This window comes from Carassius carassius, chromosome 38 (genome assembly GCF_963082965.1).
Source record: "Carassius carassius chromosome 38, fCarCar2.1, whole genome shotgun sequence".
In the NCBI taxonomy this organism is placed as follows: domain Eukaryota; kingdom Metazoa; phylum Chordata; class Actinopteri; order Cypriniformes; family Cyprinidae; genus Carassius; species Carassius carassius.
This window is the reverse complement of record NC_081792.1, coordinates 2,566,272-2,626,819: the sequence shown is the minus strand read 5'-3', so window position 1 is coordinate 2,626,819 and position 60,548 is coordinate 2,566,272. Positions and strand designations below refer to the sequence as shown.

The 60,548-nt window shown below is 40.7% G+C and overlaps 18 non-coding genes across 18 annotated transcripts; 11 read left to right on the top strand and 7 right to left on the bottom strand.

Annotated features, from left to right (window-relative positions):
• The first annotated feature begins 403 nt into the window (after positions 1-403).
• trnay-gua (transfer RNA tyrosine (anticodon GUA)) lies at positions 404-491 on the top strand. The gene is given in 2 exon segments: positions 404-440; positions 456-491. It is a non-coding gene; the product is annotated as a tRNA-Tyr (tRNA).
• A 5,666-nt stretch (positions 492-6,157) lies between these two features.
• Positions 6,158-6,230, top strand: trnar-acg (transfer RNA arginine (anticodon ACG)). Its single transcript has one exon. It is a non-coding gene; the product is annotated as a tRNA-Arg (tRNA).
• Positions 6,231-7,077: 847 nt separating this feature from the next.
• On the top strand, positions 7,078-7,149 carry trnae-uuc (transfer RNA glutamic acid (anticodon UUC)). Its single transcript has one exon. It is a non-coding gene; the product is annotated as a tRNA-Glu (tRNA).
• Positions 7,150-12,607: 5,458 nt separating this feature from the next.
• On the bottom strand, positions 12,608-12,679 carry trnae-cuc (transfer RNA glutamic acid (anticodon CUC)). Its single transcript has one exon. It is a non-coding gene; the product is annotated as a tRNA-Glu (tRNA).
• A 123-nt stretch (positions 12,680-12,802) lies between these two features.
• On the top strand, positions 12,803-12,875 carry trnar-acg (transfer RNA arginine (anticodon ACG)). The gene has a single exon. It is a non-coding gene; the product is annotated as a tRNA-Arg (tRNA).
• Positions 12,876-13,924: 1,049 nt separating this feature from the next.
• On the top strand, positions 13,925-14,012 carry trnay-gua (transfer RNA tyrosine (anticodon GUA)). Its single transcript is given in 2 exon segments — positions 13,925-13,961; positions 13,977-14,012. It is a non-coding gene; the product is annotated as a tRNA-Tyr (tRNA).
• A 591-nt stretch (positions 14,013-14,603) lies between these two features.
• Positions 14,604-14,675, top strand: trnae-uuc (transfer RNA glutamic acid (anticodon UUC)). Its single transcript has one exon. It is a non-coding gene; the product is annotated as a tRNA-Glu (tRNA).
• A 14,631-nt stretch (positions 14,676-29,306) lies between these two features.
• Positions 29,307-29,394, top strand: trnay-gua (transfer RNA tyrosine (anticodon GUA)). The gene is given in 2 exon segments: positions 29,307-29,343; positions 29,359-29,394. It is a non-coding gene; the product is annotated as a tRNA-Tyr (tRNA).
• Positions 29,395-29,499: 105 nt separating this feature from the next.
• Positions 29,500-29,571, bottom strand: trnae-cuc (transfer RNA glutamic acid (anticodon CUC)). Its single transcript has one exon. It is a non-coding gene; the product is annotated as a tRNA-Glu (tRNA).
• A 1,852-nt stretch (positions 29,572-31,423) lies between these two features.
• trnay-gua (transfer RNA tyrosine (anticodon GUA)) lies at positions 31,424-31,511 on the top strand. Its single transcript is given in 2 exon segments — positions 31,424-31,460; positions 31,476-31,511. It is a non-coding gene; the product is annotated as a tRNA-Tyr (tRNA).
• Positions 31,512-31,616: 105 nt separating this feature from the next.
• Positions 31,617-31,688, bottom strand: trnae-cuc (transfer RNA glutamic acid (anticodon CUC)). Its single transcript has one exon. It is a non-coding gene; the product is annotated as a tRNA-Glu (tRNA).
• A 924-nt stretch (positions 31,689-32,612) lies between these two features.
• Positions 32,613-32,684, bottom strand: trnae-cuc (transfer RNA glutamic acid (anticodon CUC)). Its single transcript has one exon. It is a non-coding gene; the product is annotated as a tRNA-Glu (tRNA).
• A 12,099-nt stretch (positions 32,685-44,783) lies between these two features.
• Positions 44,784-44,855, bottom strand: trnae-cuc (transfer RNA glutamic acid (anticodon CUC)). The gene has a single exon. It is a non-coding gene; the product is annotated as a tRNA-Glu (tRNA).
• Positions 44,856-45,480: 625 nt separating this feature from the next.
• Positions 45,481-45,568, top strand: trnay-gua (transfer RNA tyrosine (anticodon GUA)). Its single transcript is given in 2 exon segments — positions 45,481-45,517; positions 45,533-45,568. It is a non-coding gene; the product is annotated as a tRNA-Tyr (tRNA).
• A 105-nt stretch (positions 45,569-45,673) lies between these two features.
• trnae-cuc (transfer RNA glutamic acid (anticodon CUC)) lies at positions 45,674-45,745 on the bottom strand. The gene has a single exon. It is a non-coding gene; the product is annotated as a tRNA-Glu (tRNA).
• Positions 45,746-56,925: 11,180 nt separating this feature from the next.
• On the top strand, positions 56,926-56,997 carry trnae-uuc (transfer RNA glutamic acid (anticodon UUC)). The gene has a single exon. It is a non-coding gene; the product is annotated as a tRNA-Glu (tRNA).
• Positions 56,998-57,207: 210 nt separating this feature from the next.
• trnae-cuc (transfer RNA glutamic acid (anticodon CUC)) lies at positions 57,208-57,279 on the bottom strand. Its single transcript has one exon. It is a non-coding gene; the product is annotated as a tRNA-Glu (tRNA).
• A 422-nt stretch (positions 57,280-57,701) lies between these two features.
• Positions 57,702-57,772, top strand: trnae-uuc (transfer RNA glutamic acid (anticodon UUC)). The gene has a single exon. It is a non-coding gene; the product is annotated as a tRNA-Glu (tRNA).
• The last annotated feature ends 2,776 nt before the right edge of the window (positions 57,773-60,548 follow it).

The window sequence follows — 60,548 nt, the reverse complement described above, 5'->3', positions numbered from 1 at the left end:
GTAAAAAAAAAACAGATCCCTTGAATGCATACAACACTATATAATTCAGAAAACCGTCCTTTTGGATAATTCTTGTTTTGCCAAATTATTATCACATTGTTACAGTCGCAGACCTAAAGCAACAGGCCACTACAAGATCCTGCGCCCACACTGACCACATGTATGGAAAGTGCGCCAGAAGCCAATGGCCAGTTTAAGGTTTCCAAATCCCATATGGTCTAGCGCTTAGGATTCCTGGTTTTCACCCAGGCGGCCCAGGTTTGACTCCCGGTATGGGAACGCATGCTCCTTTTTGATTCCCTCCTCAAAAATCCAGCACATCTTCCTGCACCAGAAGTGACTTTTTGGCCAGCAGTAGAGCTACAAGACCGTGATATCTCGAGGTTCTGTCTAAGAATTTGCCCCTTCGATAGCTCAGCTGGTAGAGCGGAGGACTGTAGGTTGGAGTGTTGGCAATCCTTAGGTCGCTGGTTCGACTCCGGCTCGAAGGAGGTCTTTTTTTCAAGTGCTCACCATTTTTTTGGTTTGGAGCTGGCTTTCTCGCAGCTGTTAGCAGCGCTTGAATTCGCAGTCCACAATTGGAAGCCAAAAGAGCTTTCCCTGACTGGGAAAGTCTACGTCTCTCCTAAATACAGTTTCACATTCCAATTAAAAACAACAACAAAACAAACAAAAAAAATAAATAAAAAATAAAAATAAAAAATACATTCATATTTGTAAATATTTTTCTTCTACATTATTCCGTTTCTGGCATTTGCTATTTTACACTTTTTTTCCTACAGATACATTTATATCATGTTTCAAAAGAATGTTCTGTACCTGAGAAGAAAACATTTTCATAAACATCTCTGTTTTTCCCTCCAGTCTCCAATATTTACACAATGTAAACATGTAATCTTCCACCATATGCTTATACAATGTCCAAACATCTATACAAACAGACCTGTTTTTAACTATATTTCTTCTTCTCCATATAGCATTTTTTGCCAAAATAATTAACAAATTGATCATAATTTTATTCTTACACTTTTCCTCCTTTCCAAACATAAATGTTTTTTGCCAATCTTGATCTTCTTTTCTTTCCCCTAGGTCATTCACTATTTCTTTTAAAATTAAAAAAAAAGATCCTAATTTCTCACACAGTAAAAACAAATGCAACAAACCCTCATCTTGTTTTTTACAAACTTTACATAATGCACTTTGTTCTTTTTTTATAATACACAACCTCATTTCCGACCATATTACATTATGCCTTATAAAATAATCAAGACACTCCAAATTTGTGCTCACCAGTACTCCCCTCATATTTTTCCATATTTCTTCCTCTTTCAAGCCATTGAAGTTTCTTAACCACATATCATTTGAATTTGTTTTTTTAAAAATCTCTTCCCTTAAAACCTGATAAAACATTTTCACATTCCCTAAACTAAACCCTATTCTTTTATTTTGATTAACAAAATAAACTTCAGTCTTTCCTTCCTCTTTTTCTTCCTTTTGTATTTCATTTATCCACGCTTTTGGTATTGCACTTTTCATTTCTTTATATTGCTTCTTTACATTGTTTATGTCATACTCTTCTTTGGCTTCTTCCAACTCATCAATAATTACTTGGACTGGTAAAAAACCCTCTCTTATCTCATACATAATATCTCTTAATCTTGCAATCCCAACCTCCCACCATTTTTAAAAAAAATAATTCTTTCCCACTTTTCACAATATGCTTATTAATAAACAATGGTTGGTTTAAAATCTCTTTCCTTCCTCCAGGTATAAAATCAACCTTTGAGAGATAAAAAGCCCAAGCTTTTAAAACTTCTTTATAAAAATCTGGTATTCTTTCAAACATCCATGTTTTCATTTTCATCCATAAAACACTGTCCCCTAGTTTCACGTTACCACATTTGTCCAAATAATATTTCATTGTATCTTTCCATTCTCCTTTTTCTTGATCATCTATATACTTTTTCACAACTTTAATTCTCATACTTTTCTTTTTTAATTCTACATCAGCTAATCCCATTCCTCCTTTATCAGCCTGTCCTATCAGAGTGTTATAAGCAACTCTTGGGGGTTTCTTCTCCCAAATAAAATCTAAAACACATCTTTTTATTCTTACTTCCACCCATCTTGGCATTGCGCTCACCATTAAAATATACCACATTTTGGATAACATTAAAGCATTAACCACTAAAATTTTCCCTTTCAAACTTAAAAATCTTCCCCTCCAAAAAATTAATCTCCTTTCCATTTCCCCCAACAACTTTTCAAACATTCTTTCTCTTGCCCCTTTCTCGTCTTTTCCTAAAGTCACACCCAAAATTTTTGTTTCCTTCACCTCCTCAAAATTAAAAACTCCTCCTAAATTTGGTACCTTTCCAAACTTCATGTACACAGTTTTTTCTTCATTAACTCTTGCACCTGTACCTTTACCATACCTCTCTACATTTCTCATTACTTCCTTCATACTTTCTAAGTCTTTTAAAATCAGTGTTGTGTCATCTGCATATTGGAATATCTTTTTCTCTTCTTTACCTTCTTCTATTTTAATACCTTGAATGCTTTTATCTTTCTTAATCATTAAACCTAAAGGTTCTGCTCCCAAAGTATATATCTGTGCAGAGAGTGGACATCCTTGCCTTATTGACCTTGTTATTCTAAAAGGTTCCGTTAAGAAACCATTACACATCACTCTTGTCATTACGTTATTTTATAAAATTTTTATCCATTCGTTAAAATTTTTTCCAAACCCAAAACGTTCTAAAATCGTTAATAAAAAATCATGTTCTACCCTATCAAAAGCCTTTTCAAAATCTAAATTTACAACATATCCATCCCTCTGTGTTTCATTTAAATAGCTTATTATGTCTCTTACACTACTCGTTATATCAGCAATATCTCTCCCTCTTACACCATATGCCTGATTAGTCACTATAATTTTGGGTAAAATATTTTTCATTCTGTTTGCAAGAATTTTAGATAGTATTTTTAAATCTGTGTTTAACATTGTTATTGGCCTAAAATTACTCAAATTATTTTTACTTCCTTTCCTTTTATAAATTAATTTCATCAACCCTATACTCATCCTCTGATCCGATTCTCTTTTATTAAAAATCTCTTTATATACTTCCTTTAAAATCCCACTTATCTTCTCTTTAAAAACTTTATAAAATTCATTTACTATCCCATCTGTCCCCGGGCTTTTGTTTCCTTTTAAACTATTGATAGCTTGTACAATTTCCTCTTCACTAATTTCTTTATCACATTCCTCTTTATCTTCTCTACTTACTTTAGCTGTAACACTCTCTAATAACTGATTTTTCTCTTTTTCGTCGATTCCTTTTGTTTCAAAAAGCCCCTCATAATAGTCTTTCACCTCTATTAAAATTCCACTTATATCTTTCACTATTTCTCCTTTTTTATTTTGTAATTCTTTTATTAACTTTGCCTTGCCTCTACTTTTTTCCAAATTAAAGAAAATTTTGTACATTTTTCTCCTGCAATTGTGTTTTTTGCCTTACTCCTTATAATTGCTCCTTTACACTTTTCTTCCTCAATTTTCCGCAACTCTTCCTCCAAAAGTATTATCTGTTTTATGTTTACTTCACTTTTAATTGACTCTTCTCTGAGTTTTTTCCTTATTTCCAGCTCCTTTGCTTTTTTAACTTTCTGTACCATTTTGCTATAGTTTATAGAATATTTTTTTTTATTTCATACTTTACATTTTGCCACCATAAGCGTTTATCTTCAAAGTACATTCCGTCCTCTTTCTCTTTATCTAATATTTCCTCAATTCCTATTCTATAACTTTCACTTGTCAAAATTTCTGAATTTAGTATCCACACTCCAGGCCCTTTTTTTTCTTTACTAAAATCAATATTCCATAACAGCATTTTGTGATCACTCAAGCTGGTATCCTTATAAAAAATGTCCCCCAAAAAATATTCCATATCCCTTTCACTTAAAATAAAATCGATTCTTGTCTGACACATAAAATTCCCAACCAGTTGTCTTCGGGAAAAGTCTCTTTTCCTTTCATGGTTTTCCCTCCAAACATCTATCAAATTTCTCTCCTCCATCATTTCTTTTAACTCTTTCCTTCCCACATCTGTTCTAAAAACCATCCCATCTGCCATGTCCATCTTACTAAAAACAGTATCAAAATCCCCAACTAAAATGACATTTTTATATTTCTTAATTACAATTCTTAATCCCTCAAAAAAAATCTTTTTTTCTCCCTCTTGAGTGGGCGCATGCAAATTAATTATCACAAATTCATGATCATCTTTCCTAATATTAATCCCAACACATTTGCCTTTTTTGTCATTATAGACTTCATATGAATTAATTTCAACATTTTCCTTTATTAAAATGGCTACCCCCCCTTCCTAACCTTCCATCACCATTATTATAAAACATTTGTCCTTTCCATCTTTTTTTCACATCCTCAATCATTTCATCTTTCCAGTTTGTTTCTTGTAAAATTATAACATCCTATTTTTTGCATAGTTCTTTTACCATCTCAAATTTAACACTCATTACACCTCTTGCATTTAAACTCACAAAGTTTAAAACCATTCCAATAAAAATAAACATTTAAAACCACTCCTCTTTAGTCTCTCTCACAATCTTGTTCTGGTATTAATCCCAACTTCTTTTTATCTATTTCAGTCATCTTTTTCTTTCTAGCAACATTAAGATTTGGCTTTACCTTCATTGATTTTCTTCTTATCATTTTTCCAACCTTTTCTCTTTCTTTTCTTGCCTCCTGTTGTTCCATATCCAGTTCCTCCACCTCGTCGCTCTCCTCTTCATCATTTACTTCCTTGTCAGTTGCACCATTCTGTTCCTCTCCATCCGCTGTATCATCCTCCATTCTGTCTACTTCTCCGTCCTGGTGACTTTGGTCCTTCAACTTCTGATTTTCCATATATTCTGTTTGCTCTTGTTGTTTGTTTTCCATCGGTTCAAAAGTCTTTGTGGTTTCTACAATCTCCTCTTGCACCTGCCTATCCATACTTTGATGCTCCTCTGATTGCTTCTCATTACCGTCCATCCAGCATTCACATATATTAAGAGGTTTGCCACAGTCTGCACATTCAATTGCTGTACAGTCTCTTGAGAAATGTCCTTGATCATTGCATTTAAAAAATTTAAACTCAGGACAGTCTTTGATGATATGTTCTGGACTTAAACACAATCTACAAGTTTTGACCTGCCTACTGTGTATTATCCTGAAGTACTGTGAACCTTCAGTTGTCTCAAACCTTGTACTGTATGGCAATGATGCCACCTCCTTTGGGAACTTGACCTTAACAAATCTTTTCCCATCCTCTATCTCTGTTCCTGGATAAAACCTCCTCCTTATCTCTGTTATGGGAGTAACTCCCCATCCTTCCAATTTCAAGGTTATGTCATCATCATCTAGATACACAGGCAGATGCATGAACGAGACTACAAATTCTCTGTCCTGGAGTTTTTTAACATCACATATTTGTCCTTTAATTTGCAAACCATTTAACAGTCCATCACAAACTTCCTCCGTTTCAAAAGTCACTTCATATTGTTTATTAGTCTTTGGTCTTACCGCAATAATTTTTTCCACGCTCACTTTTTCCTTTATTGCTCTAATTATGTCCTCCGCTCCTCCATTAAGCACTTTACTGATGTCAATTATTGCTGTAGCTTCTTTTGAATAGATCCTTTGTTTCTTCATTTCTTTTGCCATCATCCCTTCTCCTTGTCTTAATCATTTTCCTTGGTCAATTGCATTAGTTTGTTTCAAATTCGTTGCTAGTTGTGAAACAAGCAGTTGATCCAGTTCACTCATTCTGAATAAAAAAATAAAAAATAAACCACTCCCCAGACAGCATGAAGCTGCTGGTTCGTGGTTTAAGACTTATTAAATAGATAAAGAAAAAATCCTGTTTCAATTCAGTCTTAAATCAAAAAAATTAACAAACAAACAATTCTAGAGTTAGCTTCCGTCCTTTCCACACACACTTGCACTTCCTGGGCTGGTGGGCTGGCGGGCTGGTGGGCTGGTGGGCTGGTGGGCTTACCTCCTGATAACAAGGTGAGAATAAGCAGACAGCAATGCTTGCCACTGTCTCATCTAAAACCAACAACTCTGTAGCAATCAGGGGCCTTTACTATTGGTGGGCCAGTGGCGCAATGGATAACGCATCTGACTACGGATCAGAAGATTCTAGGTTCGACTCCTGGCTGGCTCCCTCTGTGCTTGTTTTTCTCCGGCTTATTTTGTTGTTGTGTTTTTTTTCTCTTCTCCAAAATCCAGGAGAAAAGGCAAATCTTCAGGCATTCTTCTTTTATTCCAAAAAAAGACATATTCTGCACACCCTTTCCGATGTCTAGGGAAGACACGGACATGCTTCGGTATTGCCGTTCGTCTCACAAGCACTCCGACAAGCTCGGCGATTATAGGGGAAATAAACTGCAGGCTGGCAGCCAGTTGATTTTCAAATGAACAATTTCATCGCTACTCTGTAACTGCTTCATTACTTTGAAGGGTATAATGCCATGTGGTTTTGATGTCATTGGCTTGCCATTTTGAAGCCTTATCACTAATTGCCACCTGGACATTTAGAATAAGTTGTAAACTGAGTTAAACTGAAGGAGCGAATAATCAGCAACTTTGCCGATTAAAAATTGGTCTCACTTTCATTGTTACCCTCACAATGTCATTTTTGTATCTTGACAGAGTGACAATAGGCAGTGTTTCCTCTAGATAACGGTTGCCGTGTGTGTTTTCAAATGGATGACACAAGTATTTTCACCTGGAAAAGAGCTTAATTACCAGTTCGAGGTATCAATTCAGCAATCACAGGAATCTGCCCAAATAAACTGAACTCCCGGGGTGAGTAAAAAAAAACAGATCCCTTGAATGCATACAACAGTATATAATTCAGAAAACCGTCCTTTTGGATAATTCTTGTTTTGCCAAATTATTATCACATTGTTACAGTCGCAGACCTAAAGCAACAGGCCACTACAAGATCCAGCGCCCACACTGACCAAATGTATGGAAAGTGCGCCAATGGCCAGTTTAAGGTGTCCAAATCCCATATGGTCTAGTGGTTAGGATTCCTGGTTTTCACCCAGGGGGCCTGGGTTCGACTCCTGGTATGGGAACGCATGCTCCTTTTTGCTTCCCTCCTCAAAAATCCAGCACATCTTCCTGCACCAGACGTCGAGGTTCTGTCTAACACTTTTCCCCTTCGATAGCTCAGCTGGTAGAGTGGAGGACTGTAGGTTGGAGTGTTGGCAATCCTTAGCTTGCCACTGTCTCATCTAAAACCAACAACTCTGTAGCAATCAGGGGTGTTTACTAGCGGTGGGCCATTGGCGCAATGGATAATGTGTCTGACTACGGATCAGAAGATTCTAGGTTTGACTCCTGGCTGGCTCGCTCTGTGCTTGTTTTTCTCCAGCTTATTTTGTTGTTGTGTTTTTTTTTTCTTCTCCAAAATCCAAAAGAAAAGGCAAATATTCAGGCATTCTTCTTTTTTTCCAAAAAAGACATATTCTGCACACCCTTTCCGATGTCTAGGGAAGACACGGACATGCTTCGGTATTGTCATTCGTCTCACAAGCACTCCGACAAGCTCGGCGATTAAAGGGGAAATAAACTGCAGGCTGGCAGCCAGTTGATTTTCGAATGAACAATTTCATCGCTACTCTGTAACTGCTTCATTACTTTGAAGGGTGTAATGCCATGTTGTTTTGATGTCACGGGCTTGCCATTTTGAAGCCTTATCACTAATTGGCTCCTGGACATTAAGAATAAATTGTAATCTGCATTAAACTGAACGAGCGAATAATCAGCAACTTTGCGGATTAAAAATTGGTCTCACTTTCATTATTAACCTCACAATATGTCAATTTTGTACTTTGACAGACCGATGATAGTCAGATTTTCATCTAGATAACGGTTGCAATGTGTGTTTTCAGATGCATGACACAAGTATTTTCACCTGGACAAGAGCTTAATCACCAGTTCAAGGTATCAATTCAGCAATCACAGGAATCTGCCCAAATAAACTGAACTCCCGGGGTGAGTAAAAAAAACAGATCCCTTGAATGCATACAACACTATATAATTCAGAAAACCGTCCTTATGGATAATTCTTGTTTTGCCAAATTATTATCACATTGTTACAGTCGCAGACCTAAAGCAACAGGCCACTACAAGATCCTGCGCCCACACTGACCACATGTATGGAAAGTGCGCCAGAAGCCAATGGCCAGTTTAAGGTTTCCAAATCCCATATGGTCTAGCGCTCAGGATTCCTGGTTTTCACCCAGGCGGCCCAGTTTTGACTCCCGGTATGGGAACGCATGCTCCTTTTTGATTCCCTCCTCAAAAATCCAGCACATCTTCCTGCACCAGAAGTGACTTTTTGGCCAGCAGTAGAGCTACAAGACCGTGATATGTCGAGGTTCTATCTAACACTTTGCCCCTTCAATAGCGGTGCCGGGAGACAGTTCGTCTGTCTAATTTCGACAAATCACGTCTCTGCATGTCCATCTTTTGCAGCCCATCAGATCTCAGCATTTCCATCTTTTACATTTTACGACAGCCAATCAGGTCTCTGCATGTCCATCTTTTACATTTTAAGACAGCCAATCACCGTGGCCCTTTCCATCATTGGCGGAGCATGCGCATAAGTCCACAGTTATCGCTCACAGCGAATCAATAAATACTATTTTTATTTATAGAGTTATTTTTGGAAATATATATATATATTTAAAATAAACTTTTAACTACGTTACATTGTTTTAGGTAAGACGTTGACGGTGACACTGAGGTAAGATTTATCTATTTAATTAACTATATTTAATTAATAGTTTTTTCTTAAATAAACTTGTAACTTACAACATTGTCAGATTGTGTTAGGTAAGACGTCGACGTTGTTGCTTTGTTTAGTCTGCTAACGTTAACTAACTTAGCTAAGAATGAATGAATGAATGAATGAATGAATGGAGTAATGTTAGCATTAACGTTAACTTAGCTGAAACGTATTTTCGACAGAGAGAAACGAATGGTTTACATTGTTATAACATTGGTACTACACCTGATATTGTGTCCACTTTTAACACAGACAATGATTTAATATGAATGAATGAGTTTTGTGTTGTATTCAGGTGTTGCACCTGTTATAACAGGAGACTTTGTGTTTACCAACTGATAATAATCTTAATATGATTGTATGCTACTAAATGTGACTGCTACTACTATGTATTAATATATTATACACTGAGGTACTATGTATTAATATATAATACACTGAGGTACTAACTATGTATTAATATATTATACACTGAGGTACTATGTATTAATATATAGTACACTGAGGTACTAACTATGTATTAATATATTATACACTGAGGTACTATGTATTCATATATAATACACTGAGGTACTATGTATTCATATATAATACACTGTGACTGAGGTACTAACTATGTATTAATATATAATACACTGAGGTACTATGTATTCATATATAATACACTGAGGTACTATGTATTAATATATTATACACTGAGGTACTATGTACTAATATATAATACACTGAGGTACTATGTATTCATATATAATACACTGAGGTACTATGTATTCATATATTATATGTATTACAGAAATATATAATACACCGAGGTACTATGTATTAATATAGTATACACTGAGGTACTATGTATTAATAAATTATACACTGGCTAAAAAATAGCTAGCCTATCATATAACGTTAGATTATACCTCGTACCGCTATATGGCTGAATTATGCATAATGTTAATTAGCCTATAGTATTGGGCACCAGTTTTTACCTGAGGTAAAATAATTTTGTCTGTTCATTGTCTGTTCATTGCATCTGTAATTCAATACATAGGCATAAAACTGTGCCTTTATTAACATTAACATGACATTTTATGACGTAATATGGGGCTTGTGTTGTTTAAGTGAGCTATAATCGATAATAATCATAATGTGGGCTAATTGTAAGCCTATGTAATCGAAATGGTATGTAATAATCTGATTTTTATGGAGTTATGGCATATTATTATACCCACACACCACAATTCCTCCCAAAATATCAAACTATACCTTGTCCAAAAACACTGAGATGAAATATGTGCTATTTGAAATAAATGTATGAAATTGATTAACTACTCAGTTCTACTGAATAGTCACAAACTTTGTATTTTGCCACACGCTATCTTTTATTGGAAGATGGCTTCCAAGCACAAGAAGCACAGGGCTATGAGTGAGGGTGAATGGATGGCCCGCCTGCGCAGATTTGCCACACAGGGGGTCTGGCCTTCTGAGGAGGGAAACAGACCGGCACCACGCCAGAAGAAATGGCATGACCTGTATCAGAAGGTAAACTTGGGCATGTATATAAACACAGGAAAGCTATGTCATATATAGAAGGAGCAGATAGTTATGATTCACTGTCATATGTTACAGATTGAGAAGTGTCCACTGCAACACAGGGGGCAAATGTCTCTGTTTGGGGGGACACAGACATGTGACTGTGGTTTCCATATGAAAAAGGTATAAGAAGTGTTTCATAAAACTGTGATGTGTTGATGGTGTATTGTGTATTTTTGAATTTAATTTCCTTTTCTGTGAAACTGTAGCCTTCCAGTTTGGCCCCTGTGTCATCCACACCATCCACGTCACCACCTGTAACACCAGGGCAGTCAGGAACAACATCTGGAATGGCACCTTTAAAGCCTACTTTAACTTTGGCATCGGTAAATGCATGTCTTTGCAGATATTTATGTTATCATATGTTATAGCATTTTAAAATGCTTCACATAATGTTACTAATTTCTTTTTGTCAGTTTACAAAGCCACGGTATGGTGGGGCCCATGGTGCAGCTTTAAGGCCAAACCTAGGTGTGGCAAGGACGCATGCAACAAAGGTATATAGTCAAAGAATGACATTTCATTCCATAAAGATAAGCTGAGACTATGTAAGCTTAAAGCTTTTTTGTTTGTATATAGTCCACAACCTGTTATATACTGTGTGTGTGTGTGTGTGTGTGTGTGTGTGTGTGTGTGTGTGTGTGTGTGTGTGTGTGTGTGTGTGTGTGTGTGTGTGTGTGTGCGTGCGTGCGCGCGTGTGTATGCTTGTGAGGGTGTGTTTATGTGAGAGAGAAGGAGGTGTTTGTAAATAAAAAAATAAAAAGAACTTTATTTCTACAACAGTATCCTTTGGCTTTTTTCTATCAAACCTATCTGGAAAACTTTTTACAAACTCACACAGATATTAAAATTACAAGAAAGGGACATAATGGTATTCCAGACAGATCCACAGGGTGTGAGAAGTGAGTGTCAGAAACATTTCTTTGATATAAAGGTTTATTATTATTATAAGCAGTAATAGTATCACATTCTTATTTTTATTCTTATTGCAACAAAGCATTAAAATTACAAGAAAGGGACAGAACTGTATAGCAGACAGGTCCACGGGATGTGAGAAGTGATTGGTAGAAACATTTCTTTGATATAAAGGTTTATTATTATTTATTATATGCAGTAGTAGTATCAAATTCTTATTTTAATTATTTGTATTGCAACAAAGCATTAAAATTACAAGAAAGGGACAGAATTGTAAAAACAATAAAATAAACATATGAAACCATTTGAAATTCCATATCATCATATGATATCGCAATATGATATATATGACCTTGGATAGATATGATATGACCTTGGATTCACAATCGAATTTCATCATAGAACGAATTAGATTGACAGATCCTTCTTGGCCAATGACGATACCACAATAATGTAAAGACCAATCGCGAATCAGCATTCATACTGTGGCGCGCAATTTGATACAGAGCATCTTCAACAGTAAGCAAAAATAAATATAGTTCAGTTAGAAAAAGAGTAATTTAAAAAAGATATTAAAGATTCTTATATTCAATGGTGAAATAATAAAACAAATAATACATTTCAAGAAACCACATATTATCATTTAATAAATACATTTTAACATGTATCCATACAATGAAAAATATGTTTTTATAAAATAACTGTTAAGGCATAAAAGCACATGAAATGTTTACATATGTGTTCATTCATTAAGGAAAGATTAGAAAATATATTGGGTGATTTCAACCTTGTCCGAGGTGGGACTCGAACCGATGTCATTCACGTCAGTGATTTGCCCATGAAATATATAAAAAGGCAATTTTCTATAATATATGAATACCGATCTACCAAAAATCACACAGAAGTGTGAAAGGTGGGTTTACCTTTTCCCTTTCCCTTCCCTTTCCTTTCCTTTTTCTTTTTTTCCTTCTCTTTTTCTTTCTTTTTCCTTCTTCCCCTTCTTCCCCTTCTTTTTCCTTCTCCCCCTCCTCAAACAGACTATTGTTCCCCAGCTTTAGCTCAGCTGGTAGAGCGGAGGACTGTAGGTTGGAGTGTTGGCAATCCTTAGGTTGCTGGTTCGACTCCGGCTCGAAGGAGGTCTTTTTTTCAAGTGCTCACCATTTTTTTGGTTTGGAGCTGGCTTTCTCGCAGCTGTTAGCAGAGCTAGAATTCGCAGTCCACAATTGGAAGCCAAAAGAGCTTTCCCTGACCGGGAATCGAATCCGGGCCGCGGCGGTGAGAGCGCCGAATCTTAACCACTAGACCACCAGGGAGGGGCTGGTGGGTTGGTGGGCTTACCTCCTGAAAACAAGGTGAGAATAAGCAGACAGCAATGCTTGCCACTGTCACATCTAAAACCAACAACTCTGTAGCAATCAGGAGTCTTTACTATTGGTGGGCCAGTGGCGCAATGGATAACGTGTCTGACTACGGATCAGAAGATTCTAGGTTTGACTCCTGGCTGGCTCGCTCTGTGCTTGTTTTTCTCCAGCTTATTTTGTTGTTGTGTTTTTTTTCTCTTCTCCAAAATCCAGAAGAAAAGGCAAATCTTCAGGCATTCTTCTTTTTTTCCAAAAAAGACATATTCTGCACACCCTTTTCGATGTCTAGGGAAGACACGGACATGCTTCGGTATTGCCATTCGTCTCACAAGCACTCCGACAAGCTCGGCGATTATAGGGGAAATAAACTGCAGGCTGGCAGCCAGTTGATTTTCGAATGATCAATTTCAACGCAACTCTGTAACTGCTTCATTACTTTGAAGGGTATAATGCCATGTGGTTTTGATGTCATGGGCTTGCCATTTTGAAGCCTTATCACTAATTGTCACCTGGACATTTAGAATAAGTTGTAAACTGAGTTAAACTGAAGGAGCGAATAATCAGCAACTTTGCTGATTAAAAATTGGTCTCACTTTCATTATTACCCAAACAATGTCATTTTTGTATCTTGACCTAGTGACAATAGGTAGTTTTTCCTCTAGATAACGGTTGCCGTGTGTGTTTTCAAATGGATGACACAAGTATTTTCACCTGGAAAAGAGCTTAATTACAAGTTCGAGGTATCAGTTCAGCAATCACAGGAATCTGCCCAAATAAACTGAACTCCCGGGGTGAGTAAAAAAAAACAGATCGCTTGAATGCATACAACACTATATAATTCAGAAAACCGTCCTTTTGGATAATTCTTGTTTTGCCAAATTATTATCACATTGTTACAGTCGCAGACCTAAAGCAACAGGCCACTACAAGATCCTGCGCCCACACTGACCACATGTATGGAAAGTGCGCCAGAAGCCAATGGCCAGTTGAAGGTTTCCAAATCCCATATGGTCTAGCGCTTAGGATTCCTGGTTTTCACCCAGGCGGCCCAGTTTTGACTCCCGGTATGGGAACGCATGCTCCTTTTTGATTCCCTCCTCAAAAATCCAGCACATCTTCCTGCACCAGAAGTGACTTTTTGGCCAGCAGTAGAGCTACAAGACCGTGATATGTCGAGGTTCTGTCTAACACTTTGCCCCTTCGATAGCTCAGCTGGTAGAGCGGAGGATTGTAGGTTGGAGTGTTGGCAATCCTTAGGTCGCTGGTTCGACTCCGGCTCGAAGGAGGTCTTTTTTTCAAGTGCTCACCATTTTTTTGGTTTGGAGCTGGCTTTCTTGCAGCTGTTAGCAGAGCTAGAATTCGCAGTCCACAATTGGAAGCCAAAAGAGCTTTCCCTGCCCGGGAATCGAATCCGGGCCGCGGCGGTGAGAGTGCCGAATCCTAACCACTAGACCACCAGGGAGGGGCTGGTGGGTTGGTGGGCTTACCTCCTGAAAACAAGGTGAGAATAAGCAGACAGCAATGCTTGCCACTGTCACATCTAAAACCAACAACTCTGTAGCAATCAGGAGTCTTTTCGATTGGTGAGCCAGTGGCGCAATGGATAACGTGTCTGACTACAGATAAGAAGATTCTAGATTCACTGGAATCTGCCCCAAAAAACTGAACCCCCGGGGTGAGTAAAAAAACAGATCCCTTGAATGCATACAACACTATATAAATCAGAAAACCGTCCTTTTGGATAATTCTTGTTTTGCCAAATTATTATCACATTGTTACAGTCGCAGACCTAAAGCAACAGGCCACTACAAGATCCTGCACCCACACTGACCACATGTATGGAAACTGCGCCAATGGCCAGTTTAAGGTGTCCAAATCCCATATGGTCTAGCGGTTAGGATTCCTGGTTTTCACCCAGGTGGCACGGGTTCGACTCCTGGTATGGGAACGCATGCTCCTTTTTGCTTCCCTCCTCAAAAATCCAGCACATCTTCCTGCACCAGACGTCGAGGTTCTGTCTAACACTTTGCCCCTTCGATAGCTCAGCTGGTAGCGTGGAGGACTGTATGTTGGAGTGTTGGCAATCCTTAGCTTGCCACTGTCTCATCTAAAACCAACAACTCTGTAGCAATCAGGGGTCTTTACTAGTGGTGGGCCAGTGGCGCAATGGATAATGCGTCTGACTACGGATCAGAAGATTCTAGGTTTGACTCCTGGCTGGCTTGCTCTGTGCTTGTTTTTTTCCAGCTTATTTTGTTGTTGTGTTTTTTTTTTCTTCTCCAAAATCCAGAAGAAAAGGCAAATCTTCAGGCATTCTTCTTTTTTTCCAAAAAAGACATATTCTGCACACCCTTTCCGATGTCTAGGGAAGACACGGACATGCTTCGGTATTGTCATTCGTCTCACAAGCACTCCGACAAGCTCGGCGATTAAAGGGGAAATAAACTGCAGGCTGGCAGCCAGTTGATTTTCGAATGAACAATTTCATCGCTACTCTGTAACTGCTTCATTACTTTGAAGGGTGTAATGCCATGTTGTTTTGATGTCACAGGCTTGCCATTTTGAAGCCTTATCACTAATTGCCACCTGGACATTAAGAATAAATTGTAATCTGCATTAAACTGAACGAGCGAATAATCAGCAACTTTGCGGATTAAAAATTGGTCTCACTTTCATTATTAACCTCACAATATGTCAATTTTGTACTTTGACAGACCGATGATAGTCAGATTTTCATCTAGATAACGGTTGCAACGTGTGTTTTCAGATGCATGACACAAGTATTTTCACCTGGACAAGAGCTTAATTACCAGTTCAAGGTATCAATTCAGCAATCACAGGAATCTGCCCAAATAAACTGAACTCCCGGGGTGAGTAAAAAAAACAGATCCCTTGAATGCATACAATGTCAATGTCAATGTCACCTTTATTTATATAGGGCTTTAAACAAAATACATTGCGTCAAAGCAACTGAACAACATTCATTAGGAAAACAGTGTCAATAATGCAAAAATGATAGTAAAAGGCAGTTCATCATTGGATTCAGTTATGTCATCTCTGTTCAGTTAAACAGTGTCTGTGCATTTATTTGCAATCAAGTCAACGATATCGCTGTAGATGAAGTGTCCCCAACTAAGCAAGCCAGAGGCGACAGCGGCAAGGAACCGAAACTCCATCGGTGACAGAATGGAGAAAAAAACCTTGGGAGAAACCAGGCTCAGTTGGGGGGCCAGTTCTCCTCTGACCAGACGAAACCAGTAGTTCAATTCCAGGCTGCAGCAAAGTCAGATTGTGCAGAAGAATCATCTGTTTCCTGTGGTCTTGTCCTGGTGCTCCTCTGAGACAAGGTCTTTACAGGGGATCTGTATCTGGGGCTCTAGTTGTCCTGGTCTCCACTGTCTTTCAGGGATGTAGAGGTCCTTTCTAGGTGCTGATCCAGCATCTGGTCTGGATACGTACTGGATCCGGGTGACTGCAGTGACCCTCTGATCTGGACACAGACTGGATCTGGTGGCCACGGTGACCTCGGAGCAAGAGAGAAACAGACAAATATTAGCGTAGATGCCATTCTTCTAATGATGTAGCAAGTACATAGGGTTTTATGGGAAGTGTTTCCGGTTCCAGTTTACCTAATTAATGCAGCCTAAAAATCCTTTAACGGATTTGGATAATAAAAGCATATTAGTATGTTATGTGTATGCCAGGATAAAGAGATGGGTCTTTAATCTAGATTTAAACTGCAAGAGTGTGTCTGCCTCCCGAACAATGTTAGGTAGGTTATTCCAGAGTTTGGGCGCCAAATAGGAAAAGGATCTGCCGTCTGCAGTTGATTTTGATATTCTAGGTATTATCAAATTGCCTGAGTTTTGAGAACGTAGCGGACGTAGAGGATTATAATGTAAAAGGAGCTCATTCAAATACTGAGGTGCTAAACCATTCAGGGCTTTATAAGTAATAAGCAATATTTTAAAATCTATGCAATGCTTGATAGGGAGCCAGTGCAGTGTTGACAGGACCGGGCTAATATGGTCATACTTCCTGGTTCTAGTAAGAACTCTTGCTGCTGCATTTTGGACTAGCTGTAGTTTGTTTACTAAGCGTGCAGAACAACCACCCAATAAAGCATTACAATAATCTAACCTTGAGGTCATAAATGCATGGATTAACATTTCTGCATTTGACATTGAGAGCATAGGCCGTAATTTAGATATATTTTTGAGATGGAAAAATGCAGTTTTACAAATGCTAGAAACGTGGCTTTCTAAGAAAAGATTGCGATCAAATAGCACACCTAGGTTCCTAACTGATGTCGAAGAATTGACAGAGCAACCATCATGTCTTAGACAGTGTTCTAGGTTATTACAAGCAGAGTTTTTAGGTCCTATAATTAACACCTCTGTTTTTTTCAGAATTTAGCAGTAAGAAATTACTCGTCATCCAGTTTTTTATATCGACTATGCAATCCATTATGTAACCTGCGTCGCGGCGACAGTACAACCCTCACTTACAACCAGCGAAATATGCAAATGAGCGTGAAGTGCACCGCTTAAAATTTGGACCAGTGACCAGAAGACCAGAATCGCTCAAGAGACTGCGCTAACAGCAAGGGAAGAAAGAATTTGTGACAAACACTCTTTGGTTAGAAAATTCAGTATGATGTATTTAAGGGATTTTAAATAATAAAGCAGAGAAATTTAAAACATCACATCACACAGGAGAGAAAGAAAAAAAAAAAATATATATATATATATATATATAATGACCAGGAGAACAGCAAGGATTTGCCGTGGAACAAATAAATGTATCCTTAATATAATCCTAATTTATATTTCCTATTTAGTTTATAATTATTGTTTCTCTTTGTTATGACCTATTTAGTTTCAAGCTAATAAATTTAATGTACCCTTATTCTATTAATATATATATATCTATAATTTATTTTTTCCTATTTATTCAATTTGTTTCTAATTGGATTATTTAAGGTTAAGTAAACGTTTTAAATTCACATACAATCTTTCAAAATGATTACCCCTTTAAGAATACCCTTTTTTCTCTCGTTCTCCAAGAAAAAAATAAATAAAAATAAAATCAAAATGAAATGAAATACAATAGAATTTGAAAGGAAAAACAGTAGAGAAAATAAAAATCACAGGTCAAATTTACTGCTTAATTAGTAGTCTCAATACAATTCAGATTCCTCTTTTTGTATCCATGTATATATATGTATATACACACTAATTCTCAGTTTCAGTTCGAATGCCGCTCTCACGAGATCCTTCTTCCGTATATGTATCTCAGATCAACACAGTTCAATTCAGTTGTGTGCACAATCATACCACTCTGTTCGTTTCTTGACTCACAAGCTCGGTCCTTCCTTATATGGGCAAATGGCTCGCCAGTTCCCGCTCGCAACGGTTTTTTTTCCGATGTGAAGCAAGCAGGGACAATTCACATACAATTCTTCTTCAAAATCGTCCGGTGTCCAGGAAATGTGCAGCATCCGACTCAGAAATGACAAAAAAGTAGAAAAGAAGAAGAAAAAAACAGAAAAAGGGGAAAAAGGAAAGAAAGAAAAGACCCAACCTTGCAAAGACAAGGCCAAAAATACAATTAGACATTCCTTTCAAAATATACATCATTAGAGCAGTTAGTCTGCATATAAACAACATTCAACATTTTTTCCTTTTACTGAAATTCCGTTTTACTTTAGCACATATAGTTTATATGTGCAAAGAGCTATTTTTCAAATGACGCACTTAGGCCTCATCTGCCCGTATTACATGTGCGTCATGATCGCGCCTTAACTCATAGCTCAAATACACGACGAAATTCGTTAAAATAACCTCTATTAACCACTCGAGGTGACTTTGAACTCTAAAACATTAATTATTCAACACATACATGCAATACTCTTCCCATTATAAACAAAAAGGGTCAACTCTTTTACATACAACTGCATATAACATCAGAATTTAGTGATTCAATACCATTTATCAATCATTTTACACACAAAAATAATTATTTAATTACAACACTCACCAAGAGAACTCAATTCTCGGCTATGAAGGAAAAAAAACTCCCAAGTTTGGATATGCACTCTCTTCGTAGCGGTCAATGACACTTTCACTCGTAACGTTTGACTGATGAATCTCAATCCGCATTTTAATCTAAAAGTTTCTCTATTGTTTCTCTGATTTAAATCTTGGTTTGTTCGTTCTAATTCTCGTTTCTTTCTTTAGGATCGCACCAGCAGCTTCTGTAAGTGGAGCTAGCCGCTTACTCTCTCGTCAAAAGTGTTGCATCATCCTTGCCCTGAGTCCTTCTATTAAGGCGGGGCTAACTCCCACTCGTTGAATTGAACCAATCTTTGTCTTGCTAAATTGGATAACTTTTCTAAATGAGTTTTATTATTTTATTTTATGCATTTTCTTATTTTCACTTAGAATCTTAAACTTTATATATTTTTTCTTTCCCCACAGATATTAATAAAATAACTGTTTTATATATTCACAAGTGTTAGTCTTTTTTTCTCTCCTCACGTCAACAGAATCTCTCTAGTGACCTGGGTTACACCCTCCCCTCCTGAATACATGCACGTCCTCGCTGCATCTGCATATTTTTTTGGGTTGAGCCACAACAACAGGCACATCATCGATAGTAGAAGCATTCACCTCCTCCAAAGAAGTACTGAATGCCATACTTAGACCTTGCAACAGAGATTGAATCACTACGGTAAGTGGATTCCCTAACTGGGGATACTCAAACCTTTTTGCAGGTCTTCGCTCTCTTTGCGAACGCCTGGGAATAACTCCTTCCTCGGGCTCCGGGTCATTCTCTCGTTCACTTCCATCAACTACAGCATTCATATTTATGTTCTCAACCTCACTATCAACGTCTGTTTCAACCTCCTGAGAAGGAAATTCGCCTACAGACTTAGGACAGAGATCCAATCCTGGCTCTTCCCTTACCGAAACCCCTGGATCATTATGACCAGATTCCAGCTCAACATAAGGCGTTTCTACTTCTCCAGACTCAGGTAAGCTTTCCCTTACAGGTTCCTCTGAATTCTCCTCTAATAACTCACAGGTAGGTATACTCTCTCTTGCAGGTTCAACAGCAGGTAAGTCAATTGGGACTTTCTGAGGATTTCGACAAGGTAAGTGCTCGGGGCTCACCAAAACTCGGGTTTCAAAATCCAATGTATCCCTAAACGCAGGATTAATGAATCGATCAGTGTCAGACTCGTATTCGCACTCAGATTCTGGCTCTTGTGAATCATTATCATCTGCACAGGCTCTAGTTCTGGGCCTGCGATTCCTTTGCTTAGGCTTTTTCTCATGTTGACTCAGCTGCAAAAATCCACAAGGCAACAACAAGTCACGATGTAATGTCCTGAGGGGACCACTCTGCCCAACTGGTCGGACAGTGTACACCGGTAAATCGCCCGCTCTCCTAACCACTTCTTGAATTCCTTGCTCCCACTTGTCTGCGAGCTTGTGCTTTCCTCGCAACCTAACATTGCGCACAAGAACTCTGTCACCCTCTTCCAAAGTTGAATCAACCACACGTTTATCAAACCTTCCTTTGTTACGCTCCGCTAATTTAACAGAGTTCTTCTTAGCTATCTCGTAGCTCTCTCGCAACCGTTCTTTCAAATCCTTCACGTATTGGGAATGAGACTTGGCCGGAGCTTCTGTTGGCAACCCGAAAGCTAAATCAACTGGCAAGCGAGGCAGCCGCCCAAACATGAGCTCATAAGGAGCATACCCGGTTGTATCGTTGCGCGTACAATTGTATGCGTGCACTAAGGGCTTTACAAACTCCTTCCACCTAGGAGTTACCCCGGGGGTGATAAGGTGTAGTACGAATCTTGTGAATACCCGCTACATGACACAACTCTTTTATTGTACGGGATTCAAAATCAGGTCTTTGGTCACTATGTAGCTTCTCGGGAAACCCATAATGTACCAGGAAGTTTTCCCACAAACTCTTCGCGACTGTACGAGCCGTTTGATTCTGGGTCGGTACTGCTACGGCGTATTTCGTGAAATGATCCGTAATAACCAATATGTTACTGGTATTACTGCGGTCTGGCTCTAACGACAAGAAGTCCATACAGACCAACTCCAAGGGTCTACTGGTTTGAATGTTAACCAGGGGAGCGGCTCTGTCTGGAGGTCTTTTTCTACGCACGCAACGTTCACACGTCTTGATCTTCTTCTCCACGGCTTGGGACATTCTTGGCCAAAAGAATCTGGACCTAACCAAGTCTAAAGTCCTCTCAATACCTAAGTGTCCCATATCATCGTGAAGACTACGCAACACCATGTCTCTTAGTCCAACTGGCAACACTAACTGATAGTGAGAGACTCCGTTCTCTTGCTTCTTTCTATACAACACTCCGTTCTTCAACTCAAATCGACTCCATTCTCTCAACCACAATGCTAAATCAGATGGCTGACCCCTCAGGGTACCTGGCTTAGTTCCATTTCTCATCCACTCAACTATCACCTTGAGCTCTGGATCTTTCTCTTGCCATTCTGCCAATGCTGCCTTAGAGAGATTAGGGAGATCAGGTAGACCATGCTCAGCCTCGTGCTGCAACTCATTCGGCAAGGCATCAACACAATGAGTGAGGGACTCGACCAATGTAATAAAAGGGTGTGTCAAACTGAGACTTTCAGGTAAACTAATCACCTCATGTCTCTCACAAATGGCTTTCACAACATCTGCCATGAGAAAATCAGATTCGTTTCCAGGCTCCGCAAGGTGATGAAGTGCAAACTTCTCAATTCTTTCTCGTTCTTTCTGAGAGACCAAATCATCAAAAGGCTCACCATGTGGACGCCGGGAAAGACCGTCCGCATCCTGATTCTGACTCCCAGCCCTATATTGGAGCTTGAAAGTGTAGGTTGACAAACTAGACAGCCAACGGTAGCTGGTAGCATCAAGTTTCGCAGATGTTAAAACGTACGTCAAGGGATTACTGTCTGTTACAACAGTGAAGTCTGTACCATACAAATAATCACTAAACTTAGCTGTGACAGCCCACTTCAATGCAAGAAATTCCAACTTATGTGCCGGATATTTCGCCTCACTTTTTGTCAATCCCCTACTGGCGAACGCTACCACTCGCATCTGCCCTTCCTGCTCCTGGTACAATGCCGCACCCAGCCCCGTAGTACTAGCATCAGTGTGGAGCGTATACGGAAGTCTGGGGTCAGCAAAGCCCAGGACAGGAGCAGAGGTCAACTTTGAAATAACATCATCAAACGCATTCTGACATGCATCAGTCCATCGATCACCAAACTGCTCTTTCGTGTTAAAATACTCGCTCCCCTCTCGCTTCCCACTGCGGCCCCTGCGCAGTGGAGGGTACCCTACAGTGAGTCCCGTGAGAGGCTTGACCATTTTCGAGTAGTCACGCACGAACCTCCTATAGTACCCCGCAAAGCCTAAGAAAGCTCTCAACTCTTTTAAATTTGTGGGCCTCGGCCAAGTTTTTAGAGCTTCAATCTTAGCCGGGTCAGTCTTTACTCCGTCCTTTGAAACAACATGCCCCAAATACTTGACTGATGTCTGAAAGAAACGGCATTTTTCAGGCGCTAGCTTCAACCCGTACTCCTTAAGCCGGTTTAGGACCTGGACTAACCGTGACTCATGTTCTTCTAAAGTCTTTGAAAAGACAATCAAGTCATCAATGAAAACTTAGACCTGCTTCCTGTGAAGATCACCCATACACCGCTCCATTAACCTCTGGAATGTACTTGGCGCATTTGTGATTCCCTAAGGCATCCTATTGAATTCCCAGAAGCCTAGGGGACATACGAAAGCAGTCTTGCACTTATCAGCTTCATCCATTTCGATCTGGTAGAATCCAGACTTCAGATCAAGTACCGAGAACCATTTGGAACCAGTAAGCACGGAAAAGACCTCTTCTAGATTGGGCAGAGCATATGCGTCTTTGATCGTCTGGGAATTCAACTTCCGAAAGTCTATACAGAGCCGAACCGAACCATCTTTCTTTCGGACCACCACTATGGGCGAAGAAAAGGAAGACTCGGACTCGCGAATGACTCCGGCAGAAATCAATTCCTGAAGATGCTTTCGAACGGCATCGATGTCTTGAGGGTGAATTGGACGCGCCCTATGCTTAAAGGGTGTCTCATCTGCCAATCTAATCTGGTGCTTCACTTGACTAGTACAACCAAAGTCAAGATCATGCAAAGAGAAAACTTCAGGCATGGAATTTAGCCGCTTCAAGATTCGCTCTTTCCAATGTGAAGGCAAAGGAGAATCTCCAAAGTCAAAGGTAAGGTTGGCAGAGGTAGGTGCTGATGACTCTACTCCGCAAGAACTCTTGGTGCTCTTCTTGGTGCTCTCTATCACTTCCTCTACAGCGTAAATCTCCGCGAGTATAGCTTTAGGAGGAATTGTTATATCAGTCCGAGTGTCATTCTTAAGCAGAACTGACAGCTGAGAGGATCGTCTGGATGGCAAAGTGTGTACACAACTCGCCACCGAAAGACCGCTGAACGCTGGGGTTGAAGGCGGTTCAAGAGCTATTAATTTCTCTAAGCAAGGTTCCCGAAGCTGAACATAGCCATTCAAGACTACTGTATTTCCGGCAGGCACAACCTCAGGGATACCCCCCATCAATTTCACATGTCCTAATGGTTCACTGCTAGTTTGCCTCCTTCTCGCTTCAAGGACTTTAAGCACTGCCTGATACCCACGAAGATTTGAACAAGGATTATTCTGTTTCTCGTTGATACAGTGACCATAAAGCACATCCAAGGAGTTGGTACCTACTAGAACTTGCGACAGACTATTGAGGTCCGGAACTACCAAAGCTAAGGTAGGGATTTCAACTTCTGCACCCACGAACTCTTTCGGAAACTTCAAGACCAACTCTATGTACCCTAGATATGGAACTGCTTGTCCATTGGCTCCTTCTACCTCTAGTAGGTTTCCCAATGACTTCAACGGATGATTAGACAGGTGCGACTCGTAAAACGACTGGGGAATGGTAGTAACCTGAGATCCTGTGTCTAGGAGACAACTAATTTCTTTACCCCCAATGACAATATGCGCTGTGCACTTTACTCCTACTAACCCCTCTGGCAGGTTCTTTAAGGTTGATCTATTCTGATTACTCGCGACGGCCGCTTGTCTATAACACTTAGGGCGGTTAAAGTTACACCTCGTCTCTGTATGCCCCGCTACAGAAACGCCCCTTAGTTTAAAGACAAGGGAGAATTCCCGTGCAGAGAGTCCCACTGGGCCTGCTGCTCTCTCAGCTTACGACGCTTTTCTTCAACTCTCAAGGGGTTTGCTAGATTATCACAGGCAACAGCCAAATGACCGTTCTCTCCGCATCGGAAACAATATCCGGGACGAGGCCGATTGGCCATTGGTTGGGCCCTTCTAACATCTCGACCAGTATCTGTCTCTATCAAATTCTGAGGCGGAAAAACTCGAGGACCAGCAGTCACACGGGAGTGATCTCTAAAATTTCTCTGAGCAACATTCTGAGCTTGCAGTTCAGCTACCTGTCGTCGTAGGTTAGCGACTTCTAAACTATCTGGATCTTCACGTTTTGCTTCTTGAGTCATGGAAACTTGCATAGCGGCTATCTGAGCGCGCAACTCTTCTACTACTTTTCTCAAAGCATCAAATTCTGTTTTCTCAGAACATCCGCTCTGGCGTTTCCGATCTGAATTTCTACCTAAAGTAGCAAGTTGAGCCTGAACTTCTGCAAGTTGCTTTCCCAGAGAATCTGTTTTAGAACTACTAGCATTTGGTGTTTCATGAGAATACACTGACACTTGCTGGGTGGCAGCTCGAGGTTTCGGGTAACCAACAGGAGTTTTTGGCAACCCAAGGTGCTTTTTCATTCTCTCTTCTTTGGAATTACGTTTGTTCTCTTCTGTTCGAATTAACACAACCAACTCAGCGAAAGTGTGTGGCTGGGTTTCGCTCTTCCCTAACTGAAGGCTGTCAATGAGACCATTATCCCAACATCCCCTCATAAACTGCTTCAAAAGACAACGATCATGATCTTTCTCCGCGATACCTCCCCTCTTAATCGTTGAACTCAGAAGAACTTGCAACCGGTGCAAGAAATCGGATGACTTTTCACCTTGGTTCTGTAAAGTGCCCATAAACTTGGCCAATAGTTCATCACCATCCTCTACGGAACCATACACTGATTCTAGCAACTCAAGGTACACCGCAGGCAAAGCTGGAGGTCGCACGTGCTTCACTACGTCTGCGGCAGGAGACAACAAGCTATCTAGGATCCTTCGTACTCTTTGCAAATCGGAAATAGCCGGATCACTTAGCAGGAGTTCTACACTTACTCGCCAAGTGTCAAAGTCAGGTTCATTTGGAGGACGCGGGCACCTCCCTGAGAAATTCCTAAGACGGACTGAAGTTTGCTGTAACATCGCAGCATCAGCTGACTTCACTATGTGCTCTACAACCATCTTCTGAATACCTGGTGGGTCTACAACGTTCATGGGGAAACCAGAACGAGTAGTCACTGTAACACCATCAACGGTGGTTTCTGGAAAGGCCATAGGGCCCGTCTGTCTCTTGATTGGGTCTTTGAATTCTAAATCTCGCATTCCTACTGTTTCTGCTTTACTGGAATCATCATAGCTCACATTTCGCGCTCTCTCTGGAGTACAGTTGGTAGAGTGAACTTCCTGGAGTTCATTCAACTCCTCCTGAAACACATTTGAAAGAGGTTTCTCACTGGCCGTCTGGTTACAGACTGTAGCCAAAGCTCGTACTTGAAACATGACACTTGGATTCGAAAGACTTCCCAAAGTTATGGGTAACATTGGCGCTAAGTCCAGCATTGCAGAACTGTGAGCATATTCTACAATGGCATGCTGGTGGAACTCAGATGTTTGATCGTCAATTATCAAATTACGTTTAACTGAGCCATACCTTTGCAAGAAAGTACTCAGCTCATCATCTGTTTCGGTCAACGTGAGACCTTTGACAAGAAGCGCATTTGCTACGTCCACACTCTCTCTCTCAATGATTTCCATTGTCACAACGCACGATCAACGCTTCTGAGAAAAATTTGGTTACTTATTAGCTTGTTTCCTACTACTATCCTTGTTGCTAAGCAACAGTCTCCTGGCTGGCTCGCCAACTTTCTGTAACCTGCGTCGCGGCGACAGTACAACCCTCACTTACAACCAGCGAAATATGCAAATGAGCGTGAAGTGCACCGCTTAAAATTTGGACCAGTGACCAGAAGACCAGAATCGCTCAAGAGACTGCGCTAACAGCAAGGGAAGAAAGAATTTGTGACAAACACTCTTTGGTTAGAAAATTCAGTATGATGTATTTAAGGGATTTTAAATAATAAAGCAGAGAAATTTAAAACATCACATCACACAGGAGGGAAAGAAAAAAAAAATATATATATATATATATATAATGACCAGGAGAACAGCAAGGATTTGCCGTGGAACAAATAAATGTATCCTTAATATAATCCTAATTTATATTTCCTATTTAGTTTATAATTATTGTTTCTCTTTGTTATGACCTATTTAGTTTCAAGCTAATAAATTTAATTTACCCTTATTCTATTAATATATATATATCTATAATTTATTTTTTCCTATTTATTCAATTTGTTTCTAATTGGATTATTTAAGGTTAAGTAAACGTTTTAAATTCACATACAATCTTTCAAAATGATTACCCCTTTAAGAATACCCTTTTTTCTCTCGTTCTCCAAGAAAAAAATAAATCAAAATAAAATCAAAATGAAATGAAATACAATAGAATTTGAAAGGAAAAACAGTAGAGAAAATAAAAATCACAGGTCAAATTTACTGCTTAATTAGTAGTCTCAATACAATTCAGATTCCTCTTTTTGTATCCATGTATATATATGTATATACACACTAATTCTCAGTTTCAGTTCGAATGCCGCTCTCACGAGATCCTTCTTCCGTATATGTATCTCAGATCAACACAGTTCAATTCAGTTGTGTGCACAATCATACCACTCTGTTCGTTTCTTGACTCACAAGCTCGGTCCTTCCTTATATGGGCAAATGGCTCGCCAGTTCCCGCTCGCAACGGTTTTTTTTTCCGATGTGAAGCAAGCAGGGACAATTCACATACAATTCTTCTTCAAAATCGTCCGGTGTCCAGGAAATGTGCAGCATCCGACTCAGAAATGACAAAAAAGTAGAAAAGAAGAAGAAAAAACCAGAAAAAGGGGAAAAAGGAAAGAAAGAAAAGACCCAACCTTGCAAAGACAAGGCCAAAAATACAATTAGACATTCCTTTCAAAATATACATCATTAGAGCAGTTAGTCTGCATATAAACAACATTCAACATTTTTTCCTTTTACTGAAATTCCGTTTTACTTTAGCACATATAGTTTATATGTGCAAAGAGCTATTTTTCAAATGACGCACTTAGGCCTCATCTGCCCGTATTACATGTGCGTCATGATCGCGCCTTAACTCATAGCTCAAATACACGACGAAATTCGTTAAAATAACCTCTATTAACCACTCGAGGTGACTTTGAACTCTAAAACATTAATTATTCAACACATACATGCAATACTCTTCCCATTATAAACAAAAAGGGTCAACTCTTTTACATACAACTGCATATAACATCAGAATTTAGTGATTCAATACCATTTATCAATCATTTTACACACAAAAATAATTATTTAATTACAACACTCACCAAGAGAACTCAATTCTCGGCTATGAAGGAAAAAAAACTCCCAAGTTTGGATATGCACTCTCTTCGTAGCGGTCAATGACACTTTCACTCGTAACGTTTGACTGATGAATCTCAATCCGCACTTTAATCTAAAAGTTTCTCTATTGTTTCTCTGATTTAAATCTTGGTTTGTTCGTTCTAATTCTCGTTTCTTTCTTTAGGATCGCACCAGCAGCTTCTGTAACTGGAGCTAGCCGCTTACTCTCTCGTCAAAAGTGTTGCATCATCCTTGCCCTGAGTCCTTCTATTAAGGCGGGGCTAACTCCCACTCGTTGAATTGAACCAATCTTTGTCTTGCTAAATTGGATAACTTTTCTAAATGAGTTTTATTATTTTATTTTATGCATTTTCTTATTTTCACTTAGAATCTTAAACTTTATATATTTTTTTCTTTCCCCACAGATATTAATAAAATAACTGTTTTTATATATTCACAAGTGTTAGTCTTTTTTTCTCTCCTCACGTCAACAGAATCTCTCTAGTGACCTGGGTTACAATTAGTTTTTCAAATTAATTTTATTAATTAAAAAAATGTTAATTATAGGACCTAAAAACTCTGCTTGTAATAACCTAGAACACTGTCTAAGACTTGATGGTTGCTCTGTCAATTCTTCGTCATCAGTTAGGAACCTAGGTGTGCTACTTGATCGCAATCTTTCCTTAGAAAGCTACATTTCTAGCATTTGTAAAACTGCATTTTTCAATCTCAAAAATATATCTAAATTACGGCCTATGCTCTCAATGTCAAATGCAGAAATGTTAATCCATGCATTTATGACCTCAAGGTTAGATTATTGTAATGCTTTATTGGGTGGTTGTTCTGCACGCTTAGTAAACAAACTACAGCTAGTCCAAAATGCAGCAGCAAGAGTTCTTACTAGAACCAGGAAGTATGACCATATTAGCCCGGTCCTGTCAACACTGCACTGGCTCCCTATCAAGCATCGCATATTCTCCATTCTGTCACCGATGGAGTTTTGGTTCCTTGCCGCTGTCGCCTCTGGCTTGCTTAGTTGGGGACACTTCATCTACAGCGATATCGTTGACTTAATTGCAAATAAATGCACAGACACTATTTAACTGAACAGAGATGATATAACTGAATCCAATGATGAACTGCCTTTAACTATCATTTTTGCATTATTGACACTGTTTTCCTAATGAATGTTGTTCAGTTGCTTTGACGCAATGTATTTTGTTTAAAGCGCTATATAAATAAAGGTGACATTGACATTGACATTGACAATAGGCAGTTTTTCCTCTAGATAACGTTTGCCGTGTGTGTTTTCAAATGGATGACACAAGTATTTTCACCTGGAAAAGAGCTTAATTACCAGTTCGAGGTATCAATTCAGCAATCACAGGAATCTGCCCAAATAAACTGAACTCCCGGGGTGAGTAAAAAAAAACAGATCCCTTGAATGCATGCAACACTATATAATTCAGAAAACCGTCCTTTTGGATAATTCTTGTTTTACCAAATTATTATCACATTGTTACAGTCGCAGACCTAAAGCAACAGGCCACTACAAGATCCTGCGCCCACACTGACCACATGTATGGAAAGTGCGCCAGAAGCCAATGGCCAGTTTAAGGTTTCCAAATCCCATATGGTCTAGCGCTTAGGATTCCTGGTTTTCACCCAGGCGGCCCAGGTTTGACTCCCGGTATGGGAACGCATGCTCCTTTTTGATTCCCTCCTCAAAAATCCAGCACATCTTCCTGCACCAGAAGTGACTTTTTGGCCAGCAGTAGAGCTACAAGACCGTGATATGTCGAGGTTCTGTCTAACACTTTGCCCCTTTGATAGCTCAGCTGGTAGAGCGGAGGACTGTAGGTTGGAGTGTTGGCAATCCTTAGTTCGCTGGTTCGACTCCGGCTCGAAGGAGGTCTTTTTTTCAAGTGCTCACCATTTTTTTGGTTTGGAGCTGGCTTTCTCGCAGCTGTTAGCAGAGCTAGAATTCGCAGTCCACAATTGGAAGCCAAAAGAGCTTTCCCTGACCAGGAATCGAACCCGGGCCGCGGCGGTGAGAGCGCCGAATCCTAACCACTAGACCACCGGGGAGGGGCTGGTGGGTTGGTGGGCTGGTGGGTTGGTGGGTTGGTGGGCTGGTGGGCTGGTGGGTTGGTGGGCTTACCTCCTGAAAACAAGGTGAGAATAAGCAGACAGCAATGCTTGCCACTGTCACATCTAAAACCAACAACTCTGTAGCAATCAGGGGTCTTTACTATTGGTGGGCCAGTGGCGCAATGGATAATGCGTCTGACTACGGATCAGAAGATTCTAGGTTCACTGGAATCTGCCCAAAAAAACTGAACCCCCGGGGTGAGTAAAAAAACAGATCCCTTGAATGCATACAACACTATATAAATCAGAAAACCGTCCTTTTGGATAATTCTTGTTTTGCCAAATTATTATCACATTGTTACAGTGGCAGACCTAAAGCAACAGGCCACTACAAGATCCTGCGCCCACACTGACCACATGTATGGAAAGTGCGCCAATGGCCAGTTTAAGGTGTCCAAATCCCATATGGTCTAGCGGTTAGGATTCCTGGTTTTCGCCCGGGTTCGACTCACGGTATGGGAACGCATGCTCCTTTTTGCTTCCCTCCTCAAAAATCCAGCACATCTTCCTGCACCAGACGTCGAGGTTCTGTCTAACACTTTGCCCCTTCGATAGCTCAGCTGGTAGAGTGGAGGACTGTAGGTTGGAGTGTTGGCAATCCTTAGCTTGCCACTGTCTCATCTAAAACCAACAACTCTGTAGCAATCAGGGGTCTTTACTAGCGGTGGGCCAGTGGCGCAATGGATAATGCGTCTGACTATGGATCAGAAGATTCTAGGTTTGACTCCTGGCTGGCTCGCTCTGTGCTTGTTTTTCTCCAGCTTATTTTGTTGTTGTGTTTTTTTTTCTTCTCCAAAATCCAGAAGAAAAGGCAAATCTTCAGGCATTCTTCTTTTTTTCCAAAAAAGACATATTCTGCACACCCTTTCCGATGTCTAGGGAAGACACGGACATGCTTCGGTATTGTCATTCGTCTCACAAGCACTCCGACAAGCTCGGCGATTAAAGGGGAAATAAACTGCAGGCTGGCAGCCAGTTGATTTTCGAATGAACAATTTCATCGCTACTCTGTAACTGCTTCATTACTTTGAAGGGTGTAATGCCATGTTGTTTTGATGTCACGGGCTTGCCATTTTGAAGCCTTATCACTAATTGCCACCTGGACATTGAGAATAAATTGTAATCTGCATTAAACTGAACGAGCGAATAATCAGCAACTTTGCGGATTAAAAATTGGTCTCACTTTCATTATTAACCTCACAATATGTCAATTTTGTACTTTGACAGACCGATGATAGTCAGATTTTCATCTAGATAACGGTTGCAATGTGTGTTTTCAGATTCATGACACAAGTATTTTCACCTGGACAAGAGCTTAATTACCAGTTCAAGGTATCAATTCAGCAATCACAGGAATCTGCCCAAATAAACTTAACTCCCGGGGTGAGTAAAAAAAAACAGATCCCTTGAATGCATACAACACTATATAATTCAGAAAACCGTCCTTTTGGATAATTCTTGTTTTGCCAAATTATTATCACATTGTTACAGTCGCAGACCTAAAGCAACAGGCCACTACAAGAGCCTGCGCCCACACTGACCACATGTATGGAAAGTGCGCCAGAAGCCAATGGCCAGTTTAAGGTTTCCAAATCCCATATGGTCTAGCGCTTAGGATTCCTGGTTTTCAACCAGGCGGCCCAGGTTTGACTCCCGGTATGGGAACGCATGCTCCTTTTTGATTCCCTCCTCAAAAATCCAGCACGTCTTCCTGCACCAGAAGTGACTTTTTGTCCAGCAGTAGAGCTACAAGACCGTGATATGTCGAGGTTCTGTCTAACACTTTGCCCCTTCGATAGCTCAGCTGGTAGAGCGGAGGACTGTAGGTTGGAGTGTTGGCAATCCTTAGGTCGCTGGTTCGACTCCGGCTCGAAGGAGGTCTTTTTTTCAAGTGCTCACCATTTTTTTGGTTTGGAGCTGGCTTTCTCGCAGCTGTTAGCAGAGCTTGAATTCGCAGTCCACAATTGGAAGCCAAAAGAGCTTTCCCTGACCGGGAATCGAACCCGGGCCACGGCGGTGAGAGCGCCGAATCCTAACCACTAGACCACCAGGGGGGGATGGTGGGCCCAACATCCCCAATCCATCACTAATTTCCACCTGGACATTTAGAATAAGTTGTAAACTGAGTTAAACTGAAGGAGCGAATAATCAGCAACTTTGCCGATTAAAAATTGGTCTCACTTTCATTGTTACCCTCACAATGTCATTTTTGTACCTTGACAGAGTGACAATAGGCAGTTTTTCTTCTAGATAACGGTTGCCGTGTGTGTTTTCATATGGATGACACAAGTATTTTCACCTGGAAAAGAGCTTAATTACCAGTTTGAGGTATCAATTCAGCAATCACAGGATTCTGCCCAAAAAAACTGAACTCCCAGGCTGAGTTAAAAAAACAGATCCCTTGAATGCATACAACACTATATAATTCAGAAAACCGTCCTTTTGGATAATTCTTGTTTTGCCAAATGATTATCACATTGTTACAGTCGCAGACCTAAAGCAACAGGCCACTACAAGATCCTGCGCCCCCACTGACCACATGTATGGAAAGTGCGCCAGAAGCCAATGGCCAGTTTAAGGTTTCCAAATCCCATATGGTCTAGTGCTTAGGATTCCTGGTTTTCACCCAGGCGGCCCAGGTTTGACTCCCGGTATGGGAACGCATGCTCCTTTTTGATTCCCTCCTCAAAAATCCAGCACATCTTCCTGCACCAGAAGTGACTTTTAGTCCAGCAGTAGAGCTACAAGACCGTGATATGTCGTGGTTCTGTCTAACACTTTGCCCCTTCGATAGCTCAGCTGGTAGAGCGGAGGACTGTAGGTTGGAGTGTTGGCAATCCTTAGGTCGCCGGATTCTACTCCGGCTTGAAGGAGGTCTTTTTTTCAAGTGCTCACCATTTTTTTGGTTTGGAGCTGGCTTTCTCGCAGCTGTTAGCAGAGCTTGAATTCGCAGTCCACAATTGGAAGCCAAAAGAGCTTTCCCTGACCGGGAATCGAAACTGGGCCGCGGCGGTGAGAGCGCCGAATCCTAACCACTAGACCACCAGGGAGGGGCTGGTGGGATGGTGGGCTGGTGGGCTTACCTCCTGAAAACAAGGTGAGAATAAGCAGACAGCAATGCTTGCCACTGTCACATCTAAAACCAACAACTCTGTAGCAATCAGGGGTCTTTACTATTGGTGGGCCAGTTGCGCTCCATGTCACCTGTAGGTCGTGGTTATTCTTTGTTATGACAGCCAATCACGTTCCCGGCTGCAACCATGAAATTTATGTTTTAGCCAATCGGCGCTCGTATAGCAACCGCGAAGTAGCCAATCAGCGCTCGTATCGTAACCGCGAATTAGCCAATCAGCGCTCGTATCGCAACCGTGATTCCCCCCAGTAACAACAAGCAATTAGCCAATCAGCGCTCGTATCGCAACCGTGATTCCGCCCAGTAACAACAAGAAATTGACCAATCAGCGCTCGTTCCTCATCCGTGATTCTTCGTAGTAACAACAAGTTATCAACAACAATTGATAACGTCAAGAACCCCCGGAGACTTGCGGATCACGGCTGAAGAAGAAGATAACGGTCATCGATTAATTTCTAACCAACATTTGCAATGTAAGTGAATCTTTTATCAATAAAAAAGTAACACTTACAATACTGGTGCACAAATATGCATTAATTTATACTTAACGAATGCACAGATAATCATGAGTTAATGTAAACGAATGAAGGACTAACTTAAACCATTAATTAATGATTACTACATCAGCAACTAATAAACATTCTATATGTTTCATAGATTAATTAATAAATACAATTTTATTAGTTAAATTTACTTTAATGTATTAGTTCCTTAATAACATTATATTAACTAATGACGTAAATGTATATTTTAATTACTACAGTGGCCAAAGCTATTTACTTCAACTTCCAGTTGTCAGCTTTAATTAATCATGAGCTAATGATTTTCAAAGGAATCATGTTATGACTTTACATGTTGAGGTAAAGAGCTATTAACCTATTGTTAATATGTTATTGTGGTTATGGATTTTTTTAAATTAGTCATGTACCTCAACAAGTAAAGTTAAAGTAATAACATAATGATATCTTTACAAATTATTATCTAATGATTCATTATTGATATAATTTTACACTGTTAGTTAATATAATATGTTATTAAGGAATGGATACATTATGACACATTTAACTAATAACAACAATTTATTGATTTCTTTATCTATGAATCATATAAAATGTTCATTTGTTGCCAATGCAGTAATAATTAATAAATGGTTTGGTCCTTAATAAGTTATATGTTAAGTCATGATTATCTGTGCATGAATTAAGCATGAATTAATGCATTTAATTGTATTTATTTAATGCATACTAGTGCCAGCATATTGTAAAGTGAGTTGTGTTTTTATGTTAACAAAAATAAAGTGTCAAATATATAAAGCTGTTTTGAATGAATAACCTGTAGTTCAGACAAGCTAATAATTCAGCTAATCAATGTAAAATATTATAATAAAAAAAAAGTATTTCATATTTTTGTAGATTAGTCGACCAAGCAGAATATAAAGTATATTAAGTTACAGTTTTACCAGCTGCAACATTAAAACGATTCTTACACATTAATGCATTACTTGTTATAATGCAATAATATAGTATGCATTATGCTTCTACTTTTAGTACTTTAAGTATATTTTGATTCTAGAATTTTGAATGTATGATCTTTACTTGTAATAGAGCAGACAAATTTGTGAAAAATTTGTCTTTAAAAAGGAGATCACATAGAATAGACTGAACTTTCCCTTCCCTGTCTCAGGTGGGACAAAAGTTATATTTTAATGTATAATAATTATCTGAAAAATTACCTTTTACTCTGGGATAATTCTGATATGTTAGCCAACATTTTTAGCCTGTAGGAAAATATATACACAAACAAAGCATAATATAAAATCAACATTAAAAGGTGATCATAAGTAAATATAGTTCACTTTTTTTAATTTAGATGGAACCTCGCTTCAGGAGACGGGCTGATGGAAGCCTGAATCTGACGGATACAGTGGAAGCATCAAAGGTGAAGGAAGCCAACAAAGGAAAGCCATACACAAGACCCCTGCCCCCGGAGGAAGTGCTGGACAAAGCCAGGAAAAGTTTAAGTGAGCACCACGGAGATCTGTCTAACAGAAAGCACCTGTTGGGTTTCTTTGAAATCCAGTTTGGTGTATTTCGTGGGCAAACATTTAGGTGGGTGGCTGAAAATGCCCTGGGGTATGCTGCTTATCTGGTGGCAGCTATGAAGAGGGACCCCACAGGAGGCAGCAAAGACTCCCAAGAACATGCCCACAACAAGGGGAGTTTCAGGGAGTATATTGAGCTCTTTCCTTCTGGCAGAATTGCCATTGCCATGAAGGAAGAGCAATATGCTGGGAAAGCTCCCCAGCATGCTGCTGACTCCCAGCACTCTGCCCCCACAGAGTTCACCACCCCCACCCAGTACGCTACCACCACCCATACTTCTACTGCCTCTCTCCGCTCCCTCTTGGTTAGGAAGTTGCCTAACCAAAAAACTTGAACAAGGCTGTAAAAAGACTGGTTTCCCCCCTCAAAGTCGCACCTTGTAAGCAAACATTTATTTGTATAACACTTTTTTGGTTTGTTTAGCATTTATTGCTGTTCAGTAGTCATGTTTATCTGTTTGTCCTGTGTTTTTTTTGTAGCTTTGGCCTGGGCACGTGCGCGGCCCTCAGCCACCCTCACCTGTCCGACTGTGTCCCTTGAGACAGCCACAGGACCCTCAGCCACCCTCACCTGTCCGACTGTGTCCCTTGAGACAGCCACAGGGCCCTCAGCCACCCTCACCTGTCCGACTGTGTCCCTTGAGACAGCCACAGGACCCTCAGCCACCCTCACCTGTCCGACTGTGTCCCTTGAGACAGCCACAGGACCCTCAGCCACCCTCACCTGTCCGACTGTGTCCCTTGAGACAGCCACAGGACCCTCAGCCACCCTCACCTGTCCGACTGTGTCCCTTGAGACAGCCACAGGACCCTCAGCCACCCTCACCTGTCCGACTGTGTCCCTTGAGACAGCCACAGGGCCCTCAGCCACCCTCACCTGTCCGACTGTGTCCCTTGAGACAGCCACAGGGCCCTCAGCCACCCTCACCTGTCCGACTGTGTCCCTTGAGACAGCCACAGGGCCCTCAGCCACCCTCACCTGTCCGACTGTGTCCCTTGAGACAGCCACAGGACCCTCAGCCACTCTCACCTGTCCGACTGTGTCCCTTGAGACAGCCACAGGGCCCTTAGCCACCCTCACCTGTCCGACTGTGTCCCTTGAGATAGATGACAGCACACTGCTGGCAGAGGCAGCTAAGTTTGAGGAGTCATATGTGGCATGTACGTTTATACTTATTTAAAGTATTCAACGTTTCCTTTCCAGGGATAATAAAGTAAAGTGAAGCAATGTGAATTTGTTTATTTATGTGTTTATTTTCTGTTTTTCTATTTTATTTTATTTTTTCAGCAAGACGAGTCTGTCTTCCTGCTGGATGGACACACACCCTGCCTGAAGTGGACCAGAGGTGGATCTCCAAGGCCCTGTTCAGGTGGACAGCACAGGGGCATCCTGAGCTGGTATTTAGTAGGGTGAACAAACTTTGGTGGTATCCTCCACCGGTGCCACTGAAGACCAGTAATTCTCCTTCCTTGGAGAATTACTTTGGCCATCGCCTGCTGCTCTGGATGCCACGAAAACTGTGGCAAGTGAAGCTGACTTGTCCGCATCCAGACTGTCAAAAAGAACTTCTGACCTCAGCTGGCTTGCATCAAAAGATCAGGCAGGTGGTTGCCATGGGTGAGATGTACTTTGTGGCATCTGAGTACCTTGCCTGCCGAAGATGTAAAAGGAAGGTCATCAGCTGGAGCCATGATCTCGTTTCCCAGCTCGACATTGGCCACAGGGTGCTGTTCCCTTGCATTCTTACTTCAAAACTTGCATGTGACTTTGAGGTAGTAACTTTGATGCGTCAGCGTGGGCTGGGAAACAGCAGCAGCCAGATCCAGTGCAAGCTACAGGAGCGTCATGTTGATGTCTGGTTGCAAAAGACAGTCCAGTATCTGACAGATTGCAAGGGGATTGCCAGTGCTGTCACGCCGAGCCTAATCCTGCCTGTGACATTTGAACCTGCTCCTTCAATGCCTTCTATACCCAAGCACCGATGGCTGATGCAGGTGTATGCCCAGGATGTCCTGCAAAGGCTGGATGAGGTCAAGGCCGCTATAACATCACAATATGGTCGAATCTTAAAAATGGATTCTACCAAAAAAAGTGGGAAGTCGTGGCCTAATGGTTAGAGAGTCGGACTCCCAATCGAAAGGTTGTGAGTTCGAGTCCCGGGCCGGCAGGAATTGTGGGTGGGGGGGGTGCATGTACAGTTCTCTCTCCACCTTCAATACCATGACTTAGGTGCCCTTGAGCAAGGCATCGAACCCCCAACTGCTCCCCGGGCGCCGCAGCATAAATGGCTGCCCACTGCTCCGGGTGTGTGCTCACAGTGTGTGTGTTCACTGCTCTGTGTGTGTGCATTTTCGGATGGGTTAAATGCAGAGCACAAATTCTGAGTATGGGTCACCATACTTGGCTGAATGTCACTTCACTTTCACTTTCACTTTCAAAAGTGGCCAGAAAACTAGCAGGACGCAGCTATGGCACTGCTACTTGGGCAACTAATGTTGGCAATGAGCATGGACAGGTGATCATGTCCGTGCTCACAGCGAGCGAAGGTTTTGGTCTGGGGCCAATGATAGAAGGCCTTATCAAGCGATACAGAGTGGCTGGGGTGGCTCCTCCCGAAGTGCTGTATGTCGACCGAGACTGCTGTGGCAACACTCTTTTGAGGAGGATGTTTGAAGAGTGGGGGCAAATGACCATCCGGTTAGATGTCTGGCACTTCATGCGAAGGTTTGCTGTCGGCTGCACCACCGACTCTCACCAGTTATATGCCACATTTATGAGTGGCCTCAGCCATTGTATTTTCATGTGGGACCAGGTCGACCTGGCTGCCCTGAAGATGGCTAAGCAAGCAGAGCTGGAAGCTGATGGGAAACCATCATCCGAGGCTGATGTGCTGCGCTTTATCAGTCGTAGCGAGCTAGCGCTACATTGCAGGAGAACCACTCACGGGACCAAAGAGACCCTGGCGCTGATTGAGAGCCATGTTCAGGCCTTTGATGGAGATGCTGGTCGTGACACTCTGGGAGTCCCACTAATAAACTCAGCCCGCATGAGAGAGATTTTAAAGTCCCAGCGGAAGCATGTGGCCTGCATCCAGGATCCTGCCGGTGTGCAGCTCTACATGCAGACGGGTACTGTACTGAAGGGAGGGCACCACCTGCCAACATACCGCTGTGCCAGAGGTTCCACTTCACTTGAGTCATTTCACCTGCACCTTAACAGATTCATCCCAGGTTAATAAATTATTTAACTGAATTATTAAATTAAGATATGATTTATACTGAAATAATTATGAGAATTGCAAGAACAGCTATTTGTGTATTTATATGAAATTTTTGTTCTGTGAATTTATTATTTTTTTTTTCATTTATAGGCACGCTGGCAAGTGACACCTTCTTTCAGACATATCTTTTGGATGGGCTTGCAAGGTGGAATGAGGACCGGGCTGTGGCAGCAACAACTAATCAGCAGCAACCATTCCTACAACCATCTTCTGCGTCATGCTGTCAACACTCTTGCAGAGGAGCTTATGGGCATGAAAATCATTCCTTATGTTGGGCCAAGAAAGTACACTGGTATATAACAATTTTTTTTTGTTTTTAGTGACACTTTAATTTAAGTATAAACCACTGAACCACTAAGTTATAATATAATATTATGGTATGTTATCTAATTGTCAATGTTTTTCTATTTTAAAGGTGAGCTTATTGGAGTGGAATATCTTTACCAGCAAACTGGTAAAGTTCTGCAGGACTACAAGTTGGCCATTGAAGAGTCAGAGACCACTGAGGTTGGTATAGAGGTGGATGAAGGTTATGCTGAACTTGAGGAGTTTCAGGACATCACTGTCCCCACCTTTGACACTGAACGGACACCTGCTGCCTCTTCACAAGCATCAGTGTCTGCAGCGTCTGCAGCATCATCTCCAACTCCTCCAGCAACCAGCCCCACGTCATCACTGTTTGTGGTCCCTCCATCACCAGTGTCATCTCCTGTCAGCAGCTCACTGCACACTCAATCAAATCTAGGACTCTTTCCTGGAGCACATAGCTGTGAGTTTTACCAAAGTATTCATAAAGATTTCGGTATTTGTTATCACACTAACTATAAATTTGTATTTAACACATTGAAAGGCATAAATACAAATTTCAAATCAATATTTACCTTTTTGATGTTGTCCCAGTGGACCGATTATATGCAGAAACGGATCGTCCAACATCGGAAGAGAACACTTCACATGATGTAAGGGCCCAGTTTATTTTTTATTTACATTTACATGTATGTAAACATAATCTGGGTTACATTGGATGTGCTTTCATGTGAATATTTGTTTTCATTGATGCTATCAAAAGTTCCTAAATTATCTTTCATTTTAGGATTCGGTTGGACCTGATAATATTGAGGGGTATGAAGCCGTGCAGGACTTGGCAGAGTTCTTGGTTGGCTTCAGAGACCACCGTCTGGTGGTCGATTCAGGGCCACTAAGAAGATTGTGGCCCCAGGTGTGGAGAGCACCAAAAGGTATGTTATATTTAGTAAACAGGGTTTACAAATTGTTTTGTAATATATATATATATATCTGAAACTGGCTGAAATATCACCTACAACTTTTTTTGTTTAGTAACCTGACACCTTTATGACTAGCTTATCTTGGTTATAACATAACTTATTAGTTGTGATTTACATTTAATTCTGACTATATTTATTAGGTTGCTAAGTATGTTACATTGCTATGGACACAGTTACAACCGTGCATTGGAATAATTAATTTAGCAGAAACAAAGCAATCATTTCTTAAATCGGTAAAATCATTTTGTATCAATATGTTGTGTCAAATAATTTGTCTTTTACTGTACTTTAGTAAGTAGCCATGTAATAAGCGGGATAATATGCAGTCATTATTGTGAAAAAAATCTGACAGGCTGACTAACAACACCCTGTAATAATTCCACAACACAGTAATCCAGTAGAGACCTGATTTATTGATATGACATTTCAACATCAATCTAAAAACAAAACAAAGAAAGAAAACATAACTATGGGCAGATATTATCAATGAACATTTAGACAACACAAAGCAAAACAGACAGAATAGGAAAGGGAAAATAAAAATAAGATCACACAATGAAAACAATCTTACATTAATAATATGTATCCTGTTGTAATTTGCAGGTGTTTCGTTGGGGCTCATAGTACTGCACAGTGGCCTGACTTCAACCGAGTGGTGGAGGCCATTTTCACAAGGCTCTGTGCTCTCTACCCAAACGCGGTGCGCTGTGACGGAGTAAGGGTGTCCCGCTTCACTGTTGTAGCACGTGCTTACAAGCACATCCGAGAGTGCATCCTCACTAATGCTAAGGTGATGAGTGAGACCACCATCCAGCTCCCAGAAGTGAACGCTGCAACAGTCACACAATGGTGAGTAAATAAGCATTGTCACCGCTATGCCTAAACTTAAAGCAGCTAAGGGCTGATGTTACACGGCAACTTTTTTTGATCAATGCTGCTGGGCAACTTTGGTTAATATTGCCATCAACAGGCAACCAGGCAAGACACAGAGCGCAAGATTGATCTGAAGTATCCAGATTGAAATTTGTTACCCATTCTCAGTGGGGAACGTACCCAAGAAACACTTCTCAAAATTTTTTATATCATCAGCCTTAATGTAACCATGGCTGGTTTGCAGGTCTAGAAACAAATCAACAAGAGTTCAACTTCTGTTTTCTTCTTCATTATGAAAGATAAGATTTATGACATGGATCAGCTGTCTTCAGCAGACTGCAAGAATCAATAATTCATAATACAATGTTAATCTCAATAAAGTAGCCATTTCACAAAAGCAGTAATACATTAGACGACTGCTGTGTGATCTCAGCTGTGTCATGCTGCTGCGTCATAGTCATGACAAATAGTAGTTGATCTTTTGTATTGCTTAAATGTTTATTAATATCTGTCGTTTTATGTTTCCCAGGTTCAGCAGGCATGGCAAGTCACAGGAACAAGAGATTTTGAAGCAGGGTATCCAAGCCCCAGACGCACCCATGGCAGGACCCGAGACGCTTCCTGCGGCTATGCAGAAAGGACCAACTCTCTATCCAGGCAATTTGGCTGAGCCTCACCTTTTTATCCTGCCACCAAACACTGCTGGGAAGGCAAAACTTAAGGGGAGGTTGCAACCCCAGGCCATCTCCCAGGCTCCAACATCACATCAAGGCCTTCCTGTCATTGCACCAGCACTACCCATCTCTCTCCCTTTCATTTTACCATCTGTGCAGCTTCCTACAGTGAAAGGCACTTGCCTCACAGGTGATGTTCTTCAACTTCCCTTTACCTTCAGCTCTGCCACCATCAGCTCAGACACAGACATCCGGTCAAGATGTTCCTTACTCCACTCAGCAATACAGAAAGAGAAAACTGGAGAGGGAGCGCACTGGAACTGTCACAAGAAAATATGTGAAGAAGACAGATGTCATTCTTTGCAGAAAGTGTAACAAAGAGAGAAAGCCACCATCACATCTTCAGTACTTTGGCAACTGGTTCTGCAAAGAGTCTGAGACTCAATCATATGGTGAATGGAGGGCTGTGCTGCAGGAACGAGGTTATAGAAGAAAAAAAAAGGGGAATGGCAACCCTCCAGCTTCTTAAAACTGCTATTTCAGCACATTAAATTTTTTTTTGGTTAATGTTTGCTTTATAGTGCAATTTACAAGTCTCCAACAATGACAGCTGTCTCTAAAATGTGTAATTACTGTGTGTTTCCTCTGCTGCATGCCTCTGTTGGAAAAATATTTCATACCATTATATATATATGGTATGTTTATGTTTTTATTATTATCATTATTTTGGTTTTGGTATATTTGATTTACTATTTTTTTAGGGGCGAATATGTCATAATTGCACTACTATGGTCCATTTTTGTTTTGATTTACTTTTTTTTGGCTAATATGTCAAAATTGCACTACTGTGGTAAATGTTTGTCTTGGTTTACTATTTATTATTTTCTTAGTCTGATGTCAAAATTGCACTGCAAATGTTTGTTTTGGTTTGATATGTATTATATTTTTACACTGATATGTAGAAAGTTTACTACTGTGGTAAACATTTTTGTTTTACTGTTTATTATTTTTAATTGATGTGTCAAAATTGCACTACTGTTCTAAATGTTTTATTGGCTTTAAAATGTATATGGAGATTAAAAGGGTTGTTAATATTTGCCCTCACACTATTGTTATTGTGTTTGTTTTGGTTTGATATTTATTATATTTTTTAAACTGATATGTAAACATTTTACTACTGTGGTAAACATTTTTGGTTTACTGTTTATTATTTTTAATTGATGTGTCAAAATTGCACTACTTTTCTAAATGTTTTATTGGCTTTAAAATGAATATGGAGATTAAAAGGGTTGTTAATATTTGCCCTCACACTATTGTTATTGTGTTTGTTTTGGTTTGATATTTATTATATTTTTTAAACTGATATGTAAACATTTTACTACTGTGGTAAACATTTTTGGTTTACTGTTTATTATTTTTAATTGATGTGTCAAAATTGCACTACTGTTCTAAATGTTTTATTGGCTTTAAAATGTATATGGAGATTAAAAGGGTTGTTAATATTTGCCCTCACACTATTGTTATTGTGTTTGTTTTGGTTTGATATTTATTATATTTTTTAAACTGATATGTAAACATTTTACTACTGTGGTAAACATTTTTGGTTTACTGTTTATTATTTTTAATTGATGTGTCAAAATTGCACTACTTTTCTAAATGTTTTATTGGCTTTAAAATGAATATGGAGATTAAAAGGGTTGTTAATATTTGCCCTCACACTATTGTTATTGTGTTTGTTTTGGTTTGATATTTATTATATTTTTTAAACTGATATGTAAACATTTTACTACTGTGGTAAACATTTTTGGTTTACTGTTTATTATTTTTAATTGATGTGTCAAAATTGCACTACTGTTCTAAATGTTTTATTGGCTTTAAAATATATATGGAGATTAAAAGGATTGTTAATATTTGCCCTCACACTATTGTTATTGTGCCTTTTTGTATTCTCACAATATTTGTACATGCATATATATTTGCACTGCTGTTATAATTTTTTTATTGACTTTATATTTGCAAATAAAAAGGGTTGTTAATCTTAATCTTTGCACTAGCAATGTTTTTGTGCCTATTTCTCACTGTATTTGAAGTTGCAATTTTTTTTAAGTATTCCAGTATTACATAACAATAAAACACACACACACACAAAAACAGGGACTTTCAGAAAATATAATAATATAATGTTATACTGTAAAAAATAATATACTGTAAAAAATGAGTTAGTTAGCGCTGCGTTATTCATGTATTTTGTTGTGAAAATGCACAAAAACACAAATCATGTATTTGTTGCAATGAATATTCACGTTTTGTCTGTCAAATCATTTCGACTTTTTTATCCAGTGACGGCTTGATGCTTTTGTCCATATAAGGTATTTCCTGTAGCGTGCGTCACATAGTGGTCACGAGCTAATGCTTTTACGAGTCTGTTTTGGACTGTAAGCGAGAGAGCGCCCTCTGGCGTCCGGTATGAATGAAACATACATAACCTGAGAGTGTTTACTTTGGACAGTTCCCAAATTAAAGTTGGGGGGGCGAATTTACATTCGATTAAATTACGGGGGAGAATGATGATTACGTACACGTGCATCAGCAGCGTCAAAGCAGACACATTCCAGGAATTCCATCACTGTTCGGAGTGGGCCGCAAACTCGCGTCCCTGTGCATCTTTTAGGATCTTTACCTCGACTAATGGGCGCCGGCCTTGGCGCAATGGATAACGCGTCTGACTATGGATCAGAAGATTCTAGGTTCGACTCCTGGCTGGCTCGCTCTGTGCTTGTTTTTCTCCGGCTTATTTTGTTGTTGTGTTTTTTTTCTCTTCTCCAAAATCCAGAAGAAAAGGCAAATCTTCAGGCATTCTTCTTTTTTTCCAAAAAAAAAAAACATATTCTGCACACCCTTTCCGATGTCTAGGGAAGACACGGACATGTTTCGGTATTGCCATTCGTCTAACAAGCACTCCGACAAGCTCGGCGATTAAAGGGGAAATAAACTGCAGGCAGGCAGCCAGTTGATTTTCGAATGAACAATTTCATCGCTACTCTGTAACTGCTTCATTACTTTGAAGGGTGTAATGCCATGTTGTTTTGATGTCACAGGCTTGCCATTTTGAAGCCTTATCACTAATTGCCACAAAATGTCAATTTTGTACCTTGACAGACCGATGACAGACAGATTTTCATCTAGATAATGGTTGCAATGTGTGTTTTCAGAAGCATGACACAAGTATTTTCACCTGGACAAGAGCTTAATTACCAGTTCAAGGTATCAATTTAGCAATCACAGGAATCTGCCCAAAAAAACTGAACCCCCGGGGTAGGTAAAAAAAAACAGATCCCTTGAATGCATACAAAACTATATAATTCAGAAAACCGTCCTTTTGGATAATTCTTGTTTTGCCAAATTATTATCACATTGTTACAGTCACAGACCTAAAGCAAAAGGCCACTACTAGATCCTGCGCCCACACTGACCTCATGTATGGAAAGTGCGCCACTGGCCGGTTTAAGGTGTCCAAATCCCATATGGTCCAGCGGTTAGGATTCCTGGTTTTCACCCAGGTGGCCCAGCTTCGTCTCCCGGTATAGGAACGCATGCTTCTTTTTGCTTCCCTCCTCAAAAATCCAGCACATCTTCCTGCACCAGGTTGGAGTGTTGGCAATCCTTAGGTCGCTGGTTCGACTCCGGCTCGAAGGAGGTCTTTTTTTCAAGTGCTCACCATTTTTTTGGTTTGAAGCTGGATTTCTCGCAGCTGTTAGCAGAGCTTGAATTCGCAGTCCACAATTGGAAGCCAAAAGAGCTTTCCCTGACCGGGAATCGAACCCGGGCCGCGGCGGTGAGAGCGCCAAATCCTAACCACTAGACCACCAGGGAGGGACTGGTGGGCTGGTGGGCTGGTAGGCTTACCTCCTGATAACAAAGTGAGAATAAGCAGACAGCAATGCTTGCCACTGTCACATCTAAAATCAACAACTCTGTAGCAATCGGGAGTCTCTACTATCGGTGGGCCAGTGGCGCAATGGATAACGTGTCTGACTACAGATCAGAAGATTCTAGGTTCACTGGAATCTGCCCAAAAAAACTGAACCCCTGGGGTGAGTAAAAAAACAGATCCCTTGAATGCCTACAACACTATATAAATCAGAAAACCGTCCTTTTGGATAATTCTTGTTTTGCCAAATTATTATCACATTGTTACAGTCGCGGACCTAAAGCAACAGGCCACTACAAGATCCTGCGCCCACACTGACCACTTGTATGGAAAGAGTGCCAGAAGCCAATGGCCAGTTTAAGGTTTCCAAATTCCATATGGTCTAGCGCTTAGGATTCCTGGTTTTCACCCAGGCGGCCCAGTTTTGACTCCCGGTATGGGAACGCATGCTCCTTTTTGATTCCCTCCTCAAAAATCCAGCACATCTTCCTGCACCAGAAGTGACTTTTTGGCCAGCAGTAGAGCTACAAGACCGTGATATGTCGAGTTTCTGTCTAACACTTTGCCCCTTCGATAGCTCAGCTGGTAGAGCGGAGGACTGTAGGTTGGAGTGTTGGCAATCCTTAGGTCGCTGGTTTGACTCCGGCTCGAAGGAGGTCTTTTTTTTAAGTGCTCACCATTTTTTTGGTTTGAAGCTGGATTTCTCGCAGCTGTTAGCAGAGCTTGAATTCGCAGTCCACAATTGGAAGCCAAAAGAGCTTTCCCTGACCGGGAATCGAACCCGGGCCGCGGCGGTGAGAGCGCCGAATCCTAACCACTAGACCACCAGGGAGGGGCTGGTGGGCTGGTGGGCTGGTGGGCTGGTGGGCTTACCTCCTGAAAACAAGGTGAGAATAAGCAGACAGCAATGCTTGCCACTGTCACATCTAAAACCAACAACTCTGTAGCAGTCAGGGGTCTTTACTAATGGTGGGCCAGTGGCGCTCCATGTCACCTGTAGGTCGTGGTTATTCTTTGTTATGACAGCCAATCACGTTCCCGGCTGCAACCATGAAATTTATGTTTTAGCCAATCGGCGCTCGTATAGCAACCGCGAAGTAGCCAATCAGCGCTCGTATCGTAACCGCGAATTAGCCAATCAGCGCTCGTATCGCAACCGTGATTCCCCCCAGTAACAACAAGCAATTAGCCAATCAGCGCTCGTATCGAAACTGTGATTCCGCCCAGTAACAACAAGAAATTGACCAATCAGCACTCGTCCCTCATCCGTGATTCTTTGTAGTAACAACAAGTTATCAACAACAATTGATAACGTCAAGAACTCCCGGAGACTTGCGGATCACGGCTGAAGAAGAAGATAACGGTCATCGATTAATTTCTAACCAACATTTGCAATGTAAGTGAATCTTTTATCAATACTGGTGCACAAATATGCATTAATTTATACTTAACGAATGCACAGATAATCATGAGTTAATGTAAACGAATGAAGGACTAACTTAAACCATTAATTAATGATTACTACATCAGCAACTAATAAACATTCTATATGTTTCATAGATTAATTAATAAATACAATTTTATTAGTTAAATTTAATTTAATGTATTAGTTCCTTAATAACATTATATTAACTAATGACGTAAATGTATATTTTAATTACTACAGTGGCCAAAGCTATTTACTTCAACTTCCAGTTGTCAGCTTTAATTAATCATGAGCTAATGATTTTCAAAGGAATCATGTTATGACTTTACTTGTTGAGGTAAAGAGCTATTAACCTATTGTTAATATGTTATTGTGGTTATGGATTTTTTTTTAATTAGTCATGTACCTCAACAAGTAAAGTTAAAGTAATAACATAATGATATCTTTACAAATTATTATCTAATGATTCATTATTGATATAATTTTACACTGTTAGTTAATATAATATGTTATTAAGGAATGGATACATTATGACACATTTAACTAATAACAACAATTTATTGATTTCTTTATCTATGAATCATATAAAATGTTCATTTGTTGCCAATGCAGTAATAATTAATAAATGGTTTGGTCCTTAATGAGTTATATGTTAAGTCATGATTATCTGTGCATGAATTAAGCATGAATAGATGCATTTAATTGTATTTATTTAATGCATACTAGTGCCAGCATATTGTAAAGTGAGTTGTGTTTTTATGTTAACATAAAAATAAAGTGTCAAATATATAAAGCTGTTTTGAATGAATAACCTGTAGTTCAGACAAGCTAATAATTCAGCTAATCAATGTAAAATATTATAATAAAAAAAAGTATTTCATATTTTTGTAGATTAGTCGACCAAGCAGAATATAAAGTATATTAAGTTACAGTTTTACCAGCTGCAACATTAAAACGATTCTTACACATTAATGCATTACTTGTTATAATGCAATAATATAGTATGCATTATGCTTCTACTTTTAGTACTTTAAGTATATTTTGTTTGTAGAATTTTGAATGTATGATCTTTACTTGTAATAGAGCAGACAAATTTGTGAAAAATTTGTCTTTAAAAAGGAGATCACATAGAATAGACTGAACTTTCCCTTCCCTGTCTCAGGTGGGACAAAAGTTATACTTTAATGTATAATAATTATCTGAAAAATTACCTTTTACTCTGGGATAATTCTGATATGTTAGCCAACATTTTTAGCCTGTAGGAAAATATATACACAAACAAAGCATAATATAAAATCAACATTAAAAGGTGATCATAAGTAAATATAGTTCACTTTTTTTGATTTAGATGGAACCTCGCTTCAGGAGACGGGCTGATGGAAGCCTGAATCTGACGGATACAGTGGAAGCATCAAAGGTGAAGGAAGCCAACAAAGGAAAGCCATACACAAGACCCCTGCCCCCGGAGAAAGTGCTGGACAAAGCCAGGAAAAGTTTAAGTGAGCACCACGGAGATCTGTCTAACAGAAAGCACCTGTTGGGTTTCTTTGAAATCCAGTTTGGTGTATTTCGTGGGCAAACATTTAGGTGGGTGGCTGAAAATGCCCTGGGGTATGCTGCTTATCTGGTGGCAGCTATGAAGAGGGACCCCACAGGAGGCAGCAAAGACTCCCAAGAACATGCCCACAACAAGGGGAGTTTCAGAGAGTATATTGAGCTCTTTCCTTCTGGCAGAATTGCCATTGCCATGAAGGAAGAGCAATATGCTGGGAAAGCTCCCCAGCATGCTGCTGACTCCCAGCACTCTGCCCCCACAGAGTTCACCACCCCCACCCAGCACGCTACCACCACCCATACTTCTACTGCCTCTCTCCGCTCCCTCTTGGTTAGGAAGTTGCCTAACCAAAAAAACTTGAACAAGGCTGTAAAAAGACTGGTTTCCCCCCTCAAAGTCGCACCTTGTAAGCAAACATTTATTTGTATAACACTTTTTTGGTTTGTTTAGCATTTATTGCTGTTCAGTAGTCATGTTTATCTGTTTGTCCTGTGTTTTTTTTGTAGCTTTGGCCCAGGCACGTGCGCGGCCCTCAGCCACCCTCATCTGTCCGACTGTGTCCCTTGAGACAGCCACAGGACCCTCAGCCACCCTCACCTGTCCGACTGTGTCCCTTGAGACAGCCACAGGGCCCTCAGCCACCCTCACCTGTCCGACTGTGTCCCTTGAGACAGCCACAGGACCCTCAGCCACCCTCACCTGTCCGACTGTGTCCCTTGAGACAGCCACAGGGCCCTCAGCCACCCTCACCTGTCCAACTGTGTCCCTTGAGACAGCCACAGGACCCTCAGCCACCCTCACCTGTCCGATTGTGTCCCTTGAGACAGCCACAGGACCCTCAGCCACCCTCACCTGTCCGACTGTGTCCCTTGAGACAGCCACAGGGCCCTCAGCCACCCTCACCTGTCCGACTGTGTCCCTTGAGACAGCCACAGGGCCCTCAGCCACCCTCACCTGTCCGACTGTGTCCCTTGAGACAGCCACAGGGCCCTCCTCCACCCTCACCTGTCCGACTGTGTCCCTTGAGACAGCCACAGGACCCTCAGCCACTCTCACCTGTCCGACTGTGTCCCTTGAGACAGCCACAGGGCCCTCAGCCACCCTCACCTGTCCGACTGTGTCCCTTGAGATAGATGACAGCACACTGCTGGCAGAGGCAGCTAGGTTTGAGGAGTCATATGTGGCATGTACGTTTATACTTATTTAAAGTATTCAACGTTTCCTTTCCAGGGATAATAAAGTAAAGTGAAGTAATGTGAATTTGTTTATTTATGTGTTTATTTTCTGTTTTTCTATTTTATTTAATTTTTTCAGCAAGACGAGTCTGTCTTGCTGCTGGATGGACACACACCCTGCCTGAAGTGGACCAGAGTTGGATCTCCAAGGCCCTGTTCAGGTGGACAGCACAGGGGCATCCTGAGCTGGTATTTAGTAGGGTGAACAAACTTTGGTGGTATCCTCCACCGGTGCCACTGAAGACCAGTAATTCTCCTTCCTTGGAGAATTACTTTGGCCATCGCCTGCTGCTCTGGATGCCACGAAAACTGTGGCAAGTGAAGCTGACTTGTCCGCATCCAGACTGTCAAAAAGAACTTCTGACCTCAGCTGGCTTGCATCAAAAGATCAGGCAGGTGGTTGCCATGGGTGAGATGTACTTTGTGGCATCTGAGTACCTTGCCTGCCGAAGATGTAAAAGGAAGGTCATCAGCTGGAGCCATGATCTCGTTTCCCAGCTCGACATTGGCCACAGGGTGCTGTTCCCTTGCATTCTTACTTCAAAACTTGCATGTGACTTTGAGGTAGTAACTTTGATGCGTCAGCGTGGGCTGGGAAACAGCAGCAGCCAGATCCAGCGCAAGCTACAGGAGCGTCATGTTGATGTCTGGTTGCAAAAGACAGTCCAGTATCTGACAGATTGCAAGGGGATTGCCAGTGCTGTCACGTCGAGCCTAATCCTGCCTGTGACATTTGAACCTGCTCCTTCAATGCCTTCTATACCCAAGCACCGATGGCTGATGCAGGTGTATGCCCAGGATGTCCTGCAAAGGCTGGATGAGGTCAAGGCCACTATAACATCACAATATGGTCGAATCTTAAAAATGGATTCTACCAAAAAAGTGGCCAGAAAACTAGCAGGACGCAGCTATGGCACTGCTACTTGGGCAACTAATGTTGGCAATGAGCATGGACAGGTGATCATGTCCGTGCTCACAGCGAGCGAAGGTTTTGGTCTGGGGCCAATGATAGAAGGCCTTATCAAGCGATACAGAGTGGCTGGGGTGGCTCCTCCCGAAGTGCTGTATGTCGACCGAGACTGCTGTGGCAACACTCTTTTGATGAGGATGTTTGAAGAGTGGGGGCAAATGACCATCCGGTTAGATGTCTGGCACTTCATGCGAAGGTTTGCTGTCGGCTGCACCACCGACTCTCACCAGTTATATGCCACATTTATGAGTGGCCTCAGCCATTGTATTTTCATGTGGGACCAGGTCGACCTGGCTGCCCTGAAGATGGCTAAGCAAGCAGAGCTGGAAGCTGATGGGAAACCATCATCCGAGGCTGATGTGCTGCGCTTTATCAGTCGTAGCGAGCTAGCGCTACATTGCAGGAGAACCACTCACGGGACCAAAGAGACCCTGGCACTGATTGAGAGCCATGTTCAGGCCTTTGATGGAGATGCTGGTCATGACACTCTGGGAGTCCCACTAATAAACTCAGCCCGCATGAGAGAGATTTTAAAGTCCCAGCGGAAGCATGTGGCCTGCATCCAGGATCCTGCCGGTGTGCAGCTCTACATGCAGACGGGTACTGTACTGAAGGGAGGGCACCGCCTGCCAACATACCGCTGTGCCAGAGGTTCCACTTCACTTGAGTCATTTCACCTGCACCTTAACAGATTCATCCCAGGTTAATAAATTATTTAACTGAATTATTAAATTAAGATATGATTTATACTGAAATAATTATGAGAATTGCAAGAACAGCTATTTGTGTATTTATATGAAATTTTTGTTCTGTGAATTTATTATTTTTTTTTTTCATTTATAGGCACGCTGGCAAGTGACACCTTCTTTCAGACATATCTTTTGGATGGGCTTGCAAGGTGGAATTATGACCGGGCTGTGGCAGCAACAACTAATCAGCAGCAACCATTCCTACAACCATCTTCTGCGTCATGCTGTCAACACTCTTGCAGAGGAGCTTATGGGCATGAAAATCATTCCTTATGTTGGGCCAAGAAAGTACACTGGTATATAACAATTTTTTTTTGTTTTTAGTGACACTTTAATTTAAGTATAAACCACTGAACCACTAAGTTATAATATAATATTATGGTATGTTATCTAATTGTCAATGTTTTTCTATTTTAAAGGTGAGCTTATTGGAGTGGAATATCTTTACCAGCAAACTGGTAAAGTTCTGCAGGACTACAAGTTGGCCATTGAAGAGTCAGAGACCACTGAGGTTGGTATAGAGGTGGATGAAGGTTATGCTGAACTTGAGGAGTTTCAGGACATCACTGTCCCCACCTTTGACACTGAACGGACACCTGCTGCCTCTTCACAAGCATCAGTGTCTGCAGCGTCTGCAGCATCATCTCCAACTCCTCCAGCAACCAGCCCCACGTCATCACTGTTTGTGGTCCCTCCATCACCAGTGTCATCTCCTGTCAGCAGCTCACTGCACACTCAATCAAATCTAGGACTCTTTCCTGGAGCACATAGCTGTGAGTTTTACCAAAGTATTCATAAAGATTTCGGTATTTGTTATCACACTAACTATAAATTTGTATTTAACACATTGAAAGGCATAAATACAAATTTCAAATCAATATTTACCTTTTTGATGTTGTCCCAGTGGACCGATTATCTGCAGAAACGGATCGTCCAACATCGGAAGAGAACACTTCACATGATGTAAGGGCCCAGTTTATTTTTTATTTACATTTACATGTATGTAAACATAATCTGGGTTACATTGGATGTGCTTTCATGTGAATATTTGTTTTCATTGATGCTATCAAAAGTCCCTAAATTATCTTTCATTTTAGGATTCGGTTGGACCTGATAATATTGAGGGGTATGAAGCCGTGCAGGACTTGGCAGAGTTCTTAGTTGGCCTTAGAGACCACCGTCTGGCTTTGTCGGGAGAAGAGTGCATCAAGATCATCTCCCTATGGCAGGCAATGGGGGAGTATGACAGAAAAAAGACCATTTACCCACCACGTCACCAAACCAACCTAAAACAGGGACGATTCAGGGCCACTAAGAAGATTGTGGCCCCAGGTGTGGAGAGCACCAAAAGGTATGTTATATTTAGTAAACAGGGTTTACAAATTGTTTTGTAATATATATATATATATATCTGAAACTGGCTGAAATATCACCTACAACTTTTTTTGTTTAGTAACCTGACACCTTTATGACTAGCTTATCTTGGTTATAACATAACTTATTAGTTGTGATTTACATTTAATTCTGACTATATTTATTAGGTTGCTAAGTATGTTACATTGCTATGGACACAGTTACAACCGTGCATTGGAATAATTAAGTTAGCAGAAACAAAGCAATCATTTCTTAAATCGGTAAAATCATTTTGTATCAATATGTTGTGTCAAATAATTTGTCTTTTACTGTACTTTAGTAAGTAGCCATGTAATAAGCGGGATAATATGCAGTCATTATTGTGAAAAAAATCTGACAGGCTGACTAACAACACCCTGTAATAATTCCACAACACAGTAATCCAGTAGAGACCTGATTTATTGATATGACATTTCAACATCAATCTAAAAACAAAACAAAGAAAGAAAACATAACTATGGGCAGATATTATCAATGAACATTTAGACAACACAAAGCAAAACAGACAGAATAGGAAAGGGAAAATAAAAATAAGATCACACAATGAAAACAATCTTACATTAATAATATGTATCCTGTTGTAATTTGCAGGTGTCTCGTTGGGGCTCATAGTCCTGCACAGTGGCCTGACTTCAACCGAGTGGTGGAGGCCATTTTCACAAGGCTCTGTGCTCTCTACCCAAACGCAGTGAGCTGTGACGGAGTAAGGGTGTCCCGCTTCACTGTTGAAGCACGTGCTTACAAGCACATCCGAGAGTGCATCCTCACTAATGCTAAGGTGATGAGTGAGACCACCATCCAGCTCCCAGAAGTGAACGCTGCAACAGTCACACAATGGTGAGTAAATAAGCATTGTCACCGCTATGCCTAAACTTAAAGCAGCTAAGGGCTGATGTTACACGGCAAATTTTTTTGATCAATGCTGCTGGGCAACTTTGGTTAATATTGCCATCAACAGGCAACCAGGCAAGACACAGAGCGCAAGATTGATCTGAAGTATCCAGATTGAAATTTGTTACCCATTCTCAGTGGGGAACGTACCCAAGAAACACTTCTCAAAATTTTTTATATCATCAGCCTTAATGTAACCATGGCTGGTTTGCAGGTCTAGAAACAAATCAACAAGAGTTCAACTTCTGTTTTCTTCTTCATTATGAAAGATAAGATTTATGACATGGATCAGCTGTCTTCAGCAGACTGCAAGAATCAATAATTCATAATACAATGTTAATCTCAATAAAGTAGCCATTTCACAAAAGCAGTAATACATTAGATGACTGCTGTGTGATCTCAGCTGTGTCATGCTGCTGCGTCATAGTCATGACAAATAGTAGTTGATCTTTTGTATTGCTTAAATGTTTATTAATATCTGTCGTTTTATGTTTCCCAGGTTCAGCAGGCATGGCAAGTCACAGGAACAAGAGACTTTGAAGCAGGGTATCCAAGCCCCAGACGCACCCATGGCAGGACCCGAAACGCTTCCTGCGGCTATGCAGAAAGGACCAACTCTCTATCCAGGCAATTTGGCTGAGCCTCACCTTTTTATCCTGCCACCAAACACTGCTGGGAAGGCAAAACTTAAGGGGAGGTTGCAACCCCAGGCCATCTCCCAGGCTCCAACATCACATCAAGGCCTTCCTGTCATTGCACCAGCACTACCCATCTCTCTCCCTTTCATTTTACCATCTGTGCAGCTTCCTACAGTGAAAGGCACTTGTGCGCCATCCTCTACAGTGCCAGGTACCTCACAGGTGATGTTCTTCAACTTCCCTTTACCTTCAGCTCTGCCACCATCAGCTCAGACACAGACATCCGGTCAAGATGTTCCTTACTCCACTCAGCAATACAGAAAGAGAAAACTGGAGAGGGAGCGCACTGGAACTGTCACAAGAAAATATGTGAAGAAGACAGATGTCATTCTTTGCAGAAAGTGTAACAAAGAGAGAAAGCCACCATCACATCTTCAGTACTTTGGCAACTAGTTCTGCAAAGAGTCTGAGATTCAATCATATGGTGAATGGAGGGCTGTGCTGCAGGAACGAGGTTATAGAAGAAAAAAAGGGGAATGGCAACCCTCCAGCTTCTTAAAACTGCTATTTCAGCACATTATTTCAGCATGTTTGCTTTATAGTGCAATTTACAAGTCTCCAACAATGACAGCTGTCTCTAAAATGTGTAATTACTGTGTGTTTCCTCTGCTGCATGCCTCTGTTGGAAAAATATTTCATACCATTATATATATATGGTATGTTTATGTTTTTATTATTATCATTATTTTGTTTTTGGTATATTTGATTTACTATTTTTTTAGGGGCGAATATGTCATAATTGCACTACTATGGTCCATTTTTGTTTTGATTTACTTTTTTTTGGCTAATATGTCAAAATTGCACTACTGTGGTAAATGTTTGTCTTGGTTTACTATTTATTATTTTCTTAGTCTGATGTCAAAATTGCACTGCAAATGTTTGTTTTGGTTTGATATGTATTATATTTTTACACTGATATGTAGAAAGTTTACTACTGTGGTAAACATTTTTGTTTTACTGTTTATTATTTTTAATTGATGTGTCAAAATTGCACTACTGTTCTAAATGTTTTATTGGCTTTAAAATGTATATGGAGATTAAAAGGGTTGTTAATATTTGCCCTCACACTATTGTTATTGTGTTTGTTTTGGTTTTGATATTTATTATATTTTTTAAACTGATATGTAAACATTTTACTACTGTGGTAAACATTTTTGGTTTACTGTTTATTATTTTTAATTGATGTGTCAAAATTGCACTACTGTTCTAAATGTTTTATTGGCTTTAAAATGTATATGGAGATTAAAAGGGTTGTTAATATTTGCCCTCACACTATTGTTATTGTGTTTGTTTTGGTTTGATATTTATTATATTTTTTAAACTGATATGTAAACATTTTACTACTGTGGTAAACATTTTTGGTTTACTGTTTATTATTTTTAATTGATGTGTCAAAATTGCACTACTGTTCTAAATGTTTTATTGGCTTTAAAATATATATGGAGATTAAAAGGATTGTTAATATTTGCCCTCACACTATTGTTATTGTGCCTTTTTGTATTCTCACAATATTTGTACATGCATATATATTTGCACTGCTGTTATAATTTTTTTTATTGACTTTATATTTGCAAATAAAAAGGGTTGTTAATCTTAATCTTTCCACTAGCAATGTTTTTGTGCCTATTTCTCACTGTATTTGAAGTTGCAATTTTTTTTTAAGTATTCCAGTATTACATAACAATAAAACACACACACACACACACACACAAACAGGGACTTTCAGAAAATATAATAATATAATGTTATACTGTAAAAAATAATATACTGTAAAAAATGAGTTAGTTAGCGCTGCGTTATTCATGTATTTTGTTGTGAAAATGCACAAAAACACAAATCATGTATTTGTTGCAATGAATATTCACGTTTTGTCTGTCAAATCATTTCGACTTTTTTATCCAGTGACAGCTTGATGCTTTTGTCCATATAAGGTATTTCCTGTAGCGTGCGTCACATAGTGGTCACGAGCTAATGCTTTTACGAGTCTGTTTTGGACTTTATGCGAGAGAGCGCCCTCCGGCGTCCGGTATGAATGAAACATACATAACGTGAGAGTGTTTACTTTGGACAGTTCCCAAATTAAAGTGGGGGGGACGAATTTACGTTCGATTAAATTACGGGGGAGAATGATGATTACGTACGCGTGCATCAGCAGCGTCAAAGCAGACACATTCCAGGAATTCCATCACTGTTCGGAGTGGGCCGCGAACTCGCGTCCCTGTACGTCTTTCAGGATCTTTACCTCGACTATTGGGTGCCGGCCTTGGCGCAATGGATAACGCATCTGACTATGGATCAGAAGATTCTAGGTTTGACTCCTGGCTGGCTCACTCTGTGCTTGTTTTTCTCCGGCTTATTTTGTTGTTGTGTTTTTTTTCTCTTCTCCAAAATCCAGAAGAAAAGGCAAATCTTCAGGCATTCTTCTTTTTTTCCAAAAAAAAAAACATATTCTGCACACCCTTTCTGATGTCTAGGGAAGACACGGACATGCTTCGGTATTGCCATTCGTCTAACAAGCACTCCGACAAGCTCGGCGATTAAAGGGGAAATAAACTGCAGGCAGGCAGCCAGTTGATTTTCGAATGAACAATTTCATCGCTACTCTGTAACTGCTTCATTACTTTGAAGGGTGTAATGCCATGTTGTTTTGATGTCACAGGCTTGCCATTTTGAAGCCTTATCACTAATTGCCACAATATATCAATTTTGTACCTTGACAGACTGATGACAGACAGATTTTCATCTAGATAACGGTTGCAATGTGTGTTTTTAGATGCATGACACAAGTATTTTCACCTGGACAAGAGCTTAATTACCAGTTCAAGGTATCAGTTCAGCAATCACAGGAATCTGCCCAAAAAAACTGAACCCCCGGGGTGAGTAAAAAAAACAGATCCCTTGAATGCATACAAAACTATATTCAGAAAACCGTCCTTTTGGATAATTCTTGTTTTGCCAAATTATTATCACATTGTTACAGTTGCAGACCTAAAGCAAAAGGCCACTACAAGATCCTGCGCCCACACTGACCACATGTATGGAAAGTGCGCCACTGGCCGGTTTAAGGTGTCCAAATCCCATATGGTCTAGCGGTTAGGATTCCTGGTTTTCACCCAGGTGGCCCGGGTTCGTCTCCCGGTATGGGAACGCATGCTTCTTTTTGCTTCCCTCCTCAAAAATCCAGCACATCTTCCTGCACCAGGTTGGAGTGTTGGCAATCCTTAGGTCGCTGGTTCGACTCGGGCTCGAAGGAGGTCTTTTTTCAAGTGCTCACCATTTTTTTGGTTTGGAGCTGGATTTCTCGCAGCTGTTAGCAGAGCTTGAATTCGCAGTCCACAATTGGAAGCCAAAAGAGCTTTCCCTGACCGGGAATCGAACCCGGGCCACTGCGGTGAGAGCGCCAAATCCTAACCACTAGACCGCCAGGGAGGGACTGGTGGGCTGGTGTGCTGGTAGGCTTACCTCCTGATAACAAGGTGAGAATAAGCAGACAGCAATGCTTGCCACTGTCAAATCTAAAGCCAACAACTCTGTAGCAATCGGGAGTCTCTACTATCGGTGGGCCAGTGGCGCAATTGATAACGTGTCTGACTACAGATCAGAAGATTCTAGGTTCACTGGAATCTGCCCAAAAAAACTGAACCCCCGGGGTGAGTAAAAAAACAGATCCCTTGAATGCATACAACACTATATAAATTAGAAAACCGTCCTTTTGGATAATTCTTGTTTTGCCAAATTATTATCACATTGTTACAGTCGCAGACCTAAAGCAACAGGCCACTACAAGATCCTGCGCCCACACTGACCACATGTATGGAAAGTGCGCCAATGGCCAGTTTAAGGTGTCCAAATCCCATATGGTCTAGTGGTTAGGATTCCTGGTTTTCACCCAGGGGGCCCGGGTTGACTCCCGGTATGGGAACGCATGCTCCTTTTTGCTTCCCTCCTCAAAAATCCAGCACATCTTCCTGCACCAGACGTCGAGGTTCTGTCTAACACTTTGCCCCTTCGATAGCTCAGCTGGTAGAGTGGAGGACTGTAGGTTGGAGTGTTGGCAATCCTTAGCTTGCCACTGTCTCATCTAAAACCAACAACTCTGTAGCAATCAGGGGTCTTTACTAGCGGTGGGCCAGTGGTGCAATGGATAATGTGTCTGACTACAGATCAGAAGATTCTAGGTTTGACTCCTGGCTGGCTCGCTCTGTGCTTGTTTTTCTCCAGCTTATTTTGTTGTTGTGTCTTTTTTTTCTTCTCCAAAATCCAGAAGAAAAGGCAAATCTTCAGGCATTCTTCTTTTTTTCCAAGAAAGACATATTCTGCACACCCTTTCCGATGTCTAGGGAAGACACGGACATGCTTCGGTATTGTCATTCGTCTCACAAGCACTCCGACAAGCTCGGCGATTAAAGGGGAAATAAACTGCAGGCTGGCAGCCAGTTGATTTTCGAATGAACAATTTCATCGCTACTCTGTAACTGCTTCATTACTTTGAAGGGTGTAATGCCATGTTGTTTTGATGTCATGGGCTTGCCATTTTGAAGCCTTATCACTAATTGCCACCTGGACATTGAGAATAAATTGTAATCTGCATTAAACTTAACGAGCGAATAATCAGCAACTTTGCGGATTAAAAATTGGTCTCACTTTCATTATTAACCTCACAATATGTCAAGTTTCTACTTTGACAGACTGATGATAGTCAGATTTTCATCTAGATAACGGTTGCAATGTGTGTTTTCAGATGCATGACACAAGTATTTTCACCTGGACAAGAGCTTAATTACCAGTTCAAGGTATCAATTCAGCAATCACAGGAATCTGCCCAAATAAACTGAACTCCCGGGGTGAGTAAAAAAAACAGATCCCTTGAATGCATACAACACTATATAAATCAGAAAACCGTCCTTATGGATACTTCTTGTTTTGTCAAATTATTATCACATTGTTACAGTCGCAGACCTAAAGCAACAGTCCACTACAAGATCCTGCGCCCACACTGACCACATGTATGGAAAGTGCGCCAGAAGCCAATGGCCAGTTTAAGGTTTCCAAATTCCATATGGTCTAGCGCTTAGGATTCCTGGTTTTCACCCAGGCGGTCCAGTTTTGACTCCCGGTATGGGAACGCTTGCTCCTTTTTGATTCCCTCCTCAAAAATCCAGCACATCTTCCTGCACCAGAAGTGACTTTTTGGCCAGCAGTAGAGCTACAAGACCGTGATATGTCGAGGTTCTGTCTAACACTTTGCCCCCTACGATAGCTCAGCTGGTAGAGCGGAGGACTGTAGGTTGGAGTGTTGGCAATCCTTAGGTCGCTAGTTCGACTCCGGCTCGAAGGAGGTCATTTTTTTCAAGTGCTCACCATTTTTTTGGTTTGGAGCTGGCTTTCTCGCAGCTGTTAGCAGAGCTTGAATTCGCAGTCCACAATTGGAAGCCAAAAGAGCTTTCCCTGACCGTGAATCGAACCCAGGCCGCGGCGGTGAGAGCGCTGAATCCTAACCACTAGACCACCAGGGAGGGGCTGGTGGGCTGGTGGGCTGATGGGCTGGTGGGCTTACCTCCTGAAAACAAGGTGAGAATAAGCAGACAGCAATGCTTGCCACTTTCACATCTAAAACCAACAACTCTGTAGCAGTCAGGGGTCTTTACTATTGGTAGGCCAGTGGCGCAATGGATAACGTGTCTGACTACGGATCAGAAGACTCTAGGTTCGACTCCTGGATGGCTCACTCTGTGCTTGTTTTTCTCCGGCTTATTTTGTTGTTGTGTTTTTTTTCGCTTCTCCAAAATCCAGAAGAAAAGGCAAATCTTCAGGCATTCTTCTTTTTTTCCAAAAAAGACATATTCTGCACACCCTTTCCAATGTCTAGGGAAGACACGGACATGCTTCGGTATTGCCATTCGTCTCACAAGCACTCCGACAAGCTCGGCGATTATAGGGGAAATAAACTGCAGGCTGGCAGCCAGTTGATTTTCGAATGAACAATTTCATCGCTACTCTGTAACTGCTTCATTACTTTGAAGGGTATAATGCCATGTGGTTTTGATGTCATGGGATTGGCATTTTGAAGCCTTTTCACTAATTGCCACCTGGACATTTAGAATAAGTTGTAAACTGAGTTAAACTGAAGGAGCGAATAATCAGCAACTTTGCCGATTAAAAATTGGTCTCACTTTCATTGTTACCCTCACAATGTCATTTTTGTACCTTGACAGAGTGACAATAGGCAGTTTTTCCTCTAGATAGCGGTTGCCGTGTGTGTTTTCAAATGGATGACACAAGTATTTTCACCTGGAAAAGAGCTTAATTACCAGTTCAAGGTATCAATTCAGCAATCACAGGAATCTGCCCAAATAAACTGAACTCCCGGGGTGAGTAAAAAAAAACAGATCCCTTGAATGCATACAACACTATATAATTCAGAAAACCGTCCTTTTGGATAATTCTTGTTTTGCCAAATTATTATCACATTGTTACAGTCGCAGACCTAAAGCAACAGGCCACTACAAGATCCTGCGCCCACACTGACCACATGTATGGAAAGTGCGCCAGAAGCCAATGGCCAGTTTAAGGTTTCCAAATCCAATATGGTCTAGCGCTTAGGATTCCTGGTTTTCACCCAGGCGGCCCAGGTTTGACTCCCAGTATGGGAACGCATGCTCCTTTTTGATTCCCTCCTCAAAAATCCAGCACATCTT